General features: G+C 53.0%; 3 protein-coding genes and 5 gene segments (V, D, J or C); 3 read left to right on the forward strand and 5 right to left on the reverse strand.

Moving 5' to 3' along the window:
- Window positions 1-3,061, reverse strand: part of METTL3 (methyltransferase 3, N6-adenosine-methyltransferase complex catalytic subunit) — a 12,263-nt gene extending 9,202 nt beyond the window's left edge. Inside the window, exons 1-3 of the mRNA XM_061444046.1 lie at window positions 2,968-3,061; window positions 1,315-1,559; window positions 1-76 (exon numbers count right to left, since the gene is read on the reverse strand). The exon at window positions 1-76 is cut by the window's left edge and continues 88 nt beyond it. Of these exons, the coding sequence (XP_061300030.1) occupies window positions 1-76; window positions 1,315-1,559; window positions 2,968-3,061 (415 nt within the window). The remainder of the gene's footprint in view (window positions 77-1,314; window positions 1,560-2,967) is intronic.
- A 744-nt stretch (window positions 3,062-3,805) lies between these two features.
- Window positions 3,806-6,724, reverse strand: LOC133264120 (uncharacterized). The gene is made up of 6 exons (XM_061444050.1): window positions 6,681-6,724; window positions 6,253-6,625; window positions 6,172-6,192; window positions 6,009-6,066; window positions 5,574-5,948; window positions 3,806-3,954 (listed from the first exon to the last, which is right to left on the reverse strand). Exons 1-6 carry the CDS (start codon window positions 6,722-6,724, stop codon window positions 3,806-3,808), a joined length of 1,020 nt encoding a protein of 339 aa, XP_061300034.1.
- Window positions 6,725-15,082: 8,358 nt separating this feature from the next.
- LOC133264122 (immunoglobulin heavy variable 3-64D-like) lies at window positions 15,083-15,669 on the reverse strand. The segment is given in 1 exon segment: window positions 15,083-15,669. A coding segment is annotated over 1 exon segment (577 nt).
- A 2,869-nt stretch (window positions 15,670-18,538) lies between these two features.
- LOC133264123 (immunoglobulin heavy variable 3-64D-like) lies at window positions 18,539-18,990 on the forward strand. The segment is given in 1 exon segment: window positions 18,539-18,990. A coding segment is annotated over 1 exon segment (420 nt).
- A 2,237-nt stretch (window positions 18,991-21,227) lies between these two features.
- On the forward strand, window positions 21,228-36,720 carry LOC133264124 (Ig mu chain C region-like). The segment is given in 9 exon segments: window positions 21,228-21,292; window positions 21,394-21,699; window positions 23,936-24,024; window positions 30,027-30,308; window positions 31,274-31,603; window positions 32,254-32,577; window positions 33,502-33,860; window positions 35,673-35,800; window positions 36,582-36,720. Coding segments are annotated over 9 exon segments (1,873 nt in total).
- Window positions 36,721-39,729: 3,009 nt separating this feature from the next.
- LOC133264125 (Ig mu chain C region secreted form-like) lies at window positions 39,730-49,859 on the reverse strand. The segment is given in 5 exon segments: window positions 39,730-40,115; window positions 40,889-41,206; window positions 41,598-41,930; window positions 42,552-42,888; window positions 49,788-49,859. Coding segments are annotated over 5 exon segments (1,446 nt in total).
- A 28-nt stretch (window positions 49,860-49,887) lies between these two features.
- Window positions 49,888-55,454, forward strand: LOC133264121 (Ig gamma-3 chain C region-like). The segment is given in 6 exon segments: window positions 49,888-50,086; window positions 51,234-51,542; window positions 52,036-52,362; window positions 52,948-53,280; window positions 54,710-54,840; window positions 55,331-55,454. Coding segments are annotated over 6 exon segments (1,368 nt in total).
- A 6,757-nt stretch (window positions 55,455-62,211) lies between these two features.
- Window positions 62,212-70,053, reverse strand: DCAF11 (DDB1 and CUL4 associated factor 11). The gene is made up of 12 exons (XM_061444048.1): window positions 69,996-70,053; window positions 69,761-69,888; window positions 69,266-69,330; window positions 69,079-69,179; window positions 68,130-68,279; window positions 67,466-67,520; window positions 66,950-67,076; window positions 66,587-66,772; window positions 64,261-64,414; window positions 62,929-63,084; window positions 62,726-62,832; window positions 62,212-62,356 (listed from the first exon to the last, which is right to left on the reverse strand). The coding sequence occupies exons 1-12, from the start codon at window positions 70,051-70,053 to the stop codon at window positions 62,246-62,248; spliced, it is 1,398 nt and encodes a 465-aa protein (XP_061300032.1). The 3' UTR covers window positions 62,212-62,245.
- Between the last annotated feature and the right edge of the window lie 290 nt (window positions 70,054-70,343).

Here is a 70,343-nt window from a genome sequence, read left to right on the forward strand (position 1 = left end):
GCACCTCGATCAGCTCCTGCGCCGCGAACTTCTGCAGCAGGCTCTCCACGCCGCCGCGCGTCGCCGTGACGTCATCCTGCGGGACACGGTGACGTCATCGCGACGCGGACGCGGCGACGTCATCGCGACGCGGACATGACGTCATCGCGACGCGGACATGGCGTCATCACGACATGAACACGGCGTCATCACGACACGGACATGGCGTCATCACGACGCAAACATGACGTCATCACGACACAAACATGACGTCATCACGACACAAACATGACGTCATCATGACCCCAACCACCGGCACCACAAGGGCGTGCTACGGGGTTGACATCATCCTATGGGATGGATGGGGATGGATGATGTCATCACGACACAAACATGACGTCATCACGACCACAAACACCGGCACCGTAAGGGCACGCTACGGGGGTGTTGTCATCCTGCGGGGGATGGGGATGGATGATGACATCATCACGACCCGAACATGACGTCATCACGACGCCAACACCATAAGGGCGCGCTACGAGGGTGACGTCATCCTACGGGATGGATGGGGATGGATGACGACGTCATCACGACACGAACATGACGTCATCACGACGCCAACACCGGCACCGTAGGCGCACTACGGGGGTGACGTCATCCTGTGGGATATGGATGGATGATGACGTCATCACGAGCCAACCACCGGCACCATAAGGGGACGCTACGGGGCTGACGTCATCCTACGGCGACAACGCCGCCTGGAGACCGACGATAGGGATGACGTCATCATATCGGGACGTGTAGAACCCTCTATAGAGATGACATCATCGTATCGGGTCATAAAGCGATGACGTCATCCTATCGGGACACGTAGAACCCTCTACAGAGATGACGTCATCGTATCGGGACGCATGGAGATGACGTCATCCTACCGGGACGTATAGAATACCCCCAATGGGGATGACGTCATCCGATCGGGACGTATAGAACCCACTTATAGACATGACGTCATCCTACCGGGACGTACAGAACCACCCCTTTGGAGATGACGTCATCCAATCAGGACACGCAAAATGGCTCTGCAGAGATGACGTCATCGTATCGGGACGCATGGAGATGACGTCATCCGATCGGGACGTATGGAGATGACGTCATCGTATCGGGATGCATGGAGATGACGTCATCGTATCGGGACGTATGGAGATGACGTCACCCAATCGGGACGTACAGACCCCCCCCCACCGGAGATGACGTCACCCAACGTCAGGGCGCCGCCTATGGGGCGGGAAGGGTGGGATGAAGATGGCCGCCGGGGCAGGAAGTGACGTCACTCACGGCGGCGATGACGCGGCAGAGGGCGTCGGCGTCGGCGGGCAGGGCCAGGGGGGGGTCGGCGAGGAGCAGGAGGAGGCGGCGCTCGAGGGCGGGGTCGCAAGCGGTGACGTCATCGGCGGCGGGGGGGCGGGACGATGACGTCAGCGCTGACGTCGCCGAGGAGGAGGAGGAGGAAGGCGGGGGAGGGGAGGAGGAGGAGGAGGGAGGGGGAGGGGCCGGGCTGGAGGTGCGGGGGGGGGTGGGGTCTAAGGGGGGGGGGGGAGAGGCGCTCATTAGGGTTAATTAACACCCAATGACGTCATTAATTAACCCAGGCACACCACGGAGCCTCATTAAGGGCCACTAAGCCCCTAATTAAAGCCATTAACCCCCATTAACCCCCCTAATTAACCTCATTAATGGCCATTAAACCTCATTAGTGGCCATTATGCACCTCATTAATGCCGTTAAGTGCCATTAACCCCCTAATAATGATTATTAATGGCCATTAAACCTCATTGATGGCCATTAACCCCCTAATTAATGACATTAACACCCATTAACCCCCTAATTAATGACGTTAACCCCCATAACCCCCTTATTAATGACATTAACCCCTATTAACCCCCCTAATAATCCTTCTTAATTGCCATTAACCCTCCCTAACGGCCATTAACCCCCAATGGACCATCATTAATCCTATTAATCACCCCATTCCCCTCATTAACACACTTAATTAACCCCCTCAAGCTCCATTATCCCCATTCACCCCCATTACCCCCCATTCCCCATTAATTAACCACATTAACCCTTCATTAACCCCTTAATTACCCCATTACCCCTCATTATCCCCCTTAATTCCCCCATTACCCCACCTTAATCCCCTTAATTAACACCATTACCCCCCATTAATTATAACCCCTTTAATGAACCCCAGACCGAATTAACCCTCATTAACCCCTTAATTACCCCCATTTCCCCAAATTTCCTGCCTTAATTAACCCCATTAATCCCCTTAATTACCCCATTACCTCCCATTGACCCCATTAACCCCCCTCATTAACCCCATTAACCCCCCGTCATTAACCCCATTAACCCCCCCTCATTAACCCCATTAACCCCCCTCATTAACCCCATTAACACCCCTCATTAACCCCAATTACCCCCCCTCATTAACCCCATTAACCCCCCTCATTAACCCCATTAACCCCCCCTCATTAACCCCATTAACCCCCTCTCATTAACACCATTACCCCCCTCATTAACCCCATAACCCCCCTCATTAACCCCATTACCCCCCCTCATTAACCCCATCAAAGCCACCTCATGAACCCCATTAACCCCCCCTCATGAACCCATTTAACCCCCCCTCATTAACCCCATTAACCCCCCTCATTAACCCCCCTCATTAACCCCATTACCCCCCCCATTAACCCCATTAACCCCCCTCATTAACCCCAATTACCCCCCCTCATTAACCCCATTAACCCCCCTCATTAACCCCATCAAAGCCACCTCATGAACCCCATTACCCGCCCGTCATTAACCCCATCAAAGCCACCTCATGAACCCCATTACCCGCCCGTCATTAACCCCATCAAAGCCACCTCATTAACCCCATTACCCCCCCTCATTAACCCCCATTAATCACCCTCATTAACCCCCATTAATCACCCCACGGGTCCTGCTTCCTGCGCCGCTGCAGCCGCTCCCGCAGCGAATCCAACTGCTTCTTGTGGGCCTGGATGGAGCTCCACGTGTCCGACATCGCGGCCCGGGACCCCGGGGGGGGAACAACGGAGCCAAACGGGGACCGGGAGCCGGGAGCCGAGCACCGGGAGCCGGCCCCGTCCCCTCACGGCGCCGGAGGCGGAAGAGGCCGCTGGGAAGGCCGCGAAGGCGCCGCCGCCATCTTGGGTGAGGGCAAAGGGAAAGGGAAGGAGGAAACCGAGGGGGTGTTTCCATGGCAACGGACGTCTTTACGACGGTTGCGTCGCGACGGAGGGGGAGCGTCGCCGGGGTAACGGCAGCCATGTTTAGTGAGGGCAACGGGTCTTTACGGCGTTTCCGTAGCGGCGGCAGACATCTTGAGGGCGGGCGGGCATCGCCATGGCAACGGGCGCCATTTTGGGAGCGGACGCGTATCTCCATGGCAACAGACGCCATTTTGGGAGCGGGTGCTTATCTCCATGGCAACGGACGCCATGTTTAGCGAGGGCAACGGGGTCTGTAAGGCGTTTCCGTCGCGGCGGCCGCCATATTGAAGCCGGGCGAGCATCGCCATGGCAACGGCCGCCATTTTAGGGGCTGGCGAGTATTTCCATGGCAACGGCCGCCATTTTGGGAGCGGGTAAATGTCGCCATGGCAACGGCGGCCATCTTGAGGGAGGACGAGTATCGCCATGGCAACGGCAGCCATGTTTAGTGAGGGCAACGGCTTATAACGGCGTTTCCGTCGTGGCAGCCGCCATCTTGAAGTCGGGCAAGCATCGCCATGGCAACGGCCGCCATTTTAAGGGCGGGCGCGTACGTCTACGCCATCTTGAATGCTACCCCTTATCCCCATGGCAACCGTCGCCATCTTGGATGCTACCTCCGTCTCCATGGCAACCGCCGCCATCTTGCGCACCGTCTCCCTGGCAACGGCCGCCATTTTGTCCCCTGAGGCCCCCCCAAGAAACAGAAATGGGGGGGGGAGGGGTCCGTTTAATGTCTTTAATGGCCTAAACTATGGTTATGGGGGGGGGGGAGGTGTCTCCATCACCCCCCATTGCCCCTACTCCTCCCCCTCCCCCTCCATGGGGGGGTCCCCCCCCACCGGAGCCCCCCCCTCCTCTTCCTTGGGGGTCCCCAGGGGGGGGTGGCTCCAGAGGGGTCCCGGTGGCGTCCATGGGGGGGGCACCTGTGGGGAGAGGAAGGGGTGGGGGTGGGGTGGGGGTCAGTGTTGGGTCCCCCCCATTCCCTTCCATCCCCTCCCCCCACCCCTTTTCCCTTTATTCCCAAGGGATTTTCCTGAAATTTCCACGTTTTTTCCCCAATTTCCACCCAAATTTCTTCATTTTCCCAAATTTCCCCCCAAATTCCGTCGTTTTCCCCACAACTTCCCTGAAATCGCCTCGCTTTCCCCACAATTTCCCCCAATTTCCCATAAATTTCCCCCCAAATTCCTTCAGTTTCCCGACAGTTCCCCCAATTTCGCTTGAATTTCCTCATTTTCCCCACAATTCCCCCAATTTTCCCCCAATTTTCCTTTATTTCCCCCAGATTCCCCCCTGGTTTCCCCAGTTTCAAAAATTCTCTCAAATTCTCCCCAATTTCCCCCATTATTTCCTTCCTTTCCCCCAATTTTCCTTCATTTCCTCCAAATCCCACTCAAAATCCATCCCAAATTTCAAATTCCATCCAATTTCACCCAAATCCCACCCAATTTAACTCAAATTCCATCCAAATTTCCCACAAACCCCACCCAAATCCATCCCAGATTTTAATCAAATCCCACCCAATTTCAGCCAAATTCCCCCCAAATCCATCCCAAATCCCACCCAAATCCCCCCAAATTCCCCCCAAATCCACCCCAAATCCCACCCAAATTCAGCCAAATTCCACCCAAATTTCCCCCCAAATCCCACCCAAATTCAGCCAAATTCCACCCAAATCCATCCCAAATCCCACCCAAATTCAGCCAAATTCCACCCAAATTTCCCCCCAAATCCATCCCAAATCCCACCCAAATCCCCCCAAATTCCCCCCAAATCCATCCCAAATCCCACCCAAATTCAGCCAAATTCCACCCAAATTTCCCCCCAAATCCCACCCAAATTCAGCCAAATTCCACCCAAATTTCCCCCCAAATCCATCCCAAATCCCACCCAAATTTCCCCCAAATTCCACTCAAATTTCTCAAAAATTCCACCCAAATTCTACCTGAATCCCCTCAATCCAGCCTAAATTTCCCCCAAATCCCACCCAAATTCCACTCAAATTCCGCCCCATTCCATCCAATTTCCCCCAAATCCCACCCAAATTTCCCCCATTTCCCGCCCAAATTTCCCCCAATTCCCTCCCAAATTTTCCCCAAATCCCACCCAAATTTCCCCAAAATTTCCCCCAAATCCCCCCCAATTCCCCCCATCCCCCTCTTACCTCCCCTTCCTCCTCCCTTCCTCCTCCTCCTCCTCCTCCTCCGGCCTCCTCCCCGCGCCGCCCCCGCTCTCGGCCCCTCTCCATGCACAGGGGGCAGGAGCCGGGGGGCGGGGGGGGGCCCCCTTGGTGCCCCCCACAGCGGAGCCTCCACGCGCGGCGGCACCGGTGCCATTGGGCGTCCATTGACGATGACGATGACGATGGTGACGGTGATGGGGGGCGGAAGAGGGGCCATGGGTTCTGGTCGCGCCCGTCGGCGCCCGACAGCAGCCGGAGCTTGGGGAAGGCGGCGAGGTTGAGGTGGGGGCTCCTACTGACTTGATGGGTGCTTGGGTTGACCTGGTGGGTGCCCACGTTGACCTGGTGGGTGCTCACGTTGACCTGTTGGGTGCTCACATTGACTTGATGGGTGCCCACATTGACCTGTTGGGTGCTTGGGTTGACCTGTTGGGTGCCCCCTTTGACCTGTTGGGTGCCCACGTTGATCTGTTGGGTGCCCACGTTGACCTGTTGGGTGCCCATGTTGACTTGGGTGCGCGCACTGACCTGCTGGGTGCTCATGTTGACTTGAGGGGTGCCCATGTTGACCTGTTGGGTGCTTGGGTTGATGGCTTGGGTGCCCTTGAAGACCTGTTGGGTGCTTGGGTTGATGGGCTGGGTGCCCACATTGACTTGATGGGTGCTTGGGTTGATGGGCTGGGTGCTCACACTGACCTGATGGGTGCTTGGGTTGACCTGTTGGGTGCCCGTGTTGATCTGTTGGGTGCTTGGGTTGGGTTGGGTGCTTGGGTTGACCTGCTGGGTGCCCACACTGACCTCTTGGGTGCTTGGGTTGATGGGTTGGGTGCCCACATTGACCTGGTGGGTGCCCACACTGACCTCTTGGGTGCTTGGGTTGATGGGTTGGGTGCCCACGTTGACCTGGTGGGTGCCCACACTGACCTCTTGGGTGCTTGGGTTGATGGGTTGGGTGCCCACGTTGACCTGCTGGGTGCCCACGTTGACCTGCTGGGTGCTTGGGTTGACTTGGATGCTCCCACCATGCTGCTGAGTGGCCACGTTGACCCCTTGGGTGCTGGGGTTGTCCTGTTGGGTGCTCCTATTGACTTGCTGGGCGCCCACATTGACCCGTTGGGTGCTCCCATTGCCCTGTCGGTTGCCCACATCGCCCAGCTGGTGCCCACATGGCCTTGGCCGGCCCCACCATGATGCTGAGCGCCCACGTTGACCTCTTGGGCACCCACCTTGACTTCCTGGGGGCTCCCATTGACCTCTTGGGCACCCACATCGACCAGTCGCTTGCTCCCATTGAGATCGTGAGTGGCCACGTTCAACTCTTGGTTGCCCTCATTGACTTGGGTGCCCCCATTAAGCGGCTGGGTGGCCCCACTGAGCGGTTGGTTGCCCCCATCGACTTGGTTGCTCCCATTGATTTGGCTGCCCCCATGGAGTGGTTGGTTGCCCACATTGACTTGGTTGCCCCCAATGACTTGGTTGCCCTCATTGACCTGCTGGTTGCCCCCATTGAGTGGTCGCTTGCCCCCATTGATTTGGTTGCCCACATTGACTTGGTTGCCTCCATTGAGTGGTTGGTTGCCCACATTGACTTGGTTGCCTCCATTGAGTGGTTGGTTGCCCACATTGACTTTCTTGCCCCCATTGAGTGGTTGGTTGCCCACATTGACTTGCTTGCCCCCACTGACCTCTTGGCTGCTCCCATTGACTTGGTTGCCTCCATTGAGTGGTTGGTTGCCCACGCTGACTTGCTTGCCCCCACTGGTTGGTTGGTTGCCTCCATTGAGTGGTTGGTTGCTCACGTTGACTTGGTTGCCTCCATTGAGTGGTTGGTTGCCCACGCTGACCTGGTTGCCTCCATTGAGTGGTTGGTTGCTCACGTTGACTTGGTTGCCTCCATTGAGTGGTTGCTTGCCCCCACTGACCTGGTTGCCTCCATTGAGTGGTTGGTTGCCCACATTGACTTGCTCGCTCCCATTGACTTGGTTGCCCCGGTTGAGAGATTGGTTGCCTCCATTGAGTGGTTGGTTGCCCACATTGACTTGCTCGCTCCCATTGACTTGGTTGCCCCGGTTGAGAGGTTGGTTGCCTCCATTGAGTGGCTGGTTGCCCACGCTGACTTGCTTGCCCTCACTGGCCTGTAGGTTGCTCCCACTGACCTGGTTGCCCCCATTGAGTGGTTGGTTGCCCACGTTGACTTGGTTGCCCCCATGGAGTGGTTGGTTGCCCACGTTGACTTGCTTGCTCCCACTGACCTGGTTGCCCCCGTTGGTTGGTTGGTTGCCTCCATTGAGTGGTTGGTTGCCCACGTTGACTTGCTTGCTCCCACTGACCTGGTTGCCCCCGTTGGTTGGTTGGTTGCCTCCATTGAGTGGTTGGTTGCCCACGTTGACTTGCTTGCTCCCACTGACCTGGTTGCCCCCATTGAGTGGTTGGTTGCCCACGTTGACTTGGTTGCCCCCATGGAGTGGTTGGTTGCCCACGTTGACTTGCTTGCTCCCACTGACCTGGTTGCCCCCGTTGGTTGGTTGGTTGCCCCCATTGAGTGGTTGCTTGCCCACACTGACTTGGTTGCCCCCATTGGTTGGTTGGTTGCCTCCACCGAGTGGTTGGTTGCCCACGTTGACTTGGGGGCTCCCACTGACCTGGCTGCCCCCAGTGGCCGGTTGGTAGCTCCTACTGACTTGGTTGCCCCTGTTGACTTGGTTGCCCCCACTGCCCTGTTGCTTGCCCCCCCCATTGACTGGGTTGCCCCCGCTGAGCAGCTGCTTGCCCCCGTTACCCTCTGCCCCCTTGCCCGCCACCGCCGCCGCCGCCATCGCCGCGGCGGGCAGGAGGACCTGGAGGCGCTGTGGGGCGGGCGGGGGGCCCGCGGCCACGTGCGGGGGGCGCTGGCGGTGCCGCTGGCAGTGGGCCTTGAGGCCGCCGCGGGCGGCGAAGCGGTTGCCGCACACGGGGCAGCGGTGGGGCCGCTCGGGCGGGTGGGGCTGGCGCGCGCCCGAGGCCTTGCCGCACACGGTGCACTCGCGCCGCCCGCCCGGTGGTTGCGGTGGTGCCGGCGGGCGGAAAGGGGGCAGGAGGTGGAAGAGGGCCGGCTTGGGGGGCAGGAGGGGGCTCTTGTGGGGCTGGAGGGTGCCCAAGAGGAGGACCTGGCGGCAAATGTCCTCGGTCAGCTGGAGCTGGTGGAGCTGGCGCTGCTGCAGGACGCGGAGCTCCTCCAGGATCAAGGGCAGGTTCAAGGGGGTGGCCAAGGCGTGGGGGGGGCTCTGGGGCGGGCGGTGGGGGTCCGAGTCCATGGTGATGGGGGGAGCTGTGGGGGGGGGGAAACGGAAGGGGGGTTGCACTGAAATCCAATTGGTTTAGAGCCAAAAAGTAGGTGGTTTAGCCCCAAAAGCACGTGGTTTAGCCCCAAATCAGGTGGTTTAGCCCCAAAATTAGGTGTTAGACAGCAAAAAGCAGGTGGTTTACCCCAAAATCAGGTGGTTTAGCCCCAAAATTAGGTGTTAGACACCAAAAAGCAGGTGGTTTACCCCAAAATTAGGTGGTTTAGCCCCAAAATTAGGTGGCTTAGCCCCAAAATCAGGTGGCTTAGCCCCAAAATTAGGTGTTAGACAGCAAAAAGCAGGTGGTTTACCCCAAAATCAGGTGGTTTAGCCCCAAGATTAGGTGTTAGACAGCAAAAAGCAGGGGGTTTACCCCAAAATTAGGTGGTTTAGCCCCAAAATTAGGTGTTAGACACCAAAAAGCAGGTGGTTTACCCCAAAATTAGGCGGTTTAGCCCCAAAATTAGGTGGCTTAGCCCCAAAATCAGGTGGCTTAGCCCCAAAATTAGGTGTTAGCAAAAAGCAGGTGGTTTACCCCAAAATTAGGTGGTTTAGCCCCAAAATTAGGTGGCTTAGCCCCAAAATCAGGTGGCTTAGCCCCAAAATTGGGTGTTAGACAGCAAAAAGCAGGTGGTTTACCCCAAAATCAGGTGGTTTAGCCCCCAAATTAGGTGTTAGACAGCAAAAAGCAGGTGGTTTACCCCAAAATTAGGTGACTTAGCCCCAAAATCGGCTGGTTTAGCCCCAAAATTAGATGGCTTAGCCCTCAAATTAGGTGGTTTAGCCCCCAAATTAGGTGTTAGACACCCAAAAGCAGGTGGTTTACCCCCAAATTAGGTGACTTAGCCCCAAAATCAGGTGTTTTAGCCCCAAACTCAGCTGGTCTATCCCCAAAATCAGCTGGTTTACCCCCCAAAATTGTTAGACACCAAAAGCAGGTGGTTTAGCCCCCAAAATTAGGTGGTTTAGGCCCAAAATCAGCTGGTTTGTCCCCCAAATCAGCAGCTTTGCCCCCCAAATTAGGTGTTAGACACTAAAAAGCAGTTGGTTTACCCCAAAATCAGCTGCTTTAGCCTCAAAATCAAGAGCTGGACACCAAAAAGCAGTCGTTTGACCCCCAAATCAGGAGGTTTACCCCCCAAATCAGGTGTTAAACCCCCAGAAATCAGGGTTTGGACCCCAAAACTGGGTGTTTTACCCCAAAAAGCAGTTGTTGGGCCCCAAAACCCTCTTCTTTCCCCCAAATCCCTGCTTTTTGCCCCAAATCACCAAAACCACAATTATTGCCCCCCCAAACCAACATTTTCCACTCCAAAATCACCTTTATCCCCTCAAAAACCACCATAAACGCCCCAAAATCACTGTTTTCCCCCCCAATTCAGCATCATCACCTCCAAAACACCACTGACCCCCCCAAAATCACCGTTTCTGCCCCAAAATCACCATTTCCCCCCCAAAAAGCATCATTTCACAGCCAAATCGATATTATCCCCCACAAAAAACAACGTCCCCCCCAAACCCCTATTTCCCTCCCCAAATCCCCATTTTTTACCCCAAACGACACGGTCAGCCCCTCAAACTGCCCATTTTTCACCCCAAAACGACCATTATTCCCCCAAAGCATCATTTTTCCCACAAAAAATCACCTTCCCCCCCAAAATCACAATTTTCCCCCCAAATCACCATTCCCCCCCCAAATCCACATTTCTCCACCCAAATCCCCATTTCCAGCCCCCAAATCCCCTTTTTTGCCCCAAAACGACCTGCCCCCCCCCCCCCCAAAAGGGATGGATAAGGGGGGGTCCCACCTCCAGGCTCAGCCATGGCTATGGGGGTCCCGTGTTGCCCCCCCCCATAGGAGGAAGAGGAGGGGACCAAGGCGGATGTAAAGGGGGGAGCCCCCCCCAACCGTGACGTCATTAAGGGGAGGGGGAGTTTTGGGGCGAAAAGGAAGGGAAAAGGGGTTTTTGGGGGGGGGCTAAAGGGGGCTATGGGGGGGTTAAAGGGGTGGGGGGGAGTTAAAGGGGGATTTGGGGTAAAAAAACCCGATTTGGGGGAGATATAAACCTATTTCTGGGGCATTAAACTTGCAGTTTTGGGGTGAATAAAGTTCTTTTGGGGGTTCTAAACTAAATTTGGGGGCATTTGTCCTTATTTTAGGTTTGTATATCTTTATTTTAGGTTTATTTATCCGTATTTTAGGGCGATTTATCCTTATTTGAGGCTTATTTTAGGGCTAAATACTTACTTTTGGGGGGAAACATCAACTTCTTTTGGGGCTTAAATACCGGTTTTGGGGAGTTAGGCTCATTTTGGGGGGTTAAGTCCCTATTTTGGGGGTTAAAATCCCTATTTTTGGGGTTAAAACCCCTATTTTTGGTGTTAAAATCCCTATTTTGGGGGTTAAAGCCCCTATTTTGGGTGTTAAAATCCCTATTTTGGGTGTTTAAATCCCTATTTTGGTGGTTAAACCCCCTCTTTGGGGTGTTTAAATCCCTATTTGAGGGGTTTTAAACCCTATTTAGGGGTTCAAACCCCAGGTTTTTGGGTTTTAAACCCAATTTCGGGGCATTAGATACTAATTTGTGTGCCAAAGCACCTATTTTGGGGCGTTTTAGGCTATTTTAAGCAATTGCAGCCATTTTCTTGAGGGGGAGCTGATTTTTGGGGTGGGATCTTCACATTTGGGGGCACCTCTTTTGGTTTTGGGGGTTCAGTCCCTGTTTTAGGGCATAAAGCCCTTATTTTGGGGCACAAACCCCTTATTTTAGGGCACGAACTCCCTCTTTTAGGGCATTAAATCCCTTTTTTAGGGGCTCAAACCCTTTTAAGCTAAAACCTGAGGGGTTTGAGGGTTTCTTTCCCGTTTGGGCTTCATTTTGGGTTTAAAACACCTCTTTTGGATGGTTTGGGGGGGTTCAAGCATGGGGGGGGGTGTGTTAATCAAACAACAGCCACAACCAAGCTTATTTAGGGGGGTTAACGGTAGAACCCCCCCCCATTTTGGGGATAAACTCCCACTTTTGAGCTAACCCCCTTCATTTTGGGTCCAAATCCCCTACTTTTGGGGTCTTTCCTCTTACCTTAGGGGGGGTCGCTCTCAAACGGGGCTTCTCCTCCTTCAAAGCACCAAAACCAAGACGTGAGGTGAAGGGGGGGACCCCAAATCCTTCTTCACCCCCCCCCCCATAGACCCCAATGGAGCGCGGCCCCCCCCCCCCCACTGCGGCCTACCTGGGCCTACCCCCCCCAAACCAGGCCTCGGCCCCCCAAGTGAGGCCTAGACCCCTCCCCCCCACGTCACCCCACCCCCACCCCATCCCCCCCACCCCCCCCAACCCTAACCCCTCCCCCCACCTCACCCCACACCCACCCAGGCCCCCGTTGCTAAGGAAAATGGCGGCGTCGCTAAGGCCGAGCCCCCTGCGGTTGCCATGGAGACGGCGGGGGCCAAGGGGAGGCGCTTCCGGGTTCCCCGCGAAAGCCACGCCCCTCGCGGCGCCTCGCAGCCAATCGGAGCGCGTTGCTAGGCAGATTACGGAGCCGGCTTGGGAGGCGAGCGGCGCACCCCCCCCCTTCAATTTTCCTTATTTTTATGGCTTTTTTTTCCCTAAATTTCCCCAATTTTGACGTTTTTCTGCCTTAATTCCCCTCTGATCTCACGGGTTGAATCGCTTTTTTAACGGGGGTTTCGTGGATTTCGGTTAAATTCGCCAAAATTCGCCGTTTTCGAGTCTTTGGGAGCATTTAATCCAATTTTGGGGCATTAAATTCGGTTTCGAGACTTTATTTCATTGATTTGGGGGCATTTAATTCGATATTAAAGCTTTATTTCATTGATTTGGGGGCATTTCATCCAATTTGGGGGCATTAAATTCAATTTAGAGCCTTTAATTCCTAGATTTTCAGCATGAAATTTCATTTTCAGCCTTTATTTCATTGATTTGGGGGGATTTCATCCAGTTTTGGGACATTAAATTCAATTTAGAGCCTTTAATTCCTTGATTTTGGGCATGAAATTTCATTTCGAGCCTTTATTTCATTGATTTTGGGGGAATTTAATCCAATTTGGGGGCATTAAATTCTATTTTGAGCCTTTATTTCATTGATTTGGGGGGATTTAATCCGATTTTGGGACATTAAATTCAATTTAGAGCCTTTAATTCATTGATTTTGGGCATTAAATTCCATTTTGAGCCTTTATTTCATTGATTTGGGCGAATTTAAAACAATTTTGGGGCCTTTATTCCCTTTAATTCCCATTTTATTCCCCTTTTTCCATTGATTTCCTTTTATTCCTTGTTTTTTTTCCCTTTATTTTCTCTGTTATTCCATCGAAGTCCGTTTATTCCCTTTATTAGCATCGAGAAAGCGGGATTGATTGCTTTAATAATAGGAAAAATAAAGGAAATGATAATTTAATGGTGATTTCTTAGGGATTTAATAATACGTTGGTAATAATCAGGTTAATTAAAGCTATTAATGCTATTAATGCTAAATTGCATAAGACATAATGGGATCTGTAATGAAATACACGCTGTAAGAAGATCGACCATTAACAATAACACCATCAAGCGATATTAGTAATAATAGATCACTTTTCTGCCCAAAATACTCATAAACTCTCAAGTATTGTCGCTAATTATGGTAATGAAGGAGCCGTCTTGCTGCTAATCACACTAATTATTAATTGCTTAATATGATGTTATTGTTCCACAGTATTGCATAGAATTATTAATATCGTACAATAATAATACATTTATTAATTGATTGTGTAATATATAAGAAATAATTATTAATGTATAAATCTATTTTATATAAAGAATATATTATTTATATATTAATAATGTAAATTAGAGTTATAATAATTATAGCCAATATAAAATAATACAAAAAATAAGAGAAAATATAAATAATAGAAAATAATAATTATAATAAATTATCTTTTTACAAAAATATAATTGCTTTAATATTATTAGTATCATTACTGTTATTAAGAGCTAATAAAGTGGTGCAAACCCCTGCAGAGGTGATAATAATGAGAATCAAAAGCGATTATTAACGATAATAGTGATTAATGATGGAGCTAATGCAATGAGGCAATGATAAAATAGGAGCATTTGTGCTAATAACAGGAATTAATCAAGGAATAGATGGGGCTGATAATTAGAAGGAGGGCAAATACAGTGGGAGGTTTTGATGATAATAATTAACAATGATTAATCTAATAATAATAGAAATAATAATAACAAAAATAAAGCTAAATTATGATAAAATTACAAGCTAATAAACGCCTAATGCACCAATAAAATAGCGAATAAACCCCAATAACGCAGCGATTTTTGCTCTAATAATAGTGATAAAGGGCAATTCCTCCTAATAAAAGGCTCCTAATTAATTCCCGTTAATAAACCCAGAATGCTCTCTAACGCTAATAAGTGCTTCTATTAATTGCAATATAAACGTAATGATTTCTAATAGAAACCTAATCATTTCCATTGGAAACCGATTAATTTCTCATATTCTATTATATACACCGGTTATTTCTAACAATATTATTATGATTTCATTATTTTAGTGCTATTAATGATAATATTACTATAAAAAAGGAGGACAAAGTAGTGGTAATAATTTAATACTATTGCCAATAACAATAATAATGCTAATAAATGATATTAATAACACAAATGCTAATATTAATACTAGAAATAGAAGGATTTGTGCTAATAAGAGTAAAAAAAGAGACTAATGGAGCTAATAATGGTTCCTCTGAGACTCAAATAATCGGTTAATAAGTTGGAATAACCGATTAATAAGTTAATAGGGAATAAAGGAGCGAGGTCATAGGAGGACGGGATAATAGGTCTAAAACCAGCAAATTGGTGAATATTAGCAATAAAAATAGCGATTCCCATCAAATTCCCAGTCAACTGTAGCGAATAATAGCAAATAATTTAATCATAAATAAATAATCAAATAAGAACCGATTAATAATTAGCAAAGCCCGTCACTTTAATGCAATTGTTAGCACTAACCGACCGCAATTAATAGCGCTAATAGCCATCACCGAGGAGCGACGGTCCCGTCCCGCGCCCTGTGTCTGGGCCGGCCCCGTTTTGGGGCCAAACCCGCCCGCTTTGGGGTTTTCCCGCGCAGCTGCTGCTGCCAAAAATAGCCACAAAGAGCCCCGAAACCCCAAAACGGGCCCTTTTTAACCCAAAAATAGGCGCCGGCGGTCGCTTTCGGGCCCTTGGCTGCAGCAGCTGCTCTCGCACCTGCATTTCGGGGGCAGGGTGAGCGTTAGCCCCTCAATTAGGGCTAATAATTAAGCCATAACCACCATAGTCATCATAACCACCATCGCCACCATAACCAGCACCAGCACCAGAACCACCATAACCGGCATCATACACACTGTAACCACCATAACCAGCATATCCAGCACTATACCCACCATAACCAGCACCGTACCCACCGTACCCACCATAAGCACCACCACCACCACCATAACCAGCACCAGGAGCACCACCACCAGCATAACCCCTCTTCACGCAGTAGTAAGTGGCCGCGTCCTGCGCCGTGAGGCCGCTCATCTGCAGCGTGACCGTGCCCTGGGAGTTGTCCCTGGTGATGGTGGCTCGGCCCTTCACCGACGGCGCGTACCAGGTGCTACCACCATTGCTGTTGATGCTTGCGACGTACTCGAGCCCCTGCCCCCGGTGCTTGGCGCATCCATCCCATGCCGTAGCTGCCGAAGGTGAAGCCCGAGGCCTTGCAGAGGAGCCTCATGGAGCCCCCGGGGCTTTGGAGGCCGCCTCCGGTCTCCTCCAGCGTCACGGCCGCCCGCAGACCTGGGCATGGACAAGAAGGAGCCATTGAGGCCATGGGGGGCTCAGCGCCGGCACCACGGACCTCCCACCCCCCCCAGTGCCACCATGGGTCCGGGTCCTACCTGGGGGTGAGGTTGGCTTCGTGGCTATGGGGAAGGGTCCATAGGGAACCAGTGGGGGGGGTTGGGGGAAAACCTGTGGAGGTTTGGGTCAATGGATGAAGATTTGGGTCAATGGATGGAGATTTGGGTCAATGGATGAAGATTTGGTCAATGGATGGAGATTTGGGTCGATGGATGAAGATCTGGGTCAATGGATGGAGATTTGGGACAATGGATGAAGATTTGGGTCAATGGATGAAGATTTGGTCAATGGATGGAGATTTGGGTCAATGGATGGAGATTTGGGTCAATGGATGAAGATTTGGTGAATGGATGGAGATTTGGGTCAATGGATGAAGATTTGGGTCAATGAATGAAGATTTGGGCTTCACCTTTGGCAGCTACACCATGGGATGGATGCGCCAAGCCCCGGGGCAGGGGCTCGAGTTCGTCGCAAGGATTAGCAGCAATGGTGGTTACACCGAATACGCGCCGTCGGTGAAGGGCCGAGCCACCATCACCAGGGACAACTCCCAGGGCACGGTCACGCTGCAGATGAGCGGCCTCACGGCGCAGGACACGGCCACTTACTACTGCGTGAAGAGTGCTGGTGGTGGTGCTCCTGGTGCTGGTTATGGTGGTGGTGAGGGTGCTTATGGTGGGTACGGTGCTGGTTATGGTGGTTATAGTGCTGGATATGTTGGTTATGGTGGTTACAGTGTGTATGATGCTGGTTATGGTGGTTCTGGTGGGTATGGTGCTGGTGCTGGTGTTGGTGCTGGTTATGGTGGTGATGGTGGTTATGATGGCTATGGTGGTTATGGCGCTCGCTATGCTGGTTATGGTGGGTATGGTGCTATTCATGGCTATACCACCGTACCCCCCATACCCACCATCAGCACCACCACCACCACCACCACCACCACCACCAGCATAACCACTCTTCACGCAGTAGTAAGTGGCCGTGTCCTGCGCCGTGAGGCCGCTCATCTGCAGCGTGACCGTGCCCTGGGAGTTGTCCCTGGTGATGGTGGCTCGGCCCTGCACCGACGGCGCGTAGTAGGTGTAACCACCACCCTTGCTAATGCTTGCGACCCATTGGAGCCCCTGCCCTGGGGCTTGGCGCATCCATCCCATGGCGTAGTCTCCGAAGGCGAAGCCCAAATCTGGATCCATTGAGTCAAATCTTCATCCATTGACCCAAATCTTCATCCATTGACCCGAATCTTCATCCATTGACCCGGATCTTCATCCATTGACCCAAATCTTCATCCATTGTCCCAAATCTTCATCCATTGACCAAATCTTCATCCATTGACCCAAATCTTCCTCCATTGACCCAGATCTTCATCCATTGACACAAATCTTCATCCATTGACCCAAATCTCCATCCATTGACCCAAACCTCCACAGGTTTTCCCCCAACCCCCCCCATTGGGTCCCTATGGACCCTTCCCCATAGCCACGGAGCCACCCTCACCCCCAGGTAGGACCCGGATCCATGGTGGCGCTGGGGGGGGTGGGAGGTCCGTGGTGCCGGCGCTGAGCCCCCAATGGCCTCAATGGCTCCTTCTTGTCCATGCCCAGGTCTGCGGGCGGCCGTGACGCTGGAGGAGACCGGAGGCGGCCTCCAAAGCCCCGGGGGCTCCATGAGGCTCCTCTGCAAGGCCTCGGGCTTCACCTTCGGCAGCTACGGCATGGGATGGATGCGCCAAGCACCGGGGCAGGGCCTCGAGTTCGTCGCAAGCATTAACAGTGGTGGTGGCACCACCAGATACGGGGCATCGGTGCAGGGCCGAGCCACCATCACCAGGGACAACTCCCAGGGCACGGTCACGCTGCAGATGAGCGGCCTCACGGCGCAGGACACGGCCACTTACTACTGCGTGAAGAGTGGTTATGCTGGTGGTGGTGCTCCTGGTGCTGGTTATGGTGGTGGTGAGGGTGCTTATGGTGGGTACGGTGCTGGTTATGGTGGTTATAGTGCTGGATATGTTGGTTATGGTGGTTACAGTGTGTATGATGCTGGTTATGGTGGTTCTGGTGGGTATGGTGCTGGTGCTGGTGTTGGTGCTGGTTATGGTGGTGATGGTGGTTATGATGGCTATGGTGGTTATGGCGCTAGCTATGCTGGTTATGGTGGGTATGGTGCTGGTCATGGCTATACCACCGTACCCCCCATACCCACCATCAGCACCACCACCACCACCACCACCACCACCAGCATAAACACTCTTCACGCAGTAGTAAGTGGCCGTGTCCTGCGCCGTGAGGCCGCTCATCTGCAGCGTGACCGTGCCCTGGGAGTTGTCCCTGGTGATGGTGGCTCGGCCCTTCACCGACGGCGCGTAGTAGGTGTAACCACCACCCTTGCTAATGCTTGCGACCCATTGGAGCCCCTGCCCTGGGGCTTGGCGCATCCATCCCATGGCGTAGTCTCCGAAGGCGAAGCCCAAATCTGGATCCATTGAGTCAAATCTTCATCCATTGACCCAAATCTTCATCCATTGACCCAAATCTTCATCCATTGACCCGAATCTTCATCCATTGACCCGGATCTTCATCCATTGACCCAAATCTTCATCCATTGTCCCAAATCTTCATCCATTGACCAAATCTTCATCCATTGACCCAAATCTTCCTCCATTGACCCAGATCTTCATCCATTGACACAAATCTTCATCCATTGACCCAAATCTAGATCCATTGACCCAAACCTCCACAGGTTTTCCCCCAACCCCCCCCATTGGGTCCCTATGGACCCTTCCCCATAGCCACGGAGCCACCCTCACCCCCAGGTAGGACCCGGATCCATGGTGGCGCTGGGGGGGGTGGGAGGTCCGTGGTGCCGGCGCTGAGCCCCCAATGGCCTCAATGGCTCCTTCTTGTCCATGCCCAGGTCTGCGGGCGGCCGTGACGCTGGAGGAGACCGGAGGCGGCCTCCAAAGCCCCGGGGGCTCCATGAGGCTCCTCTGCAAGGCCTCGGGCTTCACCTTCGGCAGCTACGGCATGGGATGGATGCGCCAAGCACCGGGGCAGGGGCTCGAGTTCGTCGCAAGCATTAACAGTGGTGGTGGCACCACCAGATACGGGGCATCGGTGCAGGGCCGAGCCACCATCACCAGGGACAACTCCCAGGGCACGGTCACGCTGCAGATGAGCGGCCTCACGGCGCAGGACACGGCCACTTACTACTGCGTGAAGGGTAATGATGGTTATGGTGATGGTGATGGTGGTGATGGTGGTTATGGTTATGGTGGTGATGGTTATAGTGGTGATGGTTAATCAGTGCTAAGGGCAGTGCAGTGATTGCAGTTAATGATGAGGGCACTGCAGTGATTGCAGTTAATGATGAGAGCAGTGCAGTGATTGAAGTTAATGATGAGGGCACTGCAGTGATTGCAGTTAATGATGAGGGAAGTGATTGCAGTTAATGATGAGGGCACTGCAGTGATTGCAGTTAATGATGAGGGCACTGCAGTGATTGCAGTTAATGATGAGAGCAATGGAGTGATTGCAGTTAATGATGAGGGCACTGCAGTGATTGCAGTTAATGATGAGGGCACTGCAGTAATTGCAGTTAATGATGAGGGCACTGCACTGATTGCAGTTAATGATGAGGGCACTGCAGTAATTGCAGTTAATGATGAGAGCAGTGCAGTGATTGCAGTTAATGATGAGGGCACTGCAGTGATTGCTGTTAATGATGAGAGCAGTGCAGTGATTGCAGTTAATGATGAGGGCACTGCAGTGATTGCAGTTAATGATGAGGGCACTGCAGTGACTGCAGTTAATGATGAGAGCAGTGCAGTGATTGCAGTTAATGATGAGGGCACTGCAGTGATTGCAGTTAATGATGAGAGCAGTGCAGTGATTGCAGTTAATGATGAGGGCAGTGCAGTGATTGCAGTTAATGATGAGAGCACTGCAGTAATTGCAGTTAATGATGAGGGCACTCTCATTAATGAACCCTCTGCAGTGATTGCAATTAAGGGTCCCTATTAATTAATTCATTAAGTAAGGGAGCCTCGGTCTCTATATTAAGGCTTGTTGTGACCCAAGGCACCTGCCGTGAAGCCCCATGGGACCTCCCTATTAGTTCATGAATCAAGGGAGCAGCTGCCACGCAGCCCCATGGGGCTCCCCTATTAATTAATTAATTAATTCATTAACTAGCCCCAGTAAAAGGCACTGCAATGATAAATAGGTACGATTCAAATATAATGTGTAAAAGGATAGCAAAGAAATGAAAGTGCTATCAAATAATTGGGAAGTTAAACAATGAGATTAAATAGATTAATGTATATAATTAATTAAATAGATTATTATATATGATTAATGAGAATAAATAGATTAATATATAATGAATGAGTGTAAATTCATTAAGTTTCTATTAAACAACTCATAATGTGTAATTCTTAAGCATTAAACATTGTTAATAGTAATTAAACGTTGCTAATAATAGTAATTCTTATTCCTCAGTAGTGATTAATTGCTAGGAATTAATTGAAAATGGTATTAAAAATAGGTTAAGGTGATTAAAAGCAATATAGGATCAAATGAAATGTGTAAAATGGCCGAGGCAAACATAGGGGTATAAAAAATACCTAATCAATCAGTATCAAACCACCTAATTAATTAATTCATTAGAAGTTTATTAAGACACATTTCCTAAAACCCCGTGAAATTCCCATTAAACCATTAAATCACAATTAATTGGTTGCAATTAATCTGCAATTATTTCCACATTGATAGCACAATTAAGTTATTAACTAAGCTGCCATTAATTGCATGTCCATATCACAATTAATTAATTAATCTGCAATTAATTCCACGTGGATCTACCAATTAATTAATTCATCTCTTGTTAACTCCTTTTTGGTATCTGAATCAATTAATTAATCTGCCATTAATTCCGTGTTGTTATCACAAACAATTAATTCATCTTCAATTAATTCCATGTTGTGATCACAGTCGATTAATAAATCTGCAATTAATTCCATGTCGGCATCACAATTAATTAATTAATCTGCTATTAATTCCACCTCGAGATCACAATTAATTACTTTACCAATCTGCCATTAGTTCCACGTTGCTATCCCAATTAATTATTTAAATTGCAATTAATTCCATGTCAGTATCACAATTAATCAGTTAACACATCTGCCATTAATTCCATATCATGTTCCCAATGAATTGATTAATTAATCTGCCATTAACTCCATGTCTACTTCCCAACCAATTAATTGATTGCGATCAGAAGTAATTGATTAATCAATCTGCCATTGACTCCATGTCTACTTCCCAACCAATTAATTGATTGCGGTCGCAATTAATTGATTAATTAATCCACCATTAATTCCGCATCGCTATTAACCGATTAACCACCCCCCCCGCCATCAACTGATCCCTCCCCTCGCCCCATAGCCCCGCCCCCTTTCTTAACCCCCCCTTCCCCCTATGCAAACCCCCCCGTGCCCCACTGCCTTCATAACCCGTCCGCCCCATGGCCCCACCACCGCCATCGCCACCGGCACCGCCATGGCCTTCCCCGTCCTCATCCTCCTCCTCGCGGCCTCCGTCCCAGGTAGGACCCGGACCCATGGTGGCACTGGGGGGGGTGGGAGGTCCGTGGTGCCGGCGCTGAGCCCCCCATGGCCTCAATGGCTCCTTCTTGTCCATGCCCAGGTCTGCGGGCGGCCGTGACGCTGGAGGAGACCGAAGGCGGCCTCCAAAGCCCCGGGGGCTCCATGAGGCTCCTCTGCAAGGCCTCGGGCTTCACCTTCGGCAGCTACGGCATGGGATGGATGCGCCAAGCACCGGGGCAGGGGCTCCAATGGGTCGCAAGCATCAACAGCAATGGTGGTAGCACCTGGTACGCGCCGTCGGTGCAGGGCCGAGCCACCATCACCATGGACAGCTCCCAGGGCACGGTCACGCTGCAGATGAGCGGCCTCGCGGCGCAGGACGCGGCCACTTACTACTGCGTGAAGAGTGCCCACGGTGGTGCCGGCGGCATGCGGGGCCCGGGCATGAATGGGGCCCATAGGGCGCTATAGGGTGGCGGCGGGCGCCGGAGCGCGGTGCCTGTGGTTGGGAGGGTGGAGGGTGAGGGGGTGGGTGGTGAAAGGGACTGAGGGGGAGGTGGGGACCCATTGGATGGAGAACAAGACCCCTTGGATGGAGATGGGGACCCATTGGATGGAGAGCAAGACCCCTTGGATGGAGATGGGGACCCATTGGATGGAGAGCAAGACCCCTTGGATGGAGATGGGGACCCATTGGATGGAGTTCAAGACCCATTGGATGGAGACGGGGACTCATTGTTTGGAGATCAAGACCCATTGGATAGAGACCAAGATCCATTGGATGGAGATGGGGACCCATTGGATAGAGACCAAGACCCATTGGATGGAGATGGGGACCCATTGGATGGAGATGGGAACCCACTGGATGGAGATGGGGACTCATTGTTTGGAGATCAAGACCCATTGGATAGAGAACAAGATCCATTGGTTGGAGATGGGGACCCACTGGATGGAGATGGGACCGATTGGATGGAGATTGGGACCCATTGGATAGAGACCAAGACCCATTGGATGGAGACCATGACCCATTGGATGGAGACCATGACCCATTGGATGGAGAGCAACACCCATTGGATGGAGAGCAACACCCATTGGATGGAGGTGAGGACCCATTGGATGGAGATGGGGATCTCTTGTATGGAGACCCAGGCCTTGAGGACCACCAAAACCCCCATTAGATGGCCCACGTTGACCAATTTTGCCCACTTTTGACCCAAACCAGGCCCAATTTTGCCCTGGTTTGCCCATTCTCACCCAAACCTGGGTCTGGTTGCACCTTTTGGGCCACTTTTGACCCAAACCTGGGCCTATTTTGCCCCTTTTTGGCCACATTCCTCCCAAATCTCACCCCACTTTTCCCTTCCTACCACTACAATACACAATTTCAGGGATATTTTCCCATTTATGCCCAATTTCTCCCCAAATATTGCCATTTCTTAGCCTGTTAGGGACATTTTCCCATATTTTATACCCATTTACCACCTTTTATCCCCATTTCCCACCTTTCATCCCCATTTCCCCACCTTTCATCCCCAGTTCCCACCTTTTATCCCCATTTCCCACCTTTCATCCCCATTTCCCACCTTTCATCCCCATTTCCCCACCTTTTATCCCCATTTCCCCACCTTTTATCCCCATTTTCCCACCTTTCATCCCCATTTTCCCACCTTAAATCCCCATTTCCCCACCTTTTACCCCCATTTTCCCACCTTTTATCCCCATTTCCCCACCTGGAGGAACGGGAACCTTTGGACACGGAAAAGCTCCGTCCGGACCGAAACAAGAGGGATTTTGGGGCTAAAAACCCCATTTTCCACCCATTTTGGGCAGCTTTGGCCCCTTTGGGGGTGCTTGAGGAGGAGCGGGGTGGATGAGCTCAGCCCCATAGAGGGGGATATTGTCCCATCCTGTATCACTGTGGGTGCTGGTACTGGTTGGGGTGCTGCTGCTAATCACAGTGGTGCAGACAATGACAAGAAACTCGGGGCTCTTTGCCCCCAAATTTGGACCCTTTTTGCCCTTTTTTGCCCCAAATCGAAGCCAATTTCTGCCCTTCCTCACTAATTCTGCACCAAATCCATGCCTTTTTCACCCTTTACCCCTTTTTTTGCCGCTTTGAACCCCCAAAATGCTGATATTTCACTTCCACCCCCCTTTCACACCCCCCAAAATCAACATTTTCTTGCTGTTTACGCCAGTTTCTGCCTTGATTTTAGGGTTATTTTCCACGTTTTGGCCAATTTTCCCTCCAATATCCTCTTAGTTTTCCCTTTTTGCCCTTTTGCCCCTCAAATGTTGGCCTTTTTTCTCCATTTTATTTATGCCTCATGATCAAAATATGAAGTTTTGTCTTATTTTGATCAATTTTACCCCAATTTTTTTCCATTTTGGGGTTTATGTCCCCTTTTTACTCCCATTTTGTGGGGGAAAACACCAAAATCTTGGTCCTTTGGAGCCTGAGGTGGGAAAACTTCAAATTCACCATGAAATTTTCACAATTTGGACCAAATTGAACAATTTTAGCGTTCGGAACACCCGGAATTTCGTTGTTTTTGATTTTTTTTAGCGAAAATTGGCCCAAATCTGTTAAAATTGAGGGTTTAGCCCCAAAATGATCCAGAGGAGGGGTTTTTGTATGGGAGGGCGTTGGCTTCTTCGCATTGTGGTCTTCCTGCTTGGATTGACTTCTGGGGCAGCGGCACCGTCGTCACCGTCTCCTCCGGTAAGTCCTCATCCCATCACCCCATTGTGACCAATTTTGCCCTTTTTCACCCCAAAATCCACCCGGGTGTGTGTGTGTGTGTGTCTTGAGGGCGACCCCATTTTGATGGCTGGGGCCATCAAATGGCAGGGTTTTTTTGGGGGGGGGGAATGTCCATTTTTGGGTGAAAAAGTCCGTTTTTAGGTGTTTTTTGGAGGGAAAGGGTGGTTTGAGGGGGCAAAAATGGGGCAAAAAGTCCATTTTGAGGGGTTTTTGTCTGGGAAATAGTCATTTTGAGGTGATTTAGTGGGAGATTTGGGCTGAAAATGGCCATTTTTGGGGTGTTTTTAGAAGGAAAAATCGATCTGGAGGTGATTTAGTGGCAAATTTAGGTTAAAAAAAATGTCAATTTTGGAGTGGTTTTTAGGTGAAAAATTGAGTTGGAGGTGATTTAATGGTCAAAAATGGTCAAAAAAAGTCCATTTTTAAGGTCTTTTTCAGGAGAAAAACTGATTCAGAGGTGATTTAATGGTCAAAAATGGGCTAAAAAGTCCATTTTTAGGGTCTTTTTTTTGGGGAAAACTCATCCAGAGGTGATTTAATGGCATATTTGGGCCATAAAATGTTAATTTTAGGGTCTTTTTTTTGTGGAAAAAAATAGAATTGAGGGCAATTTGTTGGCTAAAATGACCACACACCCCCCCCCCCCCCCCATTTTGGTGGGGGGGGGGGGAAGAATGAAATTTGAGGTCAAAAAGGCAGACTTTGGATGAAAAAGGAGAAATTCGTATTTTATATAGATTTTTGATCGGAAACGAGCCAATCTCTCAATTTTGGGTCATTTTGGGGGTAAATTTGCTGTTAAAGTCCCACTTTCTCCTTTTTTTTCATGGTTTTTTAGCCCAAATTTGCTTAAAATGGGGATTTGGGGCCGTTATTGTGAATTTCAGCCCTATTTTCCTCTCTTTTTGCCCAAATCTCCCATTTTTGTCTGCTTATTAATGAATTCTCCATCGTTTTGTTGCCTTTCTGAATGGGTTCTAACACAGAATTGAGAGGTTTGGGGCAGCAAAGTGAGGTTTTAAGGGGAATTCCTCAAATAAGGCGATTTTCTCCCAAAAAAACCCCAATTCTTGCCCAAAATTGAGGCAAAATGAAGTTATTGAAACGGTTTTTGGGCAAATCTGGGGGAGTTTGGGGCAGTTGATGGGTTTAATGTTTATTTTAATGATAGGGAAATATATAGGTGATGTATAATATATATATTATAGAGAATATAATATATATTTAGATGCAGACTAAATAGAGATTGAAATGCAATGACAAAAATGGGATCAAAATTTAGGTTAAAAAAGGGGGAAATTACTCAAAAATCAGATTTAAATCTATAGAAAATTGAGTAGATAAAGCTCTAGAGGAAAATAGATTAAAAATAGGTAGAAAAATAGGTTAAAATCGATTAAATAGGTTAAAATCGATGAAACTAGAAAAATAGATGAAAATTGAGAAGAATGGGTGAAACAGGTTGAAAATTAGGTAGAAAATTGATAAAAAAGATCAAAAATACAGGGCAAACAGGAAAATGCGTGAAATAGATTGAAAATTTGGTAAGAAAAAGGATAAAACTGGTAGAAAAATGGATATAAAGTGGATATCAAATCTAGATTAAAATTGATAGAAAATGGATATAAAAATTGATTGAAATAGGTTAAAATAGATAGGAAATCAGAAAATCAGGTTGAAATGGAGAAAAAGGCTTGAAAATGCTGAAATTTGGGTAAAATGAGGTGAAACTCAGAAATCTATCAAATATAGATCATTAAATTAACATGTTTTAATGTCAGGGCTTGAAGTTCGAACTAAACTCCAAAATCGGGCTTTTTGCCCCCAAAATGATGATCAAATGAGACACAACCACCCGGATTTTCGCAATTTTCTGGCCAAAAAAAAAAAAAAGAAAGGTGTAAAAATATAAAGAAATTTGATTTAAAGTTGGGTTTTGCCTGGAAAAGGGGGGTTTAGACCTAAAATGGCCGCTCCGGGCCCCGCAGGTGCAGCTTTGGGTTGTTTTTCACCCCAAATCGCCTGTTTTCGGTCTCGAAAATAACCAAAAACGAGAAGTGAGAATTGGGCAAATTCCTCTTTTTTGGGGGGTTTCGTTTGCATAAAAGCTTTTCAGTGGAAGCCAATGGAGCGAAACGGGTGAAAAACAGCAGCTGCGGGGGGCAAAACACCCCCTTTTTGGGGGGAAATCAGGAGGTTTTGGGTAAAAACCACCCCTTTTAAGCAGACTTTAAGGGGGAAACAGTGTTTTGGGGTGAATTCAGGCGGTTTTGGGCCAATGTGTCATTTAAGATCTCTTCTGATATGATTTTACCCTGTATTATTAGGTGTTATTATCGTTAATAATGATAGACGGATGCATAGATATAATAATTAGGCATTATTAGGCCTAATATCTGGTTTATTAGAGCTAATAGATGCCTTACTCCTTAACACCGGCTCTATTTTAAGTGGAAACCTCTATTTTATGTCAAAATAGGATATTTAATACCAATTTCCTACCATTAATGGATAGATCTGGACATAGATGGATATATTTAACAGATATATTAACTCCTTAATATCCATTTCTATCACTAGCTTAATGAATAGACTATGAAATTAATAAATAGATTATTAAATTAATAGACTATTAAATTAATAGACTATTAAATTAATAGACTATTAATACATAGGCTATTAAATTTATAAATGGATTATTAAATCGAATATTTCTCATAGATAGCTGCCTTCTAATAATAGGTATTTTTAATATCTCGCTATAAAATAGGATTTAATAGGTGATAGCTATTAAATATTGGATCATAATGCAATTATTATAGATATATTTAATAGATTCATACCTATCTATGATAATAATATCTATTTATCTGCAATTTATCTGTACCTTGATACCTATTCTATATTAATAATTTACGTTAATTAGATTTATTAATATATTAAATATGATATTTTACGTGTATAATATATTAAATAATATAATTTAATCTAATTACATTAAATAATATAATTTAATTACATTAAATGATAATTTAATTAAATTAAATAATAATACATTAAATATTATATTTAATATATTAATAATTAATAGTTAATTATATCACATTAATTATTAATTATATTATATAGTCAATATTAACTATATATTATATAATATATAAGATTATACTGTATATTATATGTTATATATTATATATCATATATTATGTATTATATCGACCTAATAATCCAAATATTAATCGATATAAAATGGAATTGCTCCTAAATAGCACACAAAAAGATGAATATAATATCGATTAGTATTAATTAATGCTGTTTAATAGCGATTAATAATTAATACAGATTAATATTTATTAATATTAACTTAGATGAATATAATATTGATGAATCCTCTCATCTATAATCGATATTATCGATTAATATCCAGTTTTGGGGTTGATCTCTCCAATATCCAGCAATTAATAGAGTAATATTCCCAGTTAATGGGTATTAATAGACGGATACAGATACAGATAGATATATTGATTAATAAGTATTAATATATAAGAATATAGGTTAATCTATTGATTCAGCTCTATTGATAGGGATAACATAGGCTTATCTATTGATTAATAGCTATTAATTCGGCTCCATTGATAGGGATCATAGAGGTTTATCTATTGATTAAGAGCTATTAATTCGGCTCTATTGATAGGGATAATCGGGATTTATCTATTGATTAATAGCTATTAAGTCGGCTCCATTGATAGGGATTATTGAGGTTTACCTATTGATTAATATCTCCATTGATAGGGATACATCGATTTATAGCTTTTAATCTATTAATAGTGATGTATTCATCCATTCATGTGTATAGATCAGGGTAGAGGGGCCCATACTGGTCCATACTGGTCCATACTGGTCCCAGTACTGCAGGAGCAGCTATAAGGCAGCTGGGGGTACCGGTACTGGTCCATACTGGTCCATACTGGTCTGTACTGGTCCATACTGGTCCCATACTGGTCCCAGTACTGCAGGAGCAGCTATAGGGCAGCTGGGGGTACCGGTACTGGTCCGTACTGGTCCATACTGGTCTGTACTGGTCCATACTGGTCCCAGTACTGCAGGAGCAGCTATAGGGCAGCTGGGGGTACCGGTACTGGTCTGTACTGGTCCATACTGGTCCCATACTGGTCCCAGTACTGCAGGAGCAGCTATAGGGCAGCTGGGGGTACCGGTGCTGGTCCATACTGGTCCATACTGGTCTGTACTGGTCCCAGTACTGCAGGAGCAGCTATAGGGCAGCTGGGGGTACCGGTGCTGCTCCATACTGGTCCATACTGGTCCATACTGGTCCCAGTACTGCAGGAGCAGCTATAGGGCAGCTGGGGGTACCGGTACTGGTCCGTACTGGTCCATACTGGTCCCATACTGGTCCCAGTACTGCAGGAGCAGCTATAGGGCAGCTGGGGGTACCGGTGCTGCTCCATACTGGTCCATACTGGTCCATACTGGTCCCAGTACTGCAGGAGCAGCTATAGGGCAGCTGGGGGTACCGGTACTGTTCCATACTGGTCCATACTGGTCCCATACTGGTCCCAGTACTGCAGGAGCAGCTATAGGGCAGCTGGGGGTACCGGTACTGCTCCATACTGGTCCATACTGGTCCATACTGGTCCCAGTACTGCAGGAGCAGCTATAGGGCAGCTGGGGCTGCCGGCACTGACCCCTTCCCCAAAATCCCTGTTTTCTCCCCTAAACCCAGGATTTTTCCCCCAAATCCCCATTTCCCTCCCCAAAATGTTTTTTTTAAATCCAAAATCCCCATTTCCCCCCCAAAACCCAAATATTTTTGCCCAAAATCCCCACTTTTTCCCCCAAACCCAATACATTTCCCCCCAAATCTCCATTTCCCCCCCAAAAAAGGGTTCTTTTTGCCCAAAACCCCCATTTCCCCCCAAAAAATAATATATTCCCCCCAAACCCCCATTTCTCCCCCCAAAAATGTTTTTTCTTTGCCCAAAACCCCCATTTCTCCCCCAAAACCAATGTATTTTTTTGCCCAAAACCCCCATTTCTCCCCCAAAACCAATGTATTTTTTCCCCCATACCCCCCATTTCTCCCCCAAAACCAATGCATTTTTTTGCCCAAAACCCCCATTTCTCCCCCAAAACCAATGTATTTTTTTCCCCCAAACCCCCCATTTCTCCCCCAAAACCAATGCATTTTTTTGCCCAAAACCCCCATTTCTCCCCCAAAACCAATGTATTTTTTTCCCCCAAACCCCCCATTTCTCCCCCAAAACCATTGCATTTTTTTGCCCAAAACCCCCATTTCTCCCCCAAAACCAATGCATTTTTTTGCCCAAAACCCCCATTTCTCCCCAAAACCAATGTATTTTTTCCCCCATACCCCCCATTTCTCCCCCAAAACCAATGCATTTTTTTGCCCAAAACCCCCATTTCTCCCCCAAAACCAATGTATTTTTTTCCCCCAAACCCCCCATTTCTCCCCCAAAACCAATGCATTTTTTTGCCCCAAAACCCCCATTTCTCCCCCAAAACCAATGTATTTTTTTCCCCCAAACCCCCCATTTCTCCCCCAAAACCATTGCATTTTTTTGCCCAAAACCCCCATTTCTCCCCCAAAACCAATGCATTTTTTTGCCCCATAACCCCCATTTCTCCCCCAAAACCAATGTATTTTTTTGCCCAAACCCCCCATTTCTCCCCCAAAACCAATGCATTTTTTTGCCCCATAACCCCCATTTCTCCCCCAAAACCAATGTATTTTTTTCCTCCAAACCCCCCATTTCTCCCCCAAAACCAATGCATTTTTTGCCCAAACCCCCCATTTCTCCCCCAAAACCAATGCATTTTTTTGCCCCATAACCCACATTTCTCCCCCAAAACCAATGCATTTTTTGCCCAAACCCCCCATTTTTCCCCCCAAATCCCCCCCACTCACCCTCTCCCTTCTCTCCCCACAGCTGCCCCCTCCCTCTTGCCCCTCTCCCCCTGCTCTTCCTCCTCCTCCTCCTCCTCCTCCCTGTTCTCCGTCGCCTGCGTGGCCGTGGGGTCCGTGCCCCCCGGCGCCGCCATCGCCTGGCGCGACCGCCACGACCGGACCCACAGCGCCACCGGGGCCTTCCGGGGGGCGCCCCACGGCTCCGGCGCCGCCTCCCTCCTGGTCATGGAGGGCACCGAGGGCCGGGCCCTGCAGCCCTTCCAGTGCCGCCTGGGCAGCGCCAGCGCCAACGTCACCAACCCCGGTGAGTACCCATGGGGGTCAATGGGGGGCTATGGGGGGCTATGGAGGTCAATGGGGGTCAATGGGGGCCAATGGAGGGCTATGGGGGTCAATGGGATCAATAGGGGTCAATGGGGGTCAATGGGGGGCTATGGGGGTCAATGGGATCAATAGGGGTCAATGGGGGGCTATGGGGGGCTATGGAGGTCAATGGGGGTCAATGGGGGCCAATGGAGGGCTATGGGGGTCAATGGGATCAATAGGGGTCAATGGGGGTCAATGGGGGGCTATGGGGGTCAATGGGATCAATAGGGGTCAATGGGGGTCAATGGGGGGCTATGGGGGGCTATGTGAGTCTGTGGGGGTCAATGGGATCAATAGGGGTCAATGGGGTCTATGGGGGTCAATGGGGGTCAATGGGGGGCTATGGGGGTCAATGGAGGTCTATGGGGTCAATGGGATCAATAGGGGTCAATGGGGGTCTATGGGTGGCTATGGGGGTCAATGGGATCAATAGGGGTCAATGGGGGTCTATGGGTGGCTATGGGGGTCTATGGGGGTCTATGGGTGGCTATGGGGGTCTATGGGGGTCTATGGGGTCTATGGGGGGCTATGGGAGTCTATGGGAACTATGGGGGGCTATGGGAGTCTATGGGGGTCAATGGGATCAATAAGGGTCAATGGGGATCAATGGGGGCAGTGGGGGTCTATGGGGGGCTATGGGGGACTATGGGGGCTATGGGATTCAATGGGGGTCTATGGGAGGTTACTGGGGGCTATGGGGTCTATGGGGGTCTATGGGGGTTTATGGGGGCTATGGATGGCTATGGGCGTCTATGGGGACTATGGGGGGCTATGGGGGTCTATGGGGGGGGCTATGTGGTCAATGGGGGTCTCTGGGGGCATTGGGGGGTTCTCCATCTGTGCTGCTTGATCCTTGTCCTTCATCCTGGTCCACCTCCATCCAGCTCCAACTCCTCCCCACAGGCTCCACGTCCCCGTCCGCCCCCTTTGTCCCCACCATCACCCTGTACCCCCCATCCCGCGAGGACTTCCAGGGCCCCTACCGCAACGCCACCCTCCTGTGCCACGTCCAAGGCCTCCCCTCGCCCCCCATCCGCTGGCTCCGGAACGGCCTGGACCTCCTCGACGCCGCCGGTGCCGGCGCCGCCATCACCGAGACCTTGGCCAACGGCCGCCTCGGCGTCACCAACAGCCTCCTGGTGGTCACCGAGGCCGAGTGGGCCTCCGGGGACATCTTCACGTGCCAGGTGGGGGACGAGATGAGGAACATCAGCAAGGCTCTGGAGTGCGGATGTGAGTCTATGGGGCGGTCACTAAGGGGTCTCTATGGGGCTGGGAAGAGCTTGAATGTGGCAGTGGCAGGGAGGGGGCGCCGTATAGACCATAGGAGATCCATAGTGTGTCCATTGGTGGCCATCGATTGGAGACCAAGATGTCCCCTTAAGTCCTCTATAGGTTGATGTCCATGGCCAACATGGGTTGATGTTCATGGCCAACGTGGGGTGATGTCCATGGTCAACACGGGTTGACATCCATGGGCAACATGGGTTGACATCCATGGGCAACATAGGTTGACATCCATGGGCAACATAGGTTGACATCCATGACCAACATAGGTTGACATCCATGGGCAACATGGGTTGACATCCATGACCAACATAGGTTGACATACATGGCCAACATAGGTTGACATCCATGGGCAGCATAGGTTGACATCCATGACCAACATAGGTTGACATACATGGCCAACATAGGTTGACATCCATGGGCAACATAGGCTGATGTCCATGACCAACATGGGTCGATGTCCATGGCCAACAGATGTTGACGTTCATGGCCGACATGGTTCTATGTCCATGGCCAACATGGGTTGACATCCATGACCAACACGTGTTGACATCCATGACCAACGCGTGTTGACTTCTCCATCTCCCCCCCCATAGACGACGCCCCCAGTGAGGACATCACCGTGAAGGTGACGCCGCCGCTCTTCATGGACATCTTCAAGGAGAAGGTGGCCAAGCTCTCGTGCCAGGTCCTCAACGTGCCCTCCATGGACGGCCTGGACGTGTCCTGGTGGAAGGAGGACGGCACCGAGCTCGACACCAAGAGGCTGCCCCACGTCCTGGAGGCCAACGGGCTCTTCAGCGCCATGGCCGTGGCCAACGTCCGCACCACCGAGTGGGACAGGGGGGACATCTTCACCTGCAGGGTCACCCACCCCGAGCTGCTCTTCCCTGCCCAGGCCACCCTGCGGAAGGCAGCCGGTGAGGGGGCGTTGGGGTGACTGGGTTGGACTGGGTTGGACTGGTCTATAGTGGTCTAGACTGGGTTAGACTGGTCTATACTGCTGCTGGGAGTGGTTTGGAGGTGGTTTAGAGTGGTTTAAACCGGTCTATACTGGGTTAGACTGCTCTAGGCTGGTCTATAGTGGTGCTGGGAGTGGTTTATACTGGTTTGGGACTGGTTTAGAGTGGTTTAGACTGGGCTAGACTGGTTTGGGTGGTTTATATGGGAAAGATGACCCAGTCCCACCATTTTCTTTGGAAAGTTGATGGAAAGTGACCAAATCCCACCATTTCTTTTAGAAAATCGATGGAAATTGACCCAATCCCACCATTTCCTTTAGAAAATCGATGGAAATTGACCCAAACCCACCATTTCCTTTGGAAAACCATGGAAATTGACCCAATCCCATCATTTCCTTTGGAAAATCGATGAAAAATGACCCAATCCCACCATTTCCTTTAGAAAATCGATGGAAATTGACCCAAACCCACCATTTCCTTTGGAAAACCATGGAAATTGACCTAATCCCACCATTTCTTTTAGAAAATCAATGGAAATTGACCCAATCCCACCATTTCTTTTAGAAAATCGATGGAAATTGACCCAAACCCACCATTTCCTTTGGAAAACCATGGAAATTGACCCAATCCCACCATTTCCTTTGGAAAACCATGGAAATTGACCCAATCCCATCATTTCCTTTGGAAAATCGATGAAAAATGACCCAAACCCACCATTTCCTTTGTAAAACCGATGGAAATTGACCCAATCCCAGCCTTTCCTTTGGGAAACCCCATGGGAACGGATCCAACCCCCCTCTTCCCGTTGGAAACCCAAAGGAAACGGATCCCACGCCACCGTTTCCCCTCGGAGACCCGACCCATTCCCTCTTCCTTCCGCAGCGAGCGACGCCAAGGCGCCGTCCGTCTTCGTGTTCCCACCTCCCTCCGAGCAGCTTTCCATGCGGGAATCGGCCACCATCACGTGCCTGGTGACGGGCTTCAACCCCCCGGACCTCTTCATCCAATGGCTCCGCAACGGGGATCCGTTCCCGCTGCCGACTACGTGACGTTGCCGCCGACGCCGGAATCGCGCCCGCGTCCGCCCGCGTCCCGAGCCCATCCTGCCCCTTCCTACTTCACCTACAGCGCCCTGACGGTGCCGGGAGAGGATTGGTCCAGGGGGAACATCTTCACGTGCGTGGTGGGGCACGAGCGCATCCCCATGCAGGTGATGCAGAGATCCGTGGATAAAGCCTCCGGTAAACCCGCCGCCGTCAACGTGTCGCTGGTCCTCTCGGACGCCGTCGCATCCTGCTATTGAATCCCATAGGGAATTCCGCATCCTTTGTAGGGTGGAAAGGGAATGGGGGGGGGAAGGGCCCCGGAATTGAGCAATAAAACGGTGTTTTTATGGAATGATGGAGAGCGAAGGGATGCGGAGGGATCGTGGTGGTGGGAGGGGTGGGAAAAGGGGGTTTGGGGTGGGAAAAAGGGGGATTTGGGAGGAAAAGGGGGGATTTGGGGTGGAAAAGGGGAATTTGGGGTGGGAATGGGGTGGAAAAAGGGAATTTGGGTTGGGAAAAAGGGAATCTGGGGTGGGAAAAGGGGATTTTGGGGTGGGAAAGGCGGGATTGGGGTGGAAAAGGGGCGATTTGGAGGAAAAGGGGGGATTTGGGGTGGAAAAGGGGAATTTGGGGTGGGAAAAGGGGGTTTTCAGGTGGAAAAGGGGGTTTGGGGGTGGGAAAAGGGGGGATTTGGGGTGGGAATGGGGTGGAAAAGCGGAATTTGGGGTGTAAAATGGGGGGTTGGGAGGGGAGGGGGTGGGGTGGAAAAGGGGAATTTGGGGTGGGAAAAGGGGGTTTGGGAGGGGATGGGGTGGAAAAGGGAAATTTGGGGTGGAAAAGGGGGGTTTGGGGTGGGAATGGGGCAAAAAAGGAGAATTCGGGGTGGAAAAAGGTTTTGGGGTGGGAATGGGGTAGTAAAGGGAATTTTGGGGTGGAAAAGAGGGGGTTTGGGGTGATAATGGGGAGGAAAAGGGGATTTTGGAAGGAAAAGGCAGGGCTTAGGGAGGAAAAGAGGGGATTTGGGGAGAAAAAGGAGGTTTTGGGGTGAAAATGAGAGGTTTGGGGTGGAAATGGCGTGGAAAAGGGTTTTGGGGTTGAAAAAGGGGATTTGAGGTGGAAATGGGGGGTTTTGGGGTGGAAAAAGGGGCGTTTGGGGGGGCTGGAAGTGCGGGTTTTGGGAGAGAAAAGGGTGTTCCAAGATTGGAAAAGGTGTTTTGAGGCGGAAAAGGGGATTTTAGGGGTTGAAACGGGGGATTTGGGATGGAAATGGGAAAAGGATTTTCAGGGAGAAGTGGGAGGGTTTGGGGGGGAAAGGGTTGTTTTGGGTGGAAAATGGGGGTTTGGGGTTGTAAATGAGGGGTTTTGGATGGAAAAGGGGCTTTAGGGTGTGAAAAGGTGGGTTTACGAGTGGAAAATGGCTATAAAAGGCAATTTTGGGGTGGAAAAGTTGTTTTGGGGACTACAAAAGAGGTTTAGGGGTGGAAAAGGGGTTTCTGGGGTGGAAAAGTCTGTTTTGAGGCTATAAAAGGGGGTTTAGGGGTGGAAAAGGGCTATAAAAATCGATTTAGAGCTATAAAAGGAGGTTTTGGGTGGAAAAGGGGGTTTTAGGGTCAAATGGGTTTTAGGGGTATAGTTTGGGCCATAAACCCCATATTTTGATGTCCAAACCCATATTTTGGGCTCTAAACCCCATATTTCTGTGAATAACCCCCTTATTTCAGTGTCCAACCCCATATTTTGGTGTATAACCCCTATATTTGGGGCTATAAACCCCAGATTTTGGGCTGTAAATCCCATATTTAGGGCTATAACCCCCCTATTTTAGGATCCAAACCCATAGTTTGGACCCCAAACCCATATTTTGCTGCGTAACCCCCATATTTTGGGCTCCAAACCCCATATTTCGGGCTCCATCTCCTTTCTGCCCCCCTAAAACCCCATTTTTGATGCCATGCGTACCCCAAATCCCCGGAATTCACCCCAAACCCCCTGTTTTTCCCCCCCTAGAGCTCGCCAAGGGGGAGGAGGAGGAGGAGGAAGAGGAAGACCTCGAGAACCTTTGGGCCACGGCCTCGACCTTCATCGTCCTCTTCATCCTCAGCCTCTTCTACAGCGCCACTGTCACCTTGATCAAGGTGGGCCCAAAACCCCTCTTTTTCACCCCATTTTCCACCCCCAATTCCTTCTCCCACCCAAAATACCCTTTTTTTTCCAACTGGTCTCCCCCAGATCCCCGATTTCCCCAATTTCACCCCAATAATCCCTGGTTTTCCCCAAATGTCACCCCAAAAGCCCACATTTCCCACAGATCTCATTAAAAAAAAACATTTTCCACAAATTTCCTAAAAAAACCCCATAAATGCGTATTTTTACCCTGATTTCCTCCAAGTACCCCTGTTTTCCCACAGTTCTTGCCCCAGATCCCTGGTTTTGCCCTAATTCTTGCCAAATCCCTATTTTCCCCTTAATTGCCTCAAATCCCTATTTCTCCTATAATTATTGCCAAGAATTCCTGGTTTTCCCCAGTTCTTGCCCAAAATCCTTACTTTTATCCTAATTCTTGCTGAAATTCCTGGTTTTCTGTAATTCTTGACAAAAATCCTTTTTTTTACCCTAATTTTCTCAAAAGAGCCCTATTTCCCCCATATCCTTGCAAGGAATCCCTATTTTTCCCTTTATCCTTACAAAATATCCCAATTTCCCCCCCAGTCCTTGCTAAACCCTTCATTTCCCCTAAACCCCCTATTTCCCTCCCCTTCCTTCCCAGAAAATCTCTATTTTCCCTCTGTGTATCCCTGAAATCCCTGGTTTCCACCCCAATTTTCCCTAAAATCCCTCATATTTCTCCCAGATTTTCCCTAAAATCCCCATTGGTCCCAAATAACCAAAGAATTCCCATTTTTCCCCCTATCCCAGGTGAAATAACCCCATTCCGATGGAATTCCACCTCTCATCCCCTCCAGTGCTGGATATCGATGGAATTCTGTGGGATTCTTCTCCTTTTCCTCCCTGTTGTAAATAGTTTCCTCCTAATAAATAAAGTTTTCCACATTTTCCCTCTTTTCCATGGGTTTTCCAATGGAATTCCTGTTCCTGGGGTAGATTCGGGGCATTCCAACGGGATTCCTGCTCCTAAGACTAGTTTCAGTGGCCCTATGGGGCTCTATGGGGTCACTTGGCTTCAGGTTGGGTTGTGTTGGCCACCATTGGGTTGCTTTGACCCCCATTGGGTTGCATTGACCCCCATTGGGTTGCTTTGGCCACCATTGGGTTGCATTGACCCCCATTGGGTTGCTTTGGCCACCATTGGGTTGCATTGACCCCCATTGGGTTGCTTTGACCCCCATTGGGTTGCATTGACCCCCATTGGGTTGCTTTGGCCACCATTGGGTTGCGTTGGCCACCATTGGGTTGCATTGACCCCCGATGGGTTGCGTTGACCACCGTTGGGTTGTGTTGGCCACCATTGGCTTCTCCACCCCCTTTAAAGGCTCCTAAAGGCCCTCCCATTGGTTTCCCCCCTCTTGGTGCTGACTCAAAGGGGAACCTCAATGGGGCCCATCCAGGTGTTCACAGTGGTGGGAACAGCATCTCCTGACACCCAAAATGACTCAAACCCGCCCAAAATGACCCGAAACCGAGAAGAAAGAGGAGAAATGAAACCTTGGCTGATGACAAACACCATCTGGAGGGTTTTTTGGGGGGCCAGAAACCTGGGGTTTGGGGTTTCTGCTGCACGTCCGCACCGTGGGGTGAAGGCTGGGGGGAGAAGTGGGCCTTTATGGGAGTCTGAGATGAGTTTTGGGGTGAAACGCTGAGAAAATGGGTAAATTTGGGTGGAAAATGGTGATTTGGTGGGAGTTTTGGGGTGAAACAGCAAGAAAATGGGTAAATAGAGGTGGAAAATGGTGATTTTGGGGAGTTTGGTGAGAGTTTTGGGGTGGAACATCAAGAAAATGAGTAAATTTGGGTGGAAAATGGTGATGCATTTTATTCCTTGAATTCCCCCCAAAGAGCATGGCCAAGCATGGGCAACCCAAGGATGGGGTCTTCCTCCTCTCACAGCACCTATGGGACACAAAATGGCTTCGTTAGTGATGAATCAGGCCTAATTAATCATTAAGCAGCCTTATTTAATGATTAATTTGCTTTATTAACGATTAATCAGCCTTAATGAAAGATCAATTGGCCTTAATTAATCATTAATCATGATTAGTTGGCCTTAGTGATTGATGAGCCTGAAGTAATCATTCATCAGCCTTAATTCATGAAGCTTTAAGTAATGCTCAATCAGCCTTGGTTAATGATTAAATGGTCATTAATGAACCTTAATAATATGATTAATAAGCTTTAATTAATCATTAATAAACCTTAATAAATAAATAGCCCTTAATTAATCATCAGTAAGCCTTAATTAATGATTAGTAATCCCTAAATAATAATTATTAACCATTAATTAATAACTAATGATTAATGAACCTTAATTAATGATTAATACGCCTTAATTAGTCATCATTAGACCTTAACTGATTATTGATAAGCAGTTATTAGCCCTTAATTAGTTATTAATGAGCCCTAATTAATGATTAGTAAGCCCCAATTAATGATTAATAGGCCCTAATTTCCCCCCCCATGGTCACCTTGAAGAGGGTGACGCCGGTGCTGTAGCAGAGGCTGAGGAGGAAGAGGATGATGAAGGTCACGGCCGTCCATAGGTCGCTGGCGCCTTCCTCTTCTCCCTCCCCTTCCGCCTCCTCTCCCACCAGGACCACGTTGGGATCTGGGGTGGGAGAAGAAGGCTTCAATGGGGAGGACACGACCAAAAACCACCCTTTTCGAGGCCACTTTTGGCCCATTTTCACCCATTTCCCACCCAATTCTTGACCAAAACCCTCCCATGAGCCAAGTGACCTGGAGTTCTTTGGTGCATCACCAAGAAACCACTGTTTTGGGCCAAATTGGGCCGTTTTCCACCCAATTCTTGACCAAAATTATCCTCTTAGTAAAGGGATCACAAGGTTCTGTGGTGGGCACCCCAAAACCCCACCATTTGGGGCCATTTTACCCCATTTTTCGCCCAATTCTTGACCAAAACCCTCCTATGATCAAGGTGGCCATGAGGTTCTTTGGTGGCCATCCAAAAAAAGCACCATTTTTTGTCATTTTGACCCCTTTTCCACCCAATTCTTGACCAAAACTGTCCTACAGCAAAGGAACCATGAGGATCATTGGTGGATGCGCAACCCCCCCCAGCATTTTGGGCCAATTTTGGCCATTTTCCACCCAAAACCCTCTTATAAGCAAAGGGACCATAAAGGTCTTTGGTGGACACCCAAAAAAACCACCATTTTGGACCAATTTTGGCCATTTTCCACCCAAACCCCTCTTATAAGCAAAGTGACCATGAAGGTCTTTGGTGGACATCCAAAAAAACACCATTTTGGGCCAGTTTTGGCCATTTTCCACCCAAAACCCTCCTATAAGCGAAGTGACCATGAAGGTCTTTGGTGGACACCCAAAAAAACCACCATTTTGGACCAATTTTGGCCATTTTCCACCCAAAACCCTCTTATAAGCGAAGTGACCATGAAGGTCTTTGGTGGACACCCAGAAACCCCACCATTTTGGGCCAATTTTGCCCATTTTCCACCCAAAAACCTCTTACAAGCAAACGGACCATGAAGGTCTTTGTTGAACACCCCCAAAACCCCCCATTTTTGGTCTTTCCCACCCATTTCCCACCCCATCCTTCTCCAACCCTCCCTGTGCCCAAAGTGACCACCAACCACCCCTGTTATTCCCCATCCTGTTGGCCAACCCCATCCCATTGACCCTCTTGAGGCCCATTTTGGGTTGAAACCCCACCATTCTGGGGTCTTCTCCCATCCGGACATGCCCGCCCCCACCCCCTATTGAGATGCCAACCCCATAACCACGTCCCCACCACCCCACCCCGCAACGGAGCGCTCCCCCTTCAACCGAGAGTTGGCCAACGGCCTTCCGTTGGGATCAGCCTTTATTGGGGTGCGGAACGACAACCCATCCCACCCAATGAGGGCCCGGCTTAGTAGCAGGTGACGTCGGTGTCGCTGAGCACCACGGAGACGTTGACCATGGTGGGTTTACCCAGGCTCTTGTCCATGTTCTTCTGGATGAAGGTCAATGGGATCCCTTCGTGCCCAACCACGCAGGCGAAGGAGTCCCCCCGTTGCCACTCCGCCACCGGCACCCGTAGCAGGCTATAGAGGCTGAAGGCGTCGCCGTCGGCTTCGGGGCCGAAGGTGGTGAAGCTCCCGGAGGGCACGGGGCGGTCCTGATGGGTCCAAGTGAGCAGGATGTCCTTTGGGGTGAAGCCGGTGGCCAAGCAGGTCAACGTGGCCGTCTCTTGGAGGGACAGCTCGTCGGCGGGGGGCGGGAAGACGTAGACCGATGGGGGCCTCACGACGGTGGCTATGGGGGAGGCGGGAGAGGAGGTCAAGGAGGCTGGGATTGGGCCTTTCCTATGGGGTTTAGACCCTTCCTATGGGGCTTAGTTGGCCATCACCTCCCAGTAGACCGTCCCCGTTGGATGTCCCGGTGGGTTTAGACCCTTCCAGTTGACTTGGACCCTTCCTATAGGCTTAGATGACCATCGTCTCCCAGTAGACCAACCTCTTCCAATGGCCTTTAGACCCTTCCAATGGGCTTAGTTGACCATAGTCTTCCAGTAGACCATCCCCGTTGGATGTCCCAATGGGTTTAGACCTTTCCAGTTGACTTAGACCCTTCCTATCGGCTCTGTTGACCATCGTCTTCCAGTAGACCAACCTCTTCCAATGGGCTTTAGACCCTTCCAATGGGCTTAGCTGACCATAGTCTTCCAGTAGACCATCCCCGTTGGATGCCCCAATGGCCTTAGACCCTTCCAGTTGACTTAGACCCTTCCAATAGACCAAGATCTTCCTCCAGACCAACCTCTTCCAATGAGCTTTAGACCCTTCCAATGGGTTTTAGACCCTTCCTATGGGGTTTAGATCCTTCCTATGGGGCATAGACCCCACCAGTTGACCATCATTTCCCACTAGACCGTCCCTGTTGGATATCCCAATGGGTTTAGGCCCTTCCAACAGGCTTCGACCCCACCAGTTGGCCATCATCTCCCAGTCGACTATCCCCATTGGATGCCCCTTCCAGTTGACGTCGCCCTCATCCAAGCCCCATGGATCCGCAGCTCCGTGCCCTACCTAGCTCCTTCCGGATGGACCTGGTGATTGGTTCCTGGAGCTCCGGGATGCTGACGGTGCACGAGAACCTCTCCCCCGAGTTCCACTCCTCGGCGCAGACCCCCAGGGAGCTGCTGAGCCGATAGAGCCCATTGGGCAGCTCCTCCACGGGCCCCGCCACCGCGTCCAATGAGCTGCCTTTATCCCGGCTCCAGGAGAACTTCACGTCCCAATGGGATTTGAGGTTGGAAACCACGCAGGTGAGGCTGGAATTCTGATGGAGGTACAGGTCCTCCAGCGACGGGGGCAGGATGGAGACGTCCACCACGGGCTTGGGCTCTGCAAGGGGGTCGAGGGGCTCCGGACGTCGGCATCCGGGCAAATTCCACCCCATTCCATCGGCTTCCCCCCCATTTTCCCAGGTTTCCACGAGTTTCCATCAGATTTACACAAATTTCCCTTGGATTCCACCAGATTTCCACAAATTTCCCCAGATTTCCACAATTTTCCACAAATTTCCCCAGATTTCCACAATTTTCCCCAAATTTCCCCAGATTTCCGTTGAATTTCTCCAGATTTCCCCAAACCCACCTCAATTTGACCAGTGTTTTACCCAATTTTCCTCACGTTTCCATCTCCATCATCTCCAATCATCATCCACCATCATCAATCACCCATCTCCATCCATCCCCATCGCCCCCCATCTCCCCCCCATCCACCCCACACCTACCCGAGCAGAAGCTGCTGATGCTGAGCTCCTTGGGGGTGCCCAGCCCCTTGTGGGTCACCCTGCAGGAGAACCGGGTGCCCAGCTCCCACTTGGTCCTGCTCACGTTCACCGCGCTCCTCGCGCCGGACTCGGCCGTGCCGTTGCAGCGCTCGCAGCCCACGTCCTCCCGCTCCACCGCCATCGGCTCTTGGTTCTCCAACCACTCCACCTTGGCGCCCGCCGCCCCATGGCCCTCGATGAGGCACAGCAGGAGGACGTCCCCCTCGGGGTCCTCCTGGTTGGGGTCGGCCAACAGCCTCATGGACAACAGGTGGGGGCGGCAGACTTGGGAACCTAAAGGGGGGGGGGGGGGGGGGCGAGGAGGTTATGGGGGGGCATTGACCCATAGCAGTGGGCATTGACCCATAGTGGTGGGCATTGACCCATAGTGGTGGCCATCGACTCATAGTGGTGGCCGTTGACTCATAGTGGTGGCCGTTGACCCATAATGGTGGCTGTTGAGCCATAGTGGTGGCCATTGAGCCATAGTGGTGGCCATTGAGCCATAATGGTGGCCATCGACCCATAGTGGTGGCCATTGACCCATAGTGGTGGCCATTGACTCATAGTGGTGGCCATTGACCCATATTGGTGGCCATTGACTCATAGTAGATGCCCATTAACCCATAGTAGATGCCCACCAACCCATTTTAGATGCCCCCAACCCATAGTAAATGCCCACCAACCCATGTTAGATGCCCCCAACCCATAGTAGATGCCCACCAACCCATAGTAGATGCCACCAACCCATAGTAGATGCCACCAACCCATAGTAGATGCCCACCAACCCATAGTAGATGCCCACCAACCCATAGTAGATGCCCCCAACCCATAGTAGATGCCCACCAACCCATAGTAGATGCCCACCAACCCATGTTAGATGCCCCCAACCCATAGTAGATGCCCCCAACCCACCTTCGATGACCTCCGTGGTGCTGCTCTGGGTGCTGCTGTGCTCCACCTTGCACTGGAAGCTCTCCCCATTCAAACTGGTGGCCGGGACGATCAACTGGGAGCTGGCGCTGTAGGAGCTCTGGATCCATTGGCTGGGGAAGGTCTCGACGTCCCCCCCCACGTTGGAGACCCAAGTGATGGAGATGGGCGTTGGGAGGAAGCCCTTGGCCAAGCAGCCAATGGAGACCGGGTCCAGGCAGTCGCAGGGCAGCAATGGGTAGACATGGGGAGAGGTGGCTGGGTCTGCAATGGGGTAGGAGACACCACTGAGGACCCATAGGAGGAGGTCAATGGGGACCTAAAGGGGGTCAATGGGGATGGAAGGACCCAAAGGGGGTCAATGGGGACCTAAAGGGGGTCAATGGGGACCTAAAGGGGGTCAATGGGGATGGAAGGACCCAAAGGGGGTCAATGGGGACCTAAAGGGGGTCAATGGGGAGGGAAGGACCTAATGGAGAAGTCAATGGGGGAGGCTCCATAAGGCCCTAAAGGAGAAGTGGGTTTGGTGGTGGCCCCAAAGAGGAAGCGGGAGCCCCGTGCCCCATAGGAGCAGGTCAATGGGGTGGGAAGTTCCCCCTAGGTCTGGTTCCCAGCTCCTCAATGGGGTCACCCCATAGGGGCAATGGGGACGCAAGGAGAGGAGGCAGGAGGAGGTGGAGGAGCAATGGTGAGAGGGTAAATGGGGCTTAATGGGGTGGTAAAGTGGGCTTAAAATGGGCTTAAAATGGGGTTAAAGTGGGCTTGAATTGGGGTTAAACTGGGCTTAAAATGGGGTTAAACTGGGCTTAAAATGGGGTTAAAGTGGGCTTGAATTGGGGTTAAACTGGGCTTAAAATGGGGTTAAAGTGGGCTTGAATTGGGGTTAAACTGGGCTTAAAATGGGGTTAAACTGGGCTTAAAATGGGGTTAAAGTGGGCTTGAATTGGGGCTAAAGTGGGGTTAAACTGGGTTTGAATTGGGGTTAAACTGGGCTTAAATGGGTTAAAATGAGGTTAAACTGGGCTTGAATTGGGGTTAAAGTGGGCTTAAAGGGGGCTTAAATTGGGCTTAAAGTGGGGTGAATCGGGGTTAAACTGGGCTTAAATGGGTTAAATTGGGGTTAAAATGGGGTTAAACTGGGCTTGAATTGGGGTTAAAGTGGGCTTAAAGTGGGGTTAAAGAGGCCTTAAAGTGGGCTTAAATTGGGCTTAAAATGGACTTAAAATGGTCTTAAAGTGGGGTTAAAGTGGGCTTAGATTGGGTTTAAAATGGTTTAAATTGGGCTTAAAATGGTCTTAAATTTGGCTTAAACTGGTCTTGAATTGGGGTTAAATTTGTTTAAATTTGGATTAGACTGGGTTTAAACTGGGGTGAAATTGGGGTTAAAATGGACTTAAAATGGGCTTGAACTGGGGTTACACTGGGTTTAAAACGGATTTAAACAGGGTAAAATTGGGCTTAAAGTGGGGTTGAATTGGTGTTAAACTGAGCTTGGAATGGGCTTAAAGTGGGTTTAGAATGGACTTAAAAGGGGCTTAAAGTGGGTTTAAAATGGACTTAAAATGGGCTTAAAGTGGGTTTAAAATGGACTTAAAATGGGCTTAAAGTGGGTTTAAAATGGACTTAAAATGGGCTTAAACTGGGCTTAAAATGGGCTTAAAGTGGGTTTAAAATGGACTTAAAATGGTCTTAAAATGGGTTTAAAATGGGCTTAAAGTGGGTTTAAAATGGACTTAAAATGGGTTTAAAATCGGCTTGAATTGGGGTTAAAATGGGTTTAAAATTGACTTAACTGGTTTTAAACTGGGCTCTATGGGTGCCTATGGGTCCCTATGGGTCTCTATGGGGAGCCATGGGGCTGCCCCACAGCAGGTGTCAGGCAGGAAACAGGAAGTGTTGGGGGGAAGGGCCTCATTGCACCATGTGTGGGGCAGAGCTGCTGCCATGCGGGTAAGGCTTTCCCTATGGGGCTCTATGGGGCTGGGGTCCCTATGGGGCATTATGGGCCTCTGCAGGACTCTATGGGGCTGGGGATTGCTATGGGTCTCTATGGGTCTCTATGGGTCTGGGGAACCCTATGGGGCCCTATGTGGCTCTATGGGGATGGGGGTCCCTATGGGGATCTATGGGGCTGGAGGCCCCTATGGAGCTCTATGGGGCTCTATGGGGTCTCTATGGGTCTGGGGAACCCTATGGGGCCCTATGTCGCTCTATGGGGATGGGGGTCCCTATGGGGATCTATGGGGCTGGAGGCCCCTATGGAGCTCTATGGGGCTCTATGGGGTCTCTATGGGTCTGGGGAACCCTATGGGGCCCTATGTGGCTCTATGGGGATGGGGGTCCCTATGGGGATCTTTGGGGCTGGAGGCCCCTGTGGAGCTCTATGGGGCTCTATGGGGTCTCTATGGGTCCCTATAGGGCAGGGAGTCCGCTATGGGGCTAGATACAGCTAAGCTATAGTGTGGGGCTCCTATGGGGTAGAAGACCCTATGGGGAAGGGGGATTTATGGGGCAGGGGCTTGCTATGGGGCAGAAGCTCGCTATGGGGCAGGGGGGCAGCTGAGCGGTACCATGGGGTCCCTATAGTGTAGGGGATCCTATGGGGCAGGGTTCCCTATAGAGTAGAGGGTCCCTATGGGGCAGGGGTTTCTATGGGGCTGGCTCCAGCTGAGCTGTGCTATGGGGTCCCTATAGTGTAAGGGTCCCTATAGGGCAGAGGGTCCCTATGGGGCAGTTGAGCTGTGCTATGGGGTCCCTATAGAGCAGGGATCCCTATGGGGCAGGGGGTCCCTATGGGGCTGGCTCCAGCTGAGCTGTGCTATAGAGACCCTATAGAGCAAGGGGTCCCTATGGGGCAGGGGTTTCTATGGGGCTAGATCCAGCTGAGCTGTGCTATAGGGTCCCTATGGGGCAGGGGTCACTATAGAGCAGGGGGTCCCTATGGGTCCCGCTGAGCTGTACTACAGGGACCCTATAGAGCAGTGGGGGACCTATGGGGCAGGGGTCCCTATGGGGCAGCTGAGCTGTGCTATGGGGTCTCTATGGGGCAGGGGTTTCTATGGGGCAGGGTCCAGCTGAGCTGTACTATGGGGTCCCTATAGTGTAGGGGAACCTATAGGGCAGGGGGTTCCTATGGGGCAGCTGAGCTGTACTACAGGGACCCTATAGAGCAGTGGGGGACCTATGGGGCAGGGGTCCCTATGGGGCAGCTGAGCTGTGCTATGGGGTCTCTATGGGGCAGGGGTTTCTATGGGGCAGGGTCCAGCTGAGCTGTACTATGGGGTCCCTATAGTGTAGGGGAACCTATAGGGCAGGGGGTCCCTATGGGGCAGCTGAGCTGTACTACAGGGACCCTATAGAGCAGTGGGGGACCTATGGGGCAGGGGTCCCTATGGGGCAGCTGAGCTGTGCTATGGGGTCTCTATGGGGCAGGGGTTTCTATGGGGCAGGGTCCAGCTGAGCTGTACTATGGGGTCCCTATAGTGTAGGGGAACCTATAGGGCAGGGGGTCCCTATGGGGCAGCTGAGCTGTACTACAGGGACCCTATAGAGCAGTGGGGGACCTATGGGGCAGGGGTCCCTATGGGGCAGCTGAGCTGTGCTATGGGGTCTCTATGGGGCAGGGGTTTCTATGGGGCAGGGTCCAGCTGAGCTGTACTATGGGGTCCCTATAGTGTAGGGGAACCTATAGGGCAGGGGGTCCCTATGGAGCAGCTGAGCTGTACTACAGGGATCCTATAGAGCAGTGGGGGAACCTATGGGGCAGGGGTCCCTATGGGGCAGCTGAGCTGTGCTATGGGGTCTCTATGGGGCAGGGGTTTCTATGGGGCAGGGTCCAGCTGAGCTGTACTATGGGGTCCCTATAGTGTAGGGGAACCTATGGGGCAGGGGGTTCCTATGGGGCAGGTGAGCTGTGCTATGGGGTCTCTATGGGGCAGGGGTTTCTATGGGGCAGGGTCCAGCTGAGCTGTACTATGAGGTCCCTATAGTGTAGGGGAACCTATAGGGCAGGGGGTCCCTATGGGGCAGCTGAGCTGTGCTATAGGGACCCTATAGAGCAAGGGGGACCTATAGGGCATGGGTCCCTATGGGGCAGCTGAGCTGTACTATAGAGACCCTATAGAGCAAGCGGGACCTATAGGGCAGGGGTCCCTATGGGTCCCTATAGGGGGCAGCTGAGCTGTACTATAGGGACCCTATAGAGCAGGGGGGACCTATAGGGCAGGGGTCCCTATGGGGCAGCTGAGCTGTGCTATAGGGACCCTATAGAGCAAGGGGGCCTATAGGGCAGGGGTCCCTATGGGTCCCTATAGGGGGCAGCTGAGCTGTGCTGTAGGGACCCTATAGAGCAGGGGGGACCTATAGGGCAGGGGTCCCTATGGGGCAGGGGTCCCTATAGGGCAGGGGGTTACTATGGGGCAGGGGAGGGCTATAGAGGGCAGCTGAGCTGTACTATAGGGACCCTATAGAGCAAGGGGGACCTATGGGGCAGGGGGTCCCTATGGGGCAGCTGAACTGTGCTATAGGGACCCTATAAAGCAGGGGGTCCCTATGGGGCTGGCTCCAGCTGAGCTGTGCTATAGGGACCCTATAGAGCAGGGGGGGACCTACAGGGCAGGGGGTCCCTATGGGGCAGCTGAGCTGTGCTATGGGGTCTCTATGGGGCAGGGGTTTCTATGGGGCAGGGTCCAGCTGAGCTGTACTATGGGGTCCCTATAGTGTAGGGGAACCTATAGGGCAGGGGGTCCCTATGGGGCAGCTGAGCTGTACTACAGGGACCCTATAGAGCAGTGGGGGACCTATGGGGCAGGGGTCCCTATGGGGCAGCTGAGCTGTGCTATGGGGTCTCTATGGGGCAGGGGTTTCTATGGGGCAGGGTCCAGCTGAGCTGTACTATGGGGTCCCTATAGTGTAGGGGAACCTATAGGGCAGGGGGTCCTATGGGGCAGCTGAGCTGTACTACAGGGACCCTATAGAGCAGTGGGGGACCTATGGGGGCAGGGGTCCCTATGGGGCAGCTGAGCTGTGCTATGGGGTCTCTATGGGGCAGGGGTTTCTATGGGGCAGGGTCCAGCTGAGCTGTACTATGGGGTCCCTATAGTGTAGGGGAACCTATAGGGCAGGGGGTCCCTATGGAGCAGCTGAGCTGTACTACAGGGATCCTATAGAGCAGTGGGGGAACCTATGGGGCAGGGGTCCCTATGGGGCAGCTGAGCTGTGCTATGGGGTCTCTATGGGGCAGGGGTTTCTATGGGGCAGGGTCCAGCTGAGCTGTACTATGGGGTCCCTATAGTGTAGGGGAACCTATGGGGCAGGGGGTTCCTATGGGGCAGGTGAGCTGTGCTATGGGGTCTCTATGGGGCAGGGGTTTCTATGGGGCAGGGTCCAGCTGAGCTGTACTATGAGGTCCCTATAGTGTAGGGGAACCTATAGGGCAGGGGGTCCCTATGGGGCAGCTGAGCTGTGCTATAGGGACCCTATAGAGCAAGGGGGACCTATAGGGCATGGGTCCCTATGGGGCAGCTGAGCTGTACTATAGAGACCCTATAGAGCAAGCGGGACCTATAGGGCAGGGGTCCCTATGGGTCCCTATAGGGGGCAGCTGAGCTGTACTATAGGGACCCTATAGAGCAGGGGGGACCTATAGGGCAGGGGTCCCTATGGGGCAGCTGAGCTGTGCTATAGGGACCCTATAGAGCAAGGGGGCCTATAGGGCAGGGGTCCCTATGGGTCCCTATAGGGGGCAGCTGAGCTGTGCTGTAGGGACCCTATAGAGCAGGGGGGACCTATAGGGCAGGGGTCCCTATGGGGCAGGGGTCCCTATAGGGCAGGGGGTTACTATGGGGCAGGGGAGGGCTATAGAGGGCAGCTGAGCTGTACTATAGGGACCCTATAGAGCAAGGGGGACCTATGGGGCAGGGGGTCCCTATGGGGCAGCTGAACTGTGCTATAGGGACCCTATAAAGCAGGGGGTCCCTATGGGGCTGGCTCCAGCTGAGCTGTGCTATAGGGACCCTATAGAGCAGGGGGGGACCTACAGGGCAGGGGGTCCCTATGGGGCAGCTGAGCTGTACTATAGATACCCTGTAGAGCAAGGGGGACCTATAGGGCAGGGGTCCCTATGGCGCAGGGGTCCCTATAGGGCAGGGGGTTGCTATGAGGCAGGGGAGGGCTATAGGGGGCAGCTGAGCTGTACTATAGGGACCCTATAGAGCAGGGGGGGACCTATAGCGCAGGGGTTCCCTATGGGGCAGCTGAGCTGTGCTATAGGGACCCTATAAAGCAGGGGGGACCTATAGGGCAGGGGTCCCTATGGGGCAGGGGTCCCTATAGGGCAGGGGGTTACTATGGGGCAGGGGAGGGCTATAGGGGGCAGCTGAGCTGTGCTGTAGGGACCCTATAGAGCAGGAGGGACCTATGGGGCAGGGGGGTCCCTATAGGGCAGCTGAGCTGTGCTATAGGGTCCCTATAGTGTAGGGGGGTCCCTATCGGGCAGGGGGGCTCCTCAAGGTCCCTGTGGGTGCTATGGGGTCCCTATGGGTCACTTTGGGGTCCCTATGGGTGCTCTTAAGGTGCCCATGTTGCCCTTAAGGTGCCTTTGGGTGCTCTTAAGGTGGTCTTAGGGTCCCTTGGGGTCCCTATGGGTCCCTATAGGTGCCTATGGGTTCTTATGGGTCCCTATAGGTGCCATTAGGTCCCTATGGGTCCCTATGGGTCAGTATGGGTCCTTATGGGTCCCTATGGGTTCCATTAGGTCCCTATGGGTGCTCTTGGGAGTGCTCTTGGGAGTGCTCTTGGGAGTGCTCTTGGGAGTGCTCTTAGTGCCCATGGAGCCCTAACCCTAACCCATTATGTCCCTATGGGTCCCTATGGGTGCTATTGGGTCCCTATGTGTCCCTATGGGTCCCTATGGGAGCCATTAGGTCCCTATGAGTCCCTATGGGTCCCTATGTGTCCCTATAGGTGCCTATGGGTGCCTTAGGTCCCTATGTGTCCCTATAGGTCCCTATGGGAGCCATTAGGTCCCTATGAGTCCCTATGGGTCCCTATGGGTCCCTATAGGTCCCTATGGGAGCCATTAGGTCCCTATGGGAGCCATTAGTTCCCTATGAGTCCCTATGGGTCCCTATGGGTCCCTATAGGTGCCTATGGGTGCCATTAGGTGCCTATGGGTCCCCCTTACGATGCTCTAACGCCCCCTATATGCTCCCTCCCCACTGCAGCGCCCGCGACGTCCCCTTCGCTGTTCCCATTGGTGTCCTGCGGTGCCGGCCCCACAGCGAGCCCCATAGCGGGGTGCCTGGCGTCCGGCTTCACCCCATTGCCCGTGACCATGACCTGGACCATGGCCGGGGGGGGATCCCCATCGGTGCCCCCCCCCTCGTACCCGGCCTCTAGGCCCACCGGGGGGCGCTATAGGCAGGCGAGCGCCGTGGCAGTGCCTGTGGGGCAGAGGGAGGCCACGTGCGCCGTGGGGCACCGGGCCACGGGGTTCAGCGGCAGCGTGGTCGTCAATGGTGAGTGATGGGGGAATGGGGGGAAATGGGGTAAAAATGGGGGGAAATGGGGTGAAAATGGGGTGTAATGGGGTTATAATGGGGAATAATGGGGTATAATGGGGTTATAATGGGGTTTAATGGGGTATAATGGGGGATAAGGGGGTTATAATGGGGTGAAATGGGGCTAAAATGGGATAAAATCGGGTTAAAATGGGTTATAATGGGTTATAACGGGGTGAAAGGGGGAAAATGGGGGGAAATGGGTTTAAACTGGTCTGAAATGGGGTTAAAATGGTGTAAAATGTGGTGATATGGGGTAAACCAGGGTAAAATAGGTTATAAAGGGGTTAAATTGGGTAAATGGGGTGTAAATGGTGTTAAAATGGGGATAAAATCGGTTAAATTGGGGTAAAATGGGTTAAAACAGTGTAAAATTCAGTTAAAATGGGTTATAATGTGTTAAAATGGGTTATAATGGGGTTAAAATGGGTTGAAATCAGTTAAAATTGGGCTAAATGAGGTTTAAACGGGGTGAAGTGGGGTTAAACTTGCTCTTCTTTATGTCCTCCACCTTCCCCTTTTCATCCTCTTCCATCTTCTCCTCCATTTTCTTCTCCTTCTTTTCCTTGTCCTTGCCCTCCTCCATCTCCTCCTTTTCCTCTTCTCCTCCTCCATCTTCTCCTCTATCTCCTCTTCCTCATCCTCCATCTCCATCTCCGTCTCCTCCTTCTTCTCTTCTTCCTCCTCCATCTCTTCCTCCTCCTCCTCCATCTCCTTCTCCTCCATCTCTTCTCCTTCTCTTCTCCATCTTCATCTCCTCCATCTCCTTCTCCTCCATCTCCTCTTTTCCATCTTCTCCTCCATCTTCTCTTCTTCCTCCTCCATCTTCTCTTCCTCCTTCTTCTCTCTTCTTCCTTCTCCATCTCTTCCTCTTCCTCCCCCATCTCCTTCTTCTCCATCTTCTCCATCTCCTTCTCTTCTTCCTCCTCCATCTCTTCCTCTTCCTCCTCCATCTCCTTCTCCTCCATCTCTTCTTCTTCTCTTCTCCATCTTCTCCTTCTCCTTCTCCTTCTCTTCCTCCTCCATCTCCATCTCCTTCTCTTCTCCTTCTCCTCTCTTCTTCCTCCTCCATCTCCTCCTCCTCACCCCCCTCCACCCCCCCCAGTGTCCCCCCCCTCCCGCTCTCTCCCCCCCCACCTCGAGGTCCTCCATTCCTGCTCCGGGGGCTCCGTCCACCTCCTGTGCTCGGCCTCGGGCTTCTCCCCTCGCCCCCTGCGCCTCCAATGGCTCCTGGACTCCGAGCCCGTGGACCCGGCCCCGCTCCTCATCGAGGGCCCCAACGCGGACGGGACCTTCCGGGCCAGCGCCCGCCTCAACCTCACCATGGACCAATGGCAGGAGAAGACCCTGGCCTGCGGCGTCACCCACCCGGGCACCAGCACCAGCCTCGAGGTGCCCGCCAGCAAATGCTTCAGTGAGTGCGGACCTGGAGGGCTCCATGGGGCTCCGGTGGGTGGTGGGGGGCTCCATTGCGTTGCATTGGGCTCCGTTGGGTGGTGGGGTCTTCGTTGGGTGGTGGGAGCTCCATTGGGTTCTATTGGCTTCATTGGGTGGTGGGGGCTTTGTTGGGTGGTGGGGGCTTCATTGGGTGGTGGGGTCTTCATTGGGCTCCATTGGGTGGTGGGGGCTTCATTGGGTTCCATTGGCTTCGTTGGGTGGTGGGGTCTTCATTGGGCTCCATTGGTTGGTGGCATCTCCGTTGGGTTCCATTGACTTCATTGGTTGGTGGCATCTCCGTTGGGTTCCATTGGCTTCGTTGGGTGGTGGCATCTTCATTGGGCTTCATTGGGTGGTGGCACCTCCATAGGGCCCCATTGACCTTCAGTTGGGTGGTGGCACCTCCATAGGGCCCAACCGGAGCCCCTTTGGATGGCGGCACCTCCATTGGTCTCCTCTCCCCTTGCCAGTCACCCCTCCGGACTCGAGCGCCATCCAAGTCTTCGTCCTGCCCCCGTCCCCATTGGACCTTTACGTGTCCCAGAGCCCCCGGCTCCGCTGCGTCGCCACCAGTTTACCCAGTGACGAGGGCCTGGAGATCACCTGGAGCAAGGACCAAGGCCGGACCCTGAGCTCCAACCTCCTCCAAGTCAAGGCCCAGTTCAACGGCACCTTCACGGCCACCAGAGAGGTCCTGGTGTCCACCAGCGACTGGGAGAACGGGATCGCCTTCAACTGCAAGGTCCAGCACAGGGACCTGCCCTCTCCCATCAGCCGCAGCATCGCCAAGAAGCCAGGTAGGGAGCCATAGGGTGGTGGCATCTCCATAGAGTTCCATTCACGGTGGTTATGGGGTAATGGGATCTGTGTTTGTGGTGGTTATGGGGTCTCTGGGCTCACATTGGGTTGGTTCGGGTGATGGCATCTCAATGGGGTCCATTTTACAATGGCTTTTGGGTGGTGGCATCTCCATAGGGTTCCGTTTATGGTGGTTATGGGGTCTCTGGCATCCCATTGGGTTGGTTTGGGTGATGGCATCTCAATGGGGTTCCCCTATCATCGATTTGGTTGGTGGTGGCATCTCAATGGGGTTCAGTTCATAGTGGCTATGGGGCTCTGTGGCCTCAGTTCAGGTGCTTATGGGGTCTCCGGCATCACATTGGGTTGGTTCAGGTGCTGGCATCTCAACGGGGTCCCCCCATCATGGATTTGGGTGGTGGTGGCACCTCCATAAGGTTCCCTTTATGGCCGCTCTGGGCTGATGGGCTTCATTCCACAGTGGTTATGGGGCGTCCCAAACCCCGATCCACATCACCATGATCCCGATGGCACCTCAATGATTTGTTCCCCCCCCACCCCATTTTGTCCGTCCCCCCCTATAGGCAAGCGCTTGACCCCCAGCGTCTACCTGTTCGCCCCTCCTTTGGAGGAGATGAGCAGCTCCCGCCCCACGTTGAGCTTGACGTGCCTGGTGCGAGGCTTCTACCCCGAGTCCATCTCGGTGGAGTGGCAGAAGAACCAGGACCCGGTGGAGGCGTCGAGCTTCGAGACGACGCCGGCCATGAAGGAGAAGATGGGAGACGCCTCCTTCTTCCTGTACAGCCGATTGGAGGTGAAGAGGGAGGAGTGGAACAAGGGGACGACCTTCGTGTGCATGGTGGTGCACGAGGGGCTGCCCATGCGGTTCATCCAGCGCAGCATCAACAGGAGCCCCGGTAAAAGGAAGTGAGGTGGTGGCGTCTCTGTGGGGCTGGGAATAAAGGAGGAGATGGCTCAAGCGGTGCGTGTGGTTCTATGGGGAGAGGGTGGTGGATGGAGGTGGGTGATGATGATGGAGATCGAGATGGGTGGAAGTGGGTGGAGATGGATGAGGGGTGATGGTGGTGATGGATGGAGATGGATGATGATGGATGGAGATGGGTGAAAGTGGATGGAGATGATGATGGGTGATGGTGATGATGGATGGAGATGGATGATGGGTGATGATGATGATGGATGGAAATGATGGATGGAGGTGGATGATGGAGACGGAGATGGATGGAGATGACGGAGGTGGATGGAGACGGGTGGACATGGGTGGAGGTGGATGATGGGTGATGATCATGGGTGGAGATGGAGATGGATGAAGGTGGATGATGGATGATGATGATGATGGTGATGGATGGACGAAAGGAACTGGACCTTCCTCCCATCTACGGGGGCAAGAGGTGGAAGAAGAACTGATGGGAGGTGGAGGGAGGTGGATGGGGATGGGTGGACATGGACGGACATAGATGGAGATGGATGATGGATTTTCCGAGCAAATTTGGGAAAATCCATTGAAAATTATAGAAAACTGGGGGGGAAATGATGAAATTTGAGGAAAATCTGGGAAAATGAGGGTGAAACCAGGAGAAATTGGGGAAGATTGGGAAAACAGGGGGGAAACGGAGGAAATTTGAGGAAAACTTGGGCAAACTGGGGGGAAATGGAAGAAATTTTGGGGAGATTGGGAAAATCAGGCAGAAACTGAGGGAAACCGGGCAAAATTTGGGCAAAATCAGGAGGAAACTGAAGAAATTTGGGGAAATCGTGGAAAATTGGGTGAAATGAGGGGCCAAGGAAGGAAATTTCTGGGCGAAATTCTGGGTGAAATGAGGGGAAATCAGGGAAAAACTGGGGAAATTCGAGGCAAATAGAGGAAAATTTGGGTGGAAACAGAAAAAAATAGGTGGAAATGGGGATAATTGGGGGAAATTGAGGGAATTTGAAGCAAATTGAGGCAAACTTGGGGAAACCGGGGGGAAACCGAGGCAATTTGAGGAAAATTTGGGGAAATAAATGAAAAAGTGGGAAAATTTGAGGCACATTTGGGCAAATTAGGGGAAAATTGAGGAAATTTGGGGAAAATCAGAGGAATCAGGGAAGAACTGAGGGAATTTGAGGAATATGGAGGGAAATTGGGAGAAATCTGAGGAAAAAATGGGGGAATTGAGGAAATTTAGGGGAATTTGTATGGATAATGGATGGAGGTGGGTGGAGATGGTGGTGGATGGAGATAATGATGGATGGAGATGGATGGATGGAGATGATGATGGATGGAGATGATGATGGATGGAGATGATGATGGATGGACCACCATGTCCCCCCTGTCCCCACCTGCAGAGATGCTCCTCCCTGAGGACCTTTGCCATGGTGACCCCGATGTGGCCAATGGGCCCTGGGACACTGTTGCTGTCTTCATCACCCTCTTCCTCCTCAGCGTCTGCTACAGCGCCACCGTCACCCTCTGCAAGGTGGGGGTCCTATGGGGCCTCCTATGGGGCCTATGGGGCCCGTGGGTGGTGGGGAAGGGGGAGAGATGGAGGTGCTGTGGGAGGTGGAGGAGGTTTGGGGGTTCCATAGGTGGTTGGAGGGTGGTTGGATGGGTCATTGGGTGAGGTTGGCCATTGGTTAGTCATTGGGTGGTCACTGGGTGGTCACTGAGTGATGGTTGGCCATTGGGTGGTCATTGGGTGATGGTTGGCCATTGGTTGGCCATTGGTTGGTCATTGGGTGGTCATCGGGTGGTCATTGGGTGGTCATTGGGTCATTGGGTGATGGTTGGCATTGGGTGGTCATTGGTTGGCCACTGATTGGTGGTTGGCCATTGGTTGGTCATTGGGTGGTCACTGGTTGATGGTTGGTCATTGGGTGTTCACTGGTTGATGGTTGGCCATTGGTTGGCCATTGGTTGGTCATTGGGTCATGGGTGGTCATTGGTTGATGGCTGTTCCCCATCCGCAGGTCAAGTGGGTCCTGGCCACCCTCCTCCACCTCAAGCCAAGCCCCCCGCCCCACTACAAGAACGTCATGAACCACGCGGTCTAAAGCAGGGGGGTCTCCCATTGGCTGCTGGAGATGAAGCCACCAGGAGACCCAATGGGGGGGGTGGGAGGGGAGGGATGGACAACGGGCGGCCATGGCCATTGGAGAGGAACAGGAGGCTCCAGGGAGGGGCTCCTGTCCCTGTCCTCCACCCCAGGTCCTTCCCAGCCCCATCTTGGGGTGAGGACATACGGAGAGGGGGGACCCCACAAGCACCTGTGGTGGTGTAAGGGATGGCCATCAGGTCTACCTCCTATGGGGGGCTATCATTGGGGTCTGTATTAGGGCCATCAGGTCTACCTATAGCAGGGACCCATAGGGCTAGGGCTAGAATTAGGGCTATCAGGTCTACTTGTATTGTGGTCTACCCATTTACCAGGTCTAGGGTTATGGTTATCGCATTGGGTCCATTAGGTCTACCTGCATGAGGGCCATCAGGTCTACTTGTATTATGGTCTACCTATGTTGTCTACCAGGTGTAGGGTTATGGCTATCACGCATTGGGTCCATTAGGTCTACCTGCATTAGGGCCATCAGGTCTACTTGTATTATGGTCTACCTGTACCTATATTGTCTGCCAGGTGTAGGGTTATGGTTATGCATTGGGTCCATTAGGTCTACCTGCATTAGGGTTATGGTTATCACGTATTGGGTCCATTAGGTCTACCTGCATTAGGGTTATGGTTATCATGCATTGGGTCCATTAGGTCTACCTGCATTAGGGTTATGGTTATCACGCACTGGGTCCATTAGGTCTAACTGCATTAGGGTTATGGTTATGGTTATCACGCGTTGGGTCCATTAGGTCTACCTGCTTTAGGGTTATGGTTATCACGCATTGGGTCCATTAGGTCTACCTGCATTAGGTCTACGAGGTCTACCCATAATAGCGCTACTGAGGCTCCCCACACCTGGCACCCTCTAGGACCCACAGCTGCAGCTGTGCAACAGTCCTGGCCCAAAATAGCCCCCCAAAAGCCCCATTTCTGCCCCGTTTTGCCCTCAGCAACCACCAATTCTCGCTTTCAACCGCAACACTTTGACCGTTTCCCCCTTTTTTGGCCCCGAAACCACTTTCATGGCCCAAAAAAAGGGCACTTGATGGGAAAACAAGGTCCTTTTTTGGGGGGAAAAACACCTGGTTTGTGGCAATAACTTGTTTGGAGAGAAAACGAAACGTTTCGGATGGCAAAGAGCAAACATGGCCCAAAAGAGGGTTCTGAGGGGGAAAATCGTTGTTTTCAGGTCAAACAACCCAAAAATGGTGATTAAAAAACAGGTTCTAGGATTAAAATAAGGGGGGGGGGGGGGGGAATCTATCATTTTGGGTCCAAAATCCTCATTTTAAGGAAAAAAAAAGCCCACTTTGTTCGGTGGCAAAAACTCTTCATTTGACCGCAATAAAACCATCATTTTAAGGCAAAAACCCACCTGATTTTAAGGCAAAAACCTTCATTTTAAGGCGAGACTCCCCCCTCGGTTTGGGTCAAAAGAAGTCATTAAAAGTTTAAAACAGGCTCGTTTTAAAGGCAAAAAAGGGTGTTTAAGGCAAAAAAGTAATAATTTCAGTGCAACCCCCCCAATTTTATGCCCCTTCCCCTCGATTTGATGCCCAAACCAGCATTTTTGGCGCAAAAAGCAGTATTTTATGAGCAAACCACGTTTTATCACCAAAACCCACAAGTTTTACATTTTAGGGCAAAACCACACTTTTTAGAGCAAACCCCACGCATTTTAGGGCAAAAACTATGCAATTTAGGGCAAAACCCCACTTTTTAGGGAAAAGCACACATTTTAGGGTAAAACCCACACGTTTTACAGCAAACCCACACATTTGTAACACGGAAAGCACACACTTTAGGGCAAAACCACACATTTTACAGCAAAACCCAGGCATTTTATGACAGAAAACCTCCACTTTACACCAAAAAACACATATTTCAAGGGGAAGAAACCCATTTTTCATCATTTTAATGCAAGAACCACCCTTTCCCTCCCCAAATGAGCCCAATTCTGCTAAAAAACATCATTTCCACATTGAACCGACCTCAAATTCCACTTTTTCACACTCCCCCCCCCCCCAAATGTAGAATTGGGGGAATTTTACCCCAAACCATGAAATTCGGCACAAAATGACCCCAAACCTGCCTTTTTCAGTGAAGTCCAACCAAAATGCACAAATCTTGACGCTTCTTGTCCCCAAATCATCGCTTTTTGACCCCGAAATCTTCGTTTTCGGCTTCCAAACCCCATCACTTTTCCACACCCCAAATCGTCTCTTTTTCACCCCAAAATCTTCTTTTTTCTGCTCCAAAAATCATCTTAATATTTTGCGGCTCAAAAAATCATCATGTTTCACCACAAAAACCTTAAGTCTTTCACTCCAAAATCTTCACTTTTACACTCAAAAAAGTCTTCGTTTTCAGCTTCCAAAACCCGTCAGTTTTCCGCACCCAAAATTGTCGCTTTTTCACCACAAAATCTTCATTTTAGGGCCAGAAAACCCCTTTTCTGCCGCAAAATCACCGTTTTCACACAGTTAACCCCCAAAACCGCTCATTTTTGGGCCAAAACCCCCGAAATTTGCCTCTTTTTACCAAAAACCACCATTTTGGGGCTGGTCTTAGCCACAAACCCCACTTTTTCACCCCATTAACAGCGGGATGCTGCCCCCTGGTGGAGTGCCCGCGCCTCGCACCTGATTGGGCGAGCTCTTGGCCCCCCTCCATGCCCACTCTCTGATTGGCCAGGACCTCAACCGCCTTAAGAAAGGCCCCCAAATAGGTGGGAAAAGCCCGATTTTGGGTCATTTTGGACGTGAAGGAGCTCCGTGGCTCTAAAGGGCCTTCCTGTGGACCTGAAGGTCACCCCCAAACCCCATCTATTGCCCATAGAGCCCCATGGCATGGACCTATGGGCCTTCAGGACCTCCAAGACCCATAATTCCCCTATAGAGCCCGATAGCATGGACCTATGGACCTTCAGGACCTCCAAGACCCCATAATTCCCCTATAGAGCCCCATAGCATGGACCTATGGGCCTTCAGGACCTCCAAGACCCCATAATTCCCCTATGGAGCCCCATAGCATGGACCTATGGACCTTCAGGACCTCCAAGACCCCATAATTCCCCTATAGAGCCCCATAGCATGGACCTATGGGCCTTCAGGACCTCCAAGACCCCATAATTCCCCTATGGAGACCCATAGCATGGACCTATGGACCTTCAGGACCTCCAAGACCCCATAATTCCCCTATGGAGACCCATAGCATGGACCTATGGACCTTCAGGACCTCCAAGACCCCATAATTCCCCTATAGAGCCCCATAGCATGGACCTATGGACCTTCAGGACCTCCAAGACCCCATAATTCCCCTATGGAGACCCATAGCATGGACCTATGGACCTTCAGGACCTCCAAGACCCCATAATTCCCCTATAGAGCCCCACAGAATGGACCTATGGACCTTCAGGACCTCCAAAACCCCATAATTCCCCTATAGAGCCCCATAGAATGGACCTATGGGCCTTCAGGACCTCCAAGGCCCCATAATTGCCCTATAGAGCCCATAGCATGGACCTATGGGCCTTCATTGGGTCCTTCAAGATGCATAAGGCCCTTATGGGCCAATGGAGCTCCTTGCGGCCCTTCCCTATGGGCAATGGAGGTCCCTACGGACCCCTATGGACCCCATAGCCCCCCATAGATCCCAATCCCCCCCCCATTAACGCCCTGGAAGGCCCAATCCAGGAGGTCCTGGTGACCACGGGTACCGGTACCAGCAGCGATAGGTGATGGCCCACGAGGCCCAGCCAATGGCAGCGCCCGCCGCGTTCCTCGGCCAATCGTAGCGGTAGGTCAAGGTGACGGCCAATAGGAAGTGCCAGAGCAGGATCAAGGCCACGTTGAGGAGGAAGAGGAGGGACAAGGCCGTGCCGGGACGTTTGGGGGCTTCTATGGGGTCCTCTTGCCCCATAGAGGGTGCTGGTGGGCCCATAGGGGACAATGGAGACCTGATGGGCGATGGGGACCTCCTAGGGATGGGGGCCCCATAGGGGTGCGAGGCCCATAGGTGACGACGGGCGCCCCATAGGTGATGATGGGCGCCCCATAAGTGACGATGGCGGTGATGGGTCTATGGGTGATGGGGACCTCCTAGGGGATGGGGACCTCATAGGGGGGCGAGAGCCCCATAGGTGACAATGGCGGCCCCATAGGTGACGACGGCGGCCCCACCCTGAAGACCCAACCAACCAATGGCAGAGCCTGCAGCCAGCCCCCATAAGCTCCAGGTCCCGCTGCCCCCCCCCTGCCATTGGGGCCCCCCATGGCCCCATCTCCCCCACTGAGTCTCTCCATGGTGCTCCCCATGGGGCCAAGCCGCGTATGGAGGCTCCCCGTAGACGTACCCCACCCCATGCCCTTCCCCATAGCCCACCCCATGGATGTGACCCACCCCATGCCCTTCCCCATAGCCCACCCCATGGATGTGACCCATCCCATGCCCTTCCCTATGGACATACCCCACCCCACGGCGCTCCCCGTCGCCCTCCCATCCCATATATCGCCCTTCCCCATGGATACGACCCACCCCATGCATATACCCCACCCCCCGCCCTCCCCCATCCCCCTCCCACCCCATATATCGCCCTTCCCTATGGATGTACCCCCCCCCATGGCGTTCCCGATGGCCGTACCCCATCCCGCCCCCTCCCCTATGCGCGTCCCCGCCCCCCCAGCGCTCCCCACCCCCCTCCCACCCCCCGTATCCCCCTTCCCTACGCACCCCCCTCCCCCCGCCCTTGCCCCTCCCCCCCTCCCCCATACAGCCCCGCCCCCAAGGCCCCCACCTCCTCAGCCAATCCCAGCCCGCAATGGACGAGGGCGAAGGCCTGGGGGGAGACCCCGAACCCTTCCCATTGGTGCCCATGGGCCCGGCAGCTGCGGGGGTCGCCGTAGGGCAGGAGGAGGGCGCCACCATGGACAGCGCCTCGGGCCCAGCAGCGCCCCGTAGCGGCCACCAGCGAGTCCCACAGCCAGCGCGGGGCGCCGCGGGACAGAGCGGCCCCCACGGCCCAGCGAGCCGCAGCCCGCGCCACGGCGCCCCCTGTCGGGCGGAGGACGGGCAGGGAGGCCACGGCCAGGGACAGAGCCAGCAGAGCCGTCCAGGAGCCCGCCGAGCGCAGGAGGCGCCTGTGGGGCACGGGGCGAGGGGGGGGACCCATAAGTGTGGGGCGCGGGGGGAGGGCATAAGTGTGGGGCACGGGGGGGACGGGACACCCATAAGTGTGGAGCTGGGAGCCATAAGTGTGGGGCACGGGGGGGACGGGACACCCATAAGTGTGGGGGCGCGGGGGGAGGGCATAAGTGTGGGGCACGGGGGGGACGGGACACCCATAAGTGTGGGGCTGGGAGCCATAAGTGTGGGGCACGGGGGGGACGGGACACCCATAAGTGTGGGGCACGGGGGGGGGGACACCCATAAGTGTGGGGCACGGGGGGGGAACACCCATAAGTGTGGGGCGTGGGGGGGGACACCCATAAGTGTGGGGCACGGGGGGGGGACCCATAAGTGTGGGGCAGGGAGTCATAAGTGTGGGGTGGGGAGCCATAAGTGTGGGGTGGGGAGCCATAAGTGTGGGGCTGGGAGGCATAAGGGGTGGGGATGACACATAAGTGGGGGACAGGGACTCATAAGTGGGGGGGGCCTATAAGTGGGGGGAACCCATAAATGGGGGGGAGGGAACCAGAAGTGGGGGGCAGGACCCATAAGTGTGGGGCAAGGGGGCAGAGGGGAGACCCAGACCCATAGAGACCCAAGACCCACATATGTGACCTAGACCCATAGATAGATCCCAAACCCCCATAGAGAGAGCCCAAACCCCATAGGTAGGGACCCAGACCCATAGATAGAGCCCCAGGCTCCATGATGTGGTCCCAGCCCCTATAGATGGGGACCCCAGCCCCCAGAGAGCCCCCTCCCAGCCCCATAGGGGAGCCCTGCCCCATAACCCCTTTCCAGTCCCACATCCCCCCATAGCCCCATAGATGAACATAGCCCCACAGAGCCCCATAACAACTCCCTCCAGCCCCATAGACCCCCATAGCCCCATAGATACCCCCCATGAGCCCCATAACCCCCCCAGCCGCATAGACCCCCATAGCCCCCCATAGCCACCCCATAGAGCCCAACAGAGCCCCATAGACTCACGTCTCCAGCAGGTTATGGGGCGAAGCCAAGATGCTGTGGGGATCAGCTCGAGCCTTCAGTGTGGGGCCCAGCCCCACAAGTAGCGCCAGGGCCAGAGCATGGACCCGGGGGAAGAGGGGGGATGCCATGACCGCCGCTGCCCCATAGCACAGCCCATGGATCAGCGCCCCACAGCAGCCCATAGCGCCCCACAGCTGCCCCATAGGTCCCCATAGCCATCCCATAGCGCTCCATAGCTGCCCCATAGCACCCCATAGCCGCCGCACACGGTCCCATAGCTGCCCCATAGCACCCCATAGCCGCCCCACACGGTCCCATAGCTGCCCCATAGCACGCCATACCCGCCCCATAGCCCCTTATAGGAGCCCCATAGGCTTGTGGATAACAGGTGGCCAAAGGGCAGAGAGAGGACATTGGGGGGGGGGGGGGGGGGGCCTCAAGGGGGGAAGCGAGGGACGAGGAGGGGTCACTTATGGGGCGCTATAGGGGGTGTATAGAGCCCCACAGACACCCCATGGAGACCCATAGAGCCCCATAGCCCCCCATAGAGCCCCCATAGAACCCACAGAAGAAGGCGAAGGGGCTGACTTGGGGGTCACAGAGGTTTATTGTGGGTCAGGCGCTATGGGGTAGGTGGGAGGGGGCGGAGCTTAGGGGGGTCCCCCCCCTGCAGCTCCCCCATTGGCTCGTCCTGGGGGTCCTGATAGGTCCAGAGGCGAATGGAGCCGTCCCACTGCGGGGGAAGAGGGGTCAGGGACCCATAGAGGTCCATAGGGACCCCATAAAGACCCACAGACACATCATAGAGACCCATAGAACCACATAGAGACCCCATAGAGACCCATAGAGACCCCATAGAGACCCACAGAGACCCCATAGAGACCCACAGACACCCCATAGAGACCCACAGAGACCCCATAGAGACCCACAGACACCCCATAGAGACCCACAGAGACCCCATAGAGACCCACAGACACCCCATAGAGACCCACAGACACCCCATAGAGACCCACAGAGACCCCATAGAGACCCACAGACACCCCATAGAGACCCCATAGCCCCCTCCCAGGCCCCGCCCCCTGCCCCTTCAAGCCCCACCCACCGAGGCGCTGGCGAGGGCCCCGCCCTGCGGGTGCCAGCTGACGTCACGCACGCAGCCGCTGTGATTGGTCAGGCGCCGCACGGGCCTCCCGGTCAGCACGTCATAGACTGCCAATGGGAGGAGGCGGAGTCACGGCCCTCGCTCCTCATTGGCCGCCCCAAAGTGGCGCCGCCCCTCGCTCCCCCATTGGCCGCCGCGCTCACCAATCACGGCCCCCGTGGCGCAGCCCGCGCTCAGGTATTGGCCGCCGCCGTCGCCGGGGGGCGGGGCCAGGCGGCAGCGCAGCAGCGTGTTCAGCACCACGTGACCGCGGAACGTCATCAGCGAGCTGTCGCCAGGCAACGGCGGTGACGTCAGAGCTGCGGGGGGGGGGGAGGGGCGGTGACGTCATAGCGCCCCATAGATACCCATAGACATCCAGACACCCCATTGAGCCCCATAGACACCCACAGACACCCACAGACACCCTATCAAGCCCCATAGACACCCCATGGATCCCCATAGACACCCCATTGAGCCCCATAGACACCCCATAGATCCCCATAGACACCCCATCGAGCCCCATAGAGCCCCCATTGAGCCCCATACACACCCATAGACACCCCATAGATCCCCACAGACACCCTATCGAGCCCCATAGAGCTCCATAGACACCCCATAGACACCCCCAACCTATCGAGCCCTATAGACACCCATAGAGCCCCACGCACCCCAGCAGCCCCCAACAGACCCTCATAGCCCTCCCATAGAGCCACACAGACACCCTATTGAGACCCACAGACACCCATAAAGCCCCATAGACACCACACAGTGCCCCATAGCCACCCATAGAGCCCCATAGTGCCCATAGACCCCCATAGACACCCCAGAGCCCCCCATAGCTCCCCTTAGACACCCCAGAGTGCCCCATAGCCCCCACAGCTCCCCATAGCCCCCACAGCTCCCCATAGCTCCCCATAGCACCCCATAGTCCCCCATAGCGCCCCATAGCCCCCATAGCGCCCCATAGCCCCCACAGCTCCCCATAGTCCCTCATAGCACCCCATAGTCCTTCATAGCGCCCCATAACCCCCCATAGCCCCCACAGCTCCCCATATCCCCCCTTAGCCCCCATAGCTCCCCATAGACACCCCATATCCCCCATAGTGCCCCATATCCCCCCATAGCCCCCACAGCTCCCCATATCCCCCCTTAGCCCCCATAGCTCCCCATAGACACCCCATATCCCCCATAGTGCCCCATAGCCCCCCATAGCCCCCATAGTGCCCCCACAGGTCCCCATATCCCCCCTTAGCCCCCATAGCTGCCCATAGACGCCCCATATCCCCCATAGTGCCCCATAGCCCCCCATAGCCCCCATAGTGCCCCCACAGCTCCCCATATCCCCCCTTAGCCCCCATAGCTGCCATGATGCTGAGACGACGCGCGTAGCCCCCATAGTGCCCCCACAGACACCCCATATCCCCCCACAGCTCCCCATAGACACCCCATATCCCCCCACAGCGCCCCACATCCGGCTGCGGCCCCCCCGGCACCTCTGCGTGGGGCGCGCTGCCATCGGTAGTCCCAGCTCTGCCGCGCCACCGCCCTGCGCGTGGCCTCGAGGCCGCCGGGCCCCGCCGGGCGCCGCAGGTCCCAGAGCTTGGCCGTCTGGTCCTTGGAGTTGGACACCACGTAGCGGGCGTCCCCCTGCAGCCGCACCGCGCAGAGACACACACACACCATTGGCACCCATAGGGACACACTGAGACCCATAGGGACCCATAGAGACACACTGCGACCCATAGAGACACACTGCGACCCATAGGGACACATAGAGAACCACTGCGACCCATAGAGACCCACTGCGACACATAGAGACCCACTGCGACCCATAGGGACACACTGCGACCCATAGACACACTGCGACACATAGAGACCCACTGCGACCCATAGGGACCCATAGAGAACCACTGCGACCCATAGAGACACTGCGACACATAGAGACACACTGCGACCCATAGGGACACACTGCGACCCATAGAGACCCATAGAGACCCACTGCGACCCATAGGGACCCATAGAGAACCACTGCGACCCATAGACACACTGCGACACATAGAGACCCACTGCGACCCATAGGGACCCATAGAGACACACTGCAACCCATAGGGACCCATAGAGAACCACTGCGACCCATAGACACACTGCGACACATAGAGACCCACTGCGACCCATAGGGACCCATAGAGACACACTGCAACCCATAGGAACCCATAGAGAACCACTGCGACCCATAGAGACACACTGCGACCCATAGGGACCCATAGAGAACCACTGCGACCCATAGAGACACACTGCGACCCATAGAGACACACTGCGACCCATAGAGACACACTGCGACCCATAGGGACACACTGCGACCCATAGAGACCCATTGGGACCCATTGAGAGCCATTGTCCCCATTCACTCCCACTGACCCCCATTCACTCCCATTGACCCCATTCACTCCCATAGCCCCCCATTCACTCCCACTGACCCCCATTCACTCCCACTGACCCCCATTCACTCCCATAGCCCCCCACTGGACCCCACTGATCCCCATTCACTCCCATAGCCCCCCACTGATCCCCATTCACTCCCATAGCCCCCCACTGATCCCCATTCACTCCCATAGCCCCCCATTAACCCCATTGATCCCCATTCACTCCCATAGCCCCCCACTGACCCCATTGATCCCCATTCACTCCCACTGATCCCCATTCACTCCCACAGCCCCCCATTAACCCCACTGATCCCCATTCACTCCCATAGCCCCCCACTGATCCCCATTCACTCCCATAGCCCCCCATTAACCCCATTGATCCCCATTCACTCCCATAGCCCCCCCACTGACCCCATTGATCCCCATTCACTCCCACTGATCCCCATTCACTCCCACAGCCCCCCATTAACCCCACTGATCCCCATTCACTCCCATAGCCCCCCACTGATCCCCATTCACTCCCATAGCCCCCCATTAACCCCATTGATCCCCATTCACTCCCATAGCCCCCCACTGACCCCATTGATCCCCATTCACTCCCACTGATCCCCATTCACTCCCACAGCCCCCCATTAACCCCACTGATCCCCATTCACTCCCACAGCCCCCCATTAACCCCACTGATCCCCATTCACTCCCATAGCCCCCCACTGATCCCCATTCACTCCCATAGCCCCCCATTAACCCCATTGATCCCCATTCACTCCCATAGCCCCCCACTGACCCCATTGATCCCCATTCACTCCCACTGATCCCCATTCACTCCCACAGCCCCCCATTAACCCCACTGATCCCCATTCACTCCCATAGCCCCCCACTGATCCCCATTCACTCCCATAGCCCCCCATTAACCCCATTGATCCCCATTCACTCCCATAGCCCCCCACTGACCCCATTGATCCCCATTCACTCCCACTGATCCCCATTCACTCCCACAGCCCCCCATTAACCCCACTGATCCCCATTCACTCCCATAGCCCCCCACTGATCCCCATTCACTCCCATAGCCCCCCATTAACCCCATTGATCCCCATTCACTCCCATAGCCCCCCACTGACCCCATTGATCCCCATTCACTCCCACTGATCCCCATTCACTCCCACAGCCCCCCATTAACCCCACTGATCCCCATTCACTCCCATAGCCCCCCACTGATCCCCATTCACTCCCATAGCCCCCCATTAACCCCATTGATCCCCATTCACTCCCATAGCCCCCCACTGACCCCATTGATCCCCATTCACTCCCACTGATCCCCATTCACTCCCATAGCCCCCCATTAACCCCATTGATCCCCATTCACTCCCACAGCCCCCCATTGACCCCCACGGCCCACCCGCGGGTGCAGGAAGGTGACGCCGTCGCGGTGCCCCGTGAGCAGCCCCACGGGACGGGCCCGATCCTGCCCCAGGCAGCGCCGGTCCCAGGCGCGGGTGACGCCGTCGTCCCCCCCCGAGAGCAGGAGCTGCCCCCCAGTGTCCGCCAGCGCCACCGCGTTCACGTCGTCCTCGTGGGCCTCCACCTGCGGGGCAGACCCATAAGTGAGGGGCAGACCCATAGATGCGCGGCAGACCCATAAGAGTGGGTCAGACCCATGGATGCGGGGGCTTAGCCGCCCCATACAGGCCCTTAACCCCCATTGAGACCCCTTCCGTGGGGCCCAGCCCCACAGCTCCCCCTGCCCCACACATGGGCTGACCCTCAGCATGCGCCGCTGCACCTCGCGGTCGTAGACGTAGATGCAGCCGTCGCTGCCGCCCCCCAGCACCTCGCGCCCGTCCGGCCCCACGGCCAACGAGAACACGGCGAAGCGGCGCTCCTCCGGCCTGCGGGGGGGGAACGTGTGGGGCTGGGACCCATAGGCACCAATGGGGGGTGACCTGGCGTCCACTGGGTCCGTGTCCATGTTCATAGAGCCCTATAGAGCCCATAACCCAACTCCATAGAGCCCATAACTCACCCCACAGAGCCCCATAGAGCCCACAACGCACCCCATAGAGCCCTACAGACCGCATAACTCACCCCATACAGCCCCATAGGAGTTAAAACTCACCCCAGAGACCCCATAACCTACTTTATAGAGCCCCATAGACCCCATAACCCACCCCACAGACCCACACAGAGCCCCACAGACCCCATAACCCAGTCCGCAGACCCCCATACAGCCCACAGCTGACCCCATAGCCCCCATACCCCACCCCATAGAGCCCCATACCTCAAGTCCAGAGCCGTGTGCGTGTCTCCATCACCATAGATGTCGTAGACATGCACTGGAGAAGGGGGGGGGAAGGGGGCGTGTCCTACACAACCCCCGCCCCCAACCCCTTAAGCCCCTCCCCTACTGACTGACCACGCCCCTATGACATCACCCGCCCCCCCGGACCACTCAATAACCCCAATGGGGGGGGGGGGTGGGTGTCAAGCTCCACTCCCATTGGCTGGAATATCCCTCTATGGGGCAGCCCCCCCGCTATGGGGTAGTGCCCCCCTCATTTGGAGCACACCCCCCCTCTATGGGGCAGAACCCATCCTATGGGGCAAAGCCCATCCTATGGGGCAGAGTCGCCCCGCTATGTGGCAGCCCCCTGCTATGGGACAGAGCCCCCAGCTATGGCACAGAGCACCCCACTATGGGGCAGAGCACCCCGCTGTGGGGCAGCGCCCCTGCTATGGGGTAGCGCTCCTCCGCTATGGGGCAGAACTCCTCATTACGGGGCAGAGCCCCCGTCTGTGGGGCAGAAATTCTCCCTATGGGGCAGAGCCCCCTGCTGTGGGGCAGAGATTCTCCCTATGGGGCAGAGCACCCCGCTATGGGGCAGAGCCCCCCGCTATGGGGCAGAGCCGCTGCCGTGGGTCCTCCCCGCCGCTATGGGGCAGACCGTAGTTGGACCAGCTGCAGTAGAGGCACTGGGAGGCGTCGGGGCTGAAGGCCACGTCCAGGATGCTCCAGCCGACGTCACGGGCGCGGGCGGAGCGGAAGGGGCGGAGCCGGGAGCCCTCCCTCGACCAATAGAAGCGCAGGGTGTGGTCTGGGGGCGGGGCCAACAGGGGGCGACGTTGGGGCAGAGCCATAGAGAGCCCATAGAGACCCATAGAGATCTCTTAGAGACCCCATAGAGACCCACAGAGACCCATAGAGACCCATAGAGAGCCCATAGAGAGCCCATAGAGAGCCCATAGAGATTTCTTAGAGACCCCATAGAGACCCATAGAGATCTCTTAGAGACCCCATAGAGACCCACAGAGACCCACAGAGACCCCCAGGGACCCATAGAGACCCCACAGAGACCCCATAGACCCCTACAGACAACCAACAGAGCCCCCACATCTCCCCATAGAGCCCATTAGACACCCCATAGAGACTAATAGAGCCCCAGAGACACCCCATGGAGCCCCACAGATACCCTATAACTCCCCATAGAGTCACAGAGCCCCATAGACACCCCAAAGAACCCAATATTCCTCCATAGAGACCCACAGATGCCCTTTGAGACCCCATAGACACCCCATAAACCCCTTCCCGAGCCCCATAGACCCCAATATCCCCCCATAGAGACCCCATAGACACCCCATAAACCCCTTCCTAAGCCCCGTAGATCCCAATATCCCCCATAGAGACCCCATAGCACCCCATACACCCCTTCCTGAGCCCCATAGATCCCAATATCCCCCCATAGAGACCCCATAGACACCCCATAAACCCCTTCCTGAGCCCCGTAGATCCCAATATCCCCCCATAGAGACCCCATAGACACCCCATAAACCCCTTCCTAAGCCCCGTAGATCCCAATATCCCCCCATAGAGACCCCATAGCGCCCCATAGGCACCTTGGCAGGCCGAGACAAAGAGGGAGCCATCGGGGGAGAAGAGGCCACAAAAAGCCTTTTGGGGGTAGGAGTCAGCGAAGGCCTCGTGATTGGGCAGGAAACTTGGGGGGCAGATGGGGGTGGTGGTTATGGGGCGCCCCATAAGTGCCCATCGCACACACACCCCACACGCCCCCCATGTACTCACTGGGAGCTCAGCAGGGAGCGCTCCCCATAGGAGAAGCTGCTGTTGCGGCACCGGCCCCATTCGCGCTGGGGGGAGAGAGAGACCCATAGAGACCCCATAGAGACCCTTGGAGACCCACAGAGATCCCACAGAGACACTTAGAGACCCACAGAAAACCAGAGAGACCCTTAGAGACCCATAGAGACCCCAGTGAGCCCCCATAGAGACCCTTAGAGACCCATAGAGACCCACAGAGCCCCCACAGAGACCCTTACAGACCCATAGAGACCCCACAGAGCCCCATAGAGACCCCCAGAAACCCCACAGAGCCCCATAGAGCAGAGGGAGCGCATCCTCGCTGACCCCGCAGCACTATGAGGAGCAACACGCTGCCTGTACCCCCTATAACACCCCATAGACACCCCACAGTGCCCCACAGACACCCCATAGACACCCCATAGCCACCCCATAGACAACCACATAGCGCCCCATAGCCGCCCCATAGCCCTCACTCACCTGCCGCAGGAGCCGGGGCAGGTTCTCCTCGGTGGGTGCAGGCCCCGCCCCTTTCCCGCGGGCCAATAGGAGCTGAGCTTTCAGCTCGTGCCCGTCCAGAGCCCGCGTGTCCGGAGGGGGCGGGGCTTAGGTGAATGATGTCAGAAAGGGGGGGCGGGGCCACCCCGCCCTCCCTTATAAGGAAAGCCCTTAAGCCCCTCCCCTCCCTCCTCTCAGCCCCCGCCCCCTCCTACCGGGGGCCGTGACGTCAGCGGCGCCCCACCCCCAGGGCTCTTCCTCTTCCTCTTCCTCATCCGGGGGGTCCCGGCCGGCCCGTCCCCTGTGGGGCAGCCCCATAGAAACACCATAGAGACCCATAGAAACACCATAGAGACCCATAGAGACCCATAGAGACCCATAGGGACCATAGAGACCCATAGGGACACATAGGGACCCATAGGGACCCATAGAGAACCACAGAGAGACAACAAAGCCCCGTAGAGACCCATAGGGACCCACAGAGAACAATAAAGACCACAGAGACCCATAGAGACCCTACAGACCCCCATAGGGTCCCATAGAGACCCCATGGAGCCCTATAGGG

Source organism: Pezoporus flaviventris, unplaced genomic scaffold, assembly GCF_033815535.1.
Source record: "Pezoporus flaviventris isolate CSIRO_AGI_PZ_B2104156 unplaced genomic scaffold, CSIRO_AGI_Pfla_v1 ptg000616l, whole genome shotgun sequence".
In the NCBI taxonomy this organism is placed as follows: domain Eukaryota; kingdom Metazoa; phylum Chordata; class Aves; order Psittaciformes; family Psittacidae; genus Pezoporus; species Pezoporus flaviventris.

Coding starts and splice junctions, on each gene's coding strand:
- DCAF11 (XM_061444048.1), bottom strand. CDS start 70,053: ATGAGGAAGAGGAAGAGGAAGAGCCCTGGGGGTGGGGCGCCGCTGACG. Junction 69,331..69,760: donor TGCCCCGGCTCCTGCGGCAG/GTGAGTGAGGGC, acceptor CTCTCCCCCCAG/CGCGAATGGGGCCGGTGCCG. Junction 62,833..62,928: donor CGCCACGGGGGCCGTGATTG/GTGAGCGCGGCG, acceptor TCCCATTGGCAG/TCTATGACGTGCTGACCGGG.
- LOC133264120 (XM_061444050.1), bottom strand. CDS start 6,724: ATGTGGGTGCCCAAGAGGTCAATGGGAGCCCCCAGGAAGTCAAG. Junction 6,626..6,680: donor GGAGCCCCCAGGAAGTCAAG/GTGGGTGCCCAA, acceptor GGGCCGGCCAAG/GCCATGTGGGCACCAGCTGG. Junction 6,067..6,171: donor TCAACACGGGCACCCAACAG/GTCAACCCAAGC, acceptor AGCACCCAACAG/GTCTTCAAGGGCACCCAAGC.